Raw genomic sequence first — 72,089 nt, forward strand, 5'->3', positions numbered from 1 at the left:
AAAGTGAATCACACAAAAATGTGTATGCGCTATGTTGACAAACCCCTTATTAGGCTAAACCTAATTATTTACTGTTGTGACTGGAGTAGTGTTCTTCATTCTAATAAATGATAGCAGAGATTATTGGATGAACATGCAGTTCTGTAAAGTGATTTTACACCACTTTATTTTCATTCAGTCATGTTTATAGTTTTAGCAATCAAATGACCTGAAAAAAAAAGAGAATTTAATAAATCAGTACATAAACACACAAAGCCAAACCTTTTACAAACAAGTTGCTTTTTTATTATATTAGCTGGAATACATATAGTCTGCAGTTCAGCCTAAAGAGATGTCTAGCTCCATGCACAATGCTGAAACATGCACAAATATTACAGTACAAAGGTGTAAGCCTGAAACACAGAGTGTGTGTTATTGCTGACACTGAGGCTGAATACAATGAGCATGTTCACCTGTGTCCTCACCGCAGGTTCACTCTATACCAACATCTGCTTGACAGCCATTTACAAACTGCTTTACCAGAAAAACACCATGTCTCCCTTCTTTAACTATGCAGGCCTGTATTTATATGTGCAGTGTGTTAGAGACCGTGTAAGAAAGTATCAGTGAACTTAAATTCAGTTGCTGTGTGTGGCATGTGTTAAGGCCTGAAATCTGTCTTTGGCAGCGCTTTTAATACAGCACAGGAGATGAATGAACCCTGAACGAACAGAAGGGAAACCCAGTCTGAGCAGTTGTTAAAAGATGAGCACAGTACAGAACTGAACCATACTGAGCCCTTGGCTCAACATATCCATCTTACATTTAATAAACACTTTACCCAGAAACTTCTCTTAGAATGATAGAAAAAAGCACAAGTTGGCAACGTTCGAAAAGCTGGTTAATTAACACTTTTAACTGAGTCTAACTTTAATAGTTCATAGAAATTAATAAAACATAAGATTGAAATTCAAAATAATAAAAAAAAACACTCTCCAGGAGCCCAATAAGGTACACATCTACACAATAAAAAAAGAGAAGGGGGGGGGGGGGATCTTCACATATCTTAAACATGGCCCTCTTTACAAAATTACAAGATACTTTTAAATAAAACTATCTGATTGTAGTTTGGAAAAAAGGCAGATAACAGAAGGAAAAGCTTGTCAAGAAATATTTACCCTTTTAATTTCATAATTTCTTTTAAGAAGCCATTTGTTTCCAAGTAAACTACACAAATACCTTGGAATGATTCTTGGCACATTGTGTCAACTGAAATATATAGCACTTGGCCTTACAGGAAAAAAATATAATGATGACACAAATGAAAATAAAACACTTTGCAATCTGTACAAATAATGTGGACAGTCTATCTCTCAACCCAGAAAAATACAAGAGCTGTCTCACAGTAATGCTGCAGGTGAAATTATTCTGTTATTCTGGCCAGTGCACAAAACACATGTACATATTTACACATCTTTGATGGCTGTACATTCACTTAATTGGGGAGTGATTTAAAAAAGAATAGGGAAAAACAGGCATATTAGAAAATGAAGTCTATAAAGGTTAGGGAAAGGGGTAAAAGAGTAATTTAAGTGCTGGTTAAGTGCAGAATCTGGAGTGTGATATTTCATGACACTGATCTATTTTTGACCTTTTAAGGCCAATGCCAGCTTATAATGCAGGCACATGTAAAAAGCCTTCAAATGTTCTCTTATGTGCATTCAATATTACTTTATTGCTTAGAAATGGCTTTTATACAATAAATACAACTACTTTTAAGGTTTAGAAAATTGGCACTAGAAATGATTAAAAACCATTCAGAAGCTGTCAGAAGCTAGACATGGTAATGCTTCCTGTGTCATAGCTAGGTTAAGTTTGGCTAGCTAAAATGTCCATAAAAGTGATGGGAAAATCTTGATGTAGGAATACGTATTTTCATGATTTAGCTAGTTCTTTAAACGAACAATATGTGAAACTTTGATCTGTTCTGAGATGTGTAACCAAATCTCACACCGATTATTTCCACAGAGAGCTAAAGACAGAAGTGGAGGAAAGAAAATCAGAGAAGTTAGTGTGTTAGATGACTTCTGAGGGTGAATGGCACATTGACACATCAGTAAATGGGGTTGAGAAACGAAGAAGAATTCCTTGAGAATTGTGGTTTCAGTCGGCCTCTTTAAAAAAAAAAACAACTTTCAGAAACTCTGGACTGTCTTGTGAGCGCATAAAATCTATGTTTTCCGACAGCTGTGGTCGTGCGTTGAAGCCACAGAGCAACCTTGAGACCTTTGCCTGGCCGGGGGGTTGGGAAGGGAGATGTAGTCTGCTGGTATTTCCAGTACAGACTCGCTATATATCATCACATCAATCTGGGTCATGCTGCAGTTTTAGGATCATGTTTGCAAGCTTTGAGTGGGCACAAATTTATTATAAAGGGATTTACAATTCATAATGCCTAAAACTATTTGCGGAAGTTGGGAAACAGCTAAAACCTTCCATCCCTACAGAATCCTGGCTGACCCTCCTGGTTCTTCTTGGTACCACACATGGACACCATCCCGGTCACCCACTCTGCTTCCTCTTTCACTTTTTATTTTTTATTTGCTGCCAGCTGGTCCCGCTTCCTCCCTTAGAAGTTATAAGGCCATCAAATGCAGCGCTGACCTCCGACCTGAAACCAACCCAGGGACCGTATATCAGGCCTGCTGCTGCCGCTTCTTTAGCCAGCCAATAAAATCGCTTTAGGGACCGGCAGCTTGGATTACAGCAGCCCAGGGCACTAGGGTATTCTGAGAAAGCAAGGGCACGAGATACAGGAGCCAGCGTGTTCGCTTCAGCCCAAGACCCCTGAACAGGAAGTAGAGGTGAAGTCTGGGATATTCATTTGGAAAGACAAACGTTTGTTTTTACTGTGCAGAATAAAGTAAGGCAAATTTGAGAAGTACAAAGCCAAACTGCCGCCCGAAGTTATTCAAAAACTTTAATAAAACATATACAAATACATTTTGTATGGGCAGCTTAGTGTAGAAAATGAAATGCGTTTTAAGTTGGTTGGCAATATTATTTAGCCAAATGTGGTGTTAACTTATGCAAGCAATACATTTTGCTGTTAAGCCACATCAATCATGTGTAGAGACAACCAAAGCGGAGAACATTATTTATACATTAGAAATAACTTATTTCCAGAAAGATCTAGACTGTTTTCTTACTTTTGTAAGGCTGTTTTAATGATTTAAGTGCAATTACAAATTCATTAGAATGACTTAAATAAAAAAGATAAATTGATAGACAAACAGAAATTTCCACTTTTGTTTCAAAGACTCCATCCAGCCCAAGTCAAAGGGATGAATAACTTTTCAGGACACAGAAGCACAGGACACCAAAACAAAGCAAAACTGACCGTGATGGTGAGGTGTGGATCTTTTTAAATCTGTAATAACCGAGTGAGACGCCTGAACATCAACCCCCAGAACAACATTACACATACAGCATTAGATTAAAACAAACAGAAAAGTAAAACATCCCACATTCCAGTGACTGATGGATAATTGACCCTTTGTCATCATCGTCGATTCAAGGTATTGGATAAGAGAGATATTACTACACACGGACACTCAAGAGTAGAGTACGAGGACAAAAGGAATCGAAGCAGGAATAAGAAAATATATCGTTGGTGGCACTGAACTGGAGTTTAAAACCTAATAGAAACAGTACACAACATTTCAACTGCAGCAGCTCTATTCAATTATATTTCAACAAGTTCTAACCACACGAGGACAAAGTGATGTGCATTCCGATGTTTTCGATGGTGAGGCCATTTATCCAGGCATAGGCATTCCTAACTGAAGCATTCTGGATCCTCTGTGGTGTCATGCTAGCCACCCTCAAGGCTCAACAAGCTCTATGGCTGAAATAACATGAAAACACAACCCGTCTAGGGGGTTATTAGACTGACTCGGACCAGCAGAAAACCAAACGCTGGTTTTCTGTGACACAAAGAGAGTTCGGATCATTGTCTTTCTGTGCAAAGTTAGCGAGTAGAGTAGAGCGGCTGTAAAGAGTCGGCTCTGAAAATCCTCTATAAATGTCCAGAATTTGGGTTAATCCCAGTTAGCTACCCAGATGGACAAGGTCACATCGAGATGAGCTCTAGGTGATCGGATTCTTCTCCAGTGGTTTGGAATCCAAAGCCAGCATCCCTTCAGAGCTTCTGAGATGGGGAAAGGTCAACATGCAGATGCATTTCCCAGCTTTTCTTAAAAACGTTTAGTGTTGGTGGCCCTGTGCATTCGCTATGCTGGTTGTGAGATCATCAAATCCAGTTAAATAGAAGATGAAGGAAACAGACAAACTAATAACAGAAGATGAAGGAAACAGACAAACTAATAACAGAATAAATTGACATGATCAGATTCAAGGAGCAAATTACAAATGAGATCAAATAAATTTGGACAACTGGGCATATTTACATCAATGTATAATGAAGAATGTTGGCCTTAGCATTTACTCCAAGAATGTGGCTGACACTACTGGCTCCTAAGACACAAGACAAAAAATATGTATACACCTATGTGTGTTCGCCTGGATAATCAATGCATTTTAGCTGTGTGCAATAATCCCAATGAAAAAACAAACAAACTTGTGAGATAATTGAGAAGCCACAAGCTGTAACTTGCTCGTTGTGAGAATAACACATGGAGTTCAAGACCTGTGGCATCAGAAAGGTCTGTGTGGGGTTCTCAAAATGCTGATCAATTACCCAAAGCCCCTTTCACATATTCCCAACATCAAGGCAGTCACATGTCTGCACCTCTCCCTTGTCATGTCTGACGACTTTAATACACTACGAGGAGCAGAAGAGGATTCATCGCTGTAGGACCATGTGACTTCCGTTCCCAAAGCGACAGCTGGAAGATAGTGAATTCATACAGGTTGATGTATGAGTATGACAAGGTTCCCAGGGGTCTTTTGGGGTCTACCTGGAACTCTGATCAGCTGATGGGTCTATTAAAGACATGGCGTAACTGAAGAGATGGGATGAGCTTCATTCCTTGCACACAGGGGCTGCTTTGAGATGTAAGAACTGAGGTAATAAAAACACACAAGGACACTTTAGGTCAGGACTCATTAACATTTGAGTAATTAGCTTCTAGCTTGCTTTAATTAAGTATAACCCAGAATCCTCTGGTCTCTAGCTTTTGATAAGTTTAACTGAATATGGCTATAAGAAGACGCATACCTAGTTGGAAATGTGGGCAATTTGGATCAATTTTCCAGATGTCGGTTTGACCACGACCGGCTTCCATCGGCTGTGCGGTTTCTGCTAGACCAAGCTCCACGACTACCAGGCCTATCGTACGGGTCCACGTCACCTGTGGGCTGCCTTCGCCATGAGGACGGAACAGGTTCTCCATCATCCGATGACTGGGAAGAGAACAAACATACAACAAATGTTATACAGTATACTAATGATTCCAATAGACTCAAAACTTTCCACTTAAATAGTGCTCTTCTATTTATCCACCAAATTCTGTCATGTTCTGAAGACCTGTTACAATCACATAATTGCCTGACCATGATTATTTTATCTATTATACGCAATATGATTGATAAGTTAATACTGTGGACACAAGATTCCCTTATTTGAGCGGAAAAATGTGACAGGAATTTAAAGCAAATGAAATGCACTTTCAAAAAATAAAAATCTCTTGATGGTGCAGTAATGCGTTAAGAGCGTGTGAAGTATAAAAACCGCCATTACAGGTTGAACCTGCTTAAAGACATTAGGGCAGAAAAAAAAATATTCTTGCATGATATTCTAATACTCATAATAATAATCATGACCAATGACTTATTTGTAACGTTCCTACTGTGATTGTGTATTGCATAGGATTAATTGTATAGAGTTTCACAGACTGACAAAGAGATTTTTTGAATAAACAAATGTACTTTATAATAATAAAGTATTTACAATAGAAATGGCCAGGACGTTTTCCATGACTTTAACATTCATTTCCACAAATTTTCCAGGCACGAGAATCAGTGTTTTAAAATTCTCTTATATTTCCAGGTTTTCAGTGTCTGTGGGAAAATGTGTACTTCATGTAAATTTGCTGGGTTCCAAAAAATATTATTATGGTCCATTCCGACAAAAGTATAAAAATTCGTAATTTTTGTACAGATCACTCTTATAGGACACGTCAGAGGAGAGAAATTGCACAGACCGCAGAACAAGTCCCAATATAGAGCAGCTATTGTCTCTTTTCTTTACCATGAAGGTGGAGACTTTACACAGCCAACCAAATGGTTTATGACGTCAGTTATAAAAAGTTCCCAAATGAGGCAGCAGGATATGCCACACACTGCTGTGGAATTTCGTACGCTGCAGACAGATGCTAATTGTCCATAATAGGGCTTGAGGCCTGCTGGGATACTAGAGGTGGGTGTACAGGAAACCAGTTACGATGCATCGGCTGCCAAATGGGCAGGCGCAACCTTGCAACTTCCCGTGTCACTCAGGAAGGGGCAACGGGTGGAAACGACCAAAGCACAATCTTAAAGAAAAGATGTCATGACGGAATGGGTTCCATGTAAGTCCATGTTACATGAATTCTAAAAGACATTATGAGAATAGTTGTGATTGTGCTGAAATGGCAAATGTTTTGTTTTGTTTTATTTAAAAAAAAGAAAAGGTATCTAACACAGGTCAAGCATTTATGTACTCAGTACCAAGAGTAGAACATGAGGCCTGTTACAAGACATTCTGGAAAGGTTTTAATAAAAGCTAATTCAATAAATTCCACTATTTTATTACCAGTGTGTTTCATGTGATTCAAGTATGCGTTTATGTAAGTCTGTAGTTATGTAAGTTGAGTTAAACTACTGTTTCCTAAAAACTTTATTTTTTAATTTTTTTAATTAAAATTATTAGTTAGTAGTTAGTTTATTAAGAAATACACTAATTGGTTAAATTAAAATACAATAAAAAGTACCAAAAAAGGTAATATGGGATTTACAAGATACTTAAAGGGGAACAGCACAGAATCTGCATTGCTCAAGGTCACTAATGATATATTATTATCGTTGGACTCAGGATCATATGTTGTTCTAGTTTTATTAGATCTAAGCGCTGCCTTCGATACGATTGACCATGAGATTCTTCTCAACCATCTGGAGTGTTGGGTTGGTGTCCAGGGTACAGCCCTTTAGTGGTTTGCCTCATATTTAAAAGACAGAACAGTCGCTGTGAATCTGGGAGACTTTTCTTCCACAATGGCCCCTTTAGTTTGTGGTGTTCCTCAGGGGTCGATTTTGGGACCGTTGCTGTTCTCTCTGTATATTCTTCCTCTAAGCACTATTTTTCGGAAGTATAGTATTCCGTACCATTGTTACACCGACGATCTCCAGTTTTATTTTCTTGTGAGCTTAGATAAAACCGGTTCGCTTGACAAGTACAGGAATGTTACAGTGACATTAAACTATGGCTTTCTAGTTACTTATTCTAATTAAATGAGAGTAAAACTGAGGTTTTGACTGTAGGTTCTCCCATCTCACCTACCTTTCCTGATCATTTAGGTTCCTGGTCTTTAATGATTGAACATCATGTAAAAAGTTTAGGGGTAATTATGGTATCAATTGCTAAAGTAAAAGTATTTTCTATCCAGTAAGTATTTGGAAATTGTGGTTAACTCTTATCTCAAAGATTGACTATTGTAATTCTTTATATATTGGTCTCCCCCAGACTATACTACTCCGCCTACAGTTAGAGCAAAATGCAGCAGCAAGGCTTTTAACGGGGGTGAGAAAGAGAGACCATATTACCCCTGTACAGTAATCCTTACATTGGCTTCCTGTTAAATTCAGGAATGATTTTAAAGTTCTCCTGTTTGCCTACAAGGCCCTATCAGGCCTTGCCCCCCAGTACATCAGTGATCTTATTATTCTCTACTCTCCTCAGGTTCTCAGATCAACGGCTTTTAAAAGGTCCATCGTTGTCATTTAAAATCAAAAGGAGATCGTGATTTTTCCTTGATAGGTCCCAAACTCTGGTATAGTCTCCCATTCCACGTGAGGTCAGCTCCATCAATTGACACTTAAGTCTTATTTAAAAACGTATTTATTTTCTTTAGCTTTTTAATAAGTAATGTTCGTTTTAATGTATGATTTTAATGTCATCCTTTTTGTAAAGCACTTTGGGGCAACGTCTGTTGTTTGATGTGCTATATAAATAAAGTTGCTTGCTTGCTTAAAAGAATACTTTGATTCACATTATCATTTCAATACCATGCCATACTGTATATTAAAGTACTATAGTATTACCTTCTAAAACTTAATGTATAGTATTGCCAAATTACACTACTTGTACTCTTGTAAGATTTATGCATTTTTGGGAACACTACAAATGAATACAAATTATTAACAAATTATTTTTAGTGCTAATGCACTATTTTTTCCTTTACTTAGTTGGAAGTGTCTCCTCATTAAGAGACATTTAACAAGATAAAAGCACACCCAAAGTGAAAGAACATAAAAGGGATCACAAATTCACAATGTGACTGTCCAGACAAGATTTTAAAAGACTTTAAATCACACAACACAGGTGCCATTAAGCAAAGTGCTATTATACGGCAGATAGTCACTTTCAGTACTCTACATTAGTAAGCAGCTAATGGTTGACTGCATAAGCATTATTTTCCCATATTAACTTCTAGAAAAAAATAAATAAAAAAATAATAAAAGAAAACAGAATGAACCTGTGATAAAAATTCCTCCATAAATCCCTCCAGATTTGTGTAATTTTCTAAGCACGGATGAAAAGTCATTCCAGCTCTAAACATAACATGACATCTGGCTGAACGGGATTACTTTACTTTATACAACTCTCCTCGCAGCAGGAGTATTAATGACTTCAGCACATATATTTGACTCACATAGGCTTTGTGTCAGAGACATGAAACAGATGACCTTGATCTTCGAGGACAGTCCTGGACATGTGCCTTCATTAATTATGGAGGAGATAAAACCTCTGCCTCTGTCAGCACAACGACACAGCATCATTGATGGACGGATTGAATCTCCTCAAATCACTGGTATTGATCTTGTATAAGACAGTTGGAAATCTGTCTGAAGGTTTAAATAAAGACACCCATGGTCAAGCTATTTCCACTGTAGAGTACGCAGAGATAAAAAGGAATGATACGGGTCCAGAGAAATAAATAGAAATAAAGTGATCAACAATTCAATACTGCATTCACAATTGTGATGGTAATTTTCTTCCGTTCCATTTACTAGTTTTACAATGTAACTCGTAATAATCTACAAGTAACTGAAAAGCAAACCAAATTCTAAGTTTAAAGGGTTTCTTCATTTAAACATTGATCATGTTGTTTGTGTGTGTCACAATCATTGTGATAACCCTGAGTGAGGTATTTATTGAGAAGATTAGTCTAAATTCAGGGGGAAAAAGAAATCACATGAGTTGCAGATAAAGCTGAATGCATGCCTGACCATGGTTGATTAGATAAATCCTTCCTAATGGACTCCAGATTGAGTGGGAATGGATGAAGTTTGTTTTCAATCAGTTGTTGAAGCCTGTTAGACTGAGAATATGTGGGTGCTTCTTCAAATAAGGGCATTCATTTATTTTATGTTTCTATATACTAAAACTATGATAATTCATTATAAAAAATATATAAAAATTTTAAAATAATAATTACTTAAACAAGTGAAATAAGCATAAATAAATTCAATATTTTTTATGTAAAAAACTGCAACGCTTTACACAAATTACGGCTTAATCAGTTGTCATTTCCAAAAAAAAACAAGATTTGTCAAATTATGCAAAAAAAGTTTGAAAATATTAATCAGTTGTATATTTAGTATACATAAAATTCTACATAATTTTATTAAAAAAAAATTAAAAATGTAATTTCCATCGCTACTATGGTGGTAATAACACTGTAGTGGAAATTGAGTCATTCAGAAAAAGGACTGAAATTACATGAAATTATTGACTGAAATTATTATTATAATTCTTCTGTAAAGAATGTGTATAGAAAAATAAACTACTGGGAGTGTGTTTAAGGCCAAAAATGCTCATAGTGGAAGAAACATCCATCTATATCTTTACTCTCTGGAACCAACTTTTTCTTTTTTCCAATTACAATTTCTTGGTAAAGAAGGTTTAAAGTTGTATGGTACAAATCACATTCACTTCTACAGATGCTTTAAAGATAAAAAAGATAAAAGATTCATGTTGGAGAATCCCCAACAGAGAAAAATAAGAGTGAATGTGATCACAATAGCAGTATATTAACTTACAGCTGCAATGACAGCATGAAGAACCATCTGTAGTACAAAGAAAACTAACCTTGGGTGATAGAGAGAAGGGAGTAAGACAAATGATCTGACCTCTGCTTATGCAAGTGCTAGAATTCACTTGTGCATAAATCTTTCAGCTTTCTCAGATAAATGATCAGACATTTGCCATCCATCAGAACAATAGATAAAGAAAACAAACATGGCATGAAATAGAATGTGAGAAGCCAGAAAGAGAGGGAGAATGAAGAAGGGGCAGTTTTTAAAGTCGTGTGCCAGGAGGGGGCCATGTTTGAGGGCCATCTCAGTGATTTAATTAGATCTTTGAGGGTAAATTTGAAGGCTGGGCTGTTTGAGATGTTTAATGAGAGGATGATGGTAATTGGTGCTCTGATAGGGGCAGCTCTATTCTCTTTCTTGTATTCTCAGTAAGTGAAAAAGAGTGAAAGCTGGTGAAAAGGGTCGGCTTTCCCTATCTTGTTTTGACTGCTGGGGTGACGCCAGACTCAAATTGGTTTAGCTGTTGAGACAAGAACTGCCAGTTGACCTGACTAACAGCTTTTCTAAAAACAAAAGCATGATCTGTGACCTGTTTGTCATTAGCTTTTAACACCCTTCTCACATGTACTGTATCAATATCTAATACTACACTCAAATGTTACTAGAAAAAAACAGCTTTATTTATACACATAATAAAAAAACATGTAGTGTACTACGTCATATTCAAATTCATATCAAGAAAACAGAAGAGAGAGATACCTCAAGGGCCTATTTTTCTCTTTCAGCAGATGGAGAATGATCTAAAAATACTTCATGCTTACAAAATATCTGTCCACTTCACCTTCTTCCAGATGCAGAGGATTACAAGGAAGACTTCCAAATCAAACAAAACTTTTAGAAAACAAATGTGTTAAATTCCATGGCTAAGAAATATTAATCAAGATGGTGGCACCAAATATGTGCACAGACTTAAAGGCTCTACTGAGATCATTAACAGGTGGTAGGACAAGTACACAGAACTTAAAGTGGGGTATGTGATTTTCTTTTTTGACAATTTTTTTTTCAAAATCACTTGAAATCCTATTCCTAACCCACTTACAGCCACTGAGTTAGAAGCACTGAAATAAAAATTAAGCAATTTAATCATCTGTGGAACGGGCAGGACTCGAAAAACTCCAGCCAATCATTTCCAAGACCACCTAGAATCATTGGACTGTAAGTGCGTCAATCAAACGGTCGTACCATCCCCCATCCCCCCGCGCGTGTCCCCTTCGTGCGCATACTCAAAGCTCGTGACCCAGTCACAGTATGTGCAAGTCGCCCCGGTACACAGAGAGAGAGAGAGAGAGAGAGAGAGAGAGAGAGAGAGAGAGAGAGAGTAAGTGCAATCTGCGCATCTGAGTTTTGCAGATGCATGATTGCGCATCCAAGTTCTTCGAATGGGTGGAGTCAGGGCCAGCGTAAGAGGAAAGAAGGTAGGACCTTTTGAGCTGTGTATTTTCAAAATCTGCCGGCCGTTTTGCAAACCCCATACCCTACCTTTAAAGGACAAAACAAACTACAAATAGAACAAACATACAAGATTGGATCTAAATGACCAGATATTTTTCATAAGCATATTTTATGCTCCCGTTTATCTTTATCTTAAGATTTCACGGCGCTCACAGTGAAAAACAACCATTGGTGGACAGAACAAATCACTTACAGTACGCTTCTGGAATCTACATTATTAGTAATGGGCAAAAGGTAAAAAGTCAGTACTCACCATGGGTTGTTTACGGCCTCTTGGTTGAAGTTGCTGGGCGCTGACAGGCTCATGTGCAATAGCCCTCTCTGGTGAAGAAGTCTTCTTGTTCCTTCGTCCTTGTTCAGGGATAGATGCCACTGCATTGTTGATCCTACGCATGTATACCTCGGCTGGGCTTGGTTTACCTCCAAAGTTAGCAACAGTGCTAGTGTTTGATGGAGTGTCCAACACGGTAGTTGCCCTATATGCTCTCCAGGTGGTTGCAGCCTCGCCCTCATCCTCTGAGCCATCTTGCCTTATTGCTCGAGCAGATTCATCCACAGAAGCTGCCCCACGGCTCCTCCAAGTGCTCCTGACAGTGATGTTTCTCATTTCTGGCAAACTGTCATCATATGAGTGGTGGTTTTGACGGTGGCTTCTCCAGCTGGTCACAGTGGTGCTGCTACTGCTGCTCTCAAACCCAGACTCAATGTCATTATTAAAGTCTGAAGCATCTGAAGCCTGGAGGCTGAAGCTACTTTGAGACAGGAGGGCTGCCTCCACGGGAGTGGTCTCAAGGTAACTGTGAGGTTCAGAGAGGTCTGCATCAGTCTCACTTTGACACAGAGTGATCTCACTCTTAGGGATGGATATTTCGTAAGGTATAGAGATGCTACCCCTATGCTCACTGCTGGGGCCGATGACAATATTACTAGTGGAAGTGTGCCTTTCCTTGGAAGGGGGCTCGCTTGACAAACTACTGCTCCGACTGCTTGTTCGAGAGGAGCTGGGATCATTGGGATAGAAGGTGATACTGCTGGTCATCTTGCTAGTCAATACTGGCTTAGTGGAGATCTTTGGCTTTCCACTGGTAGTCAAAGGCTCTGTGATTCCCCCTGACATCACTTCCTTCCTGTCAATCTCAACAATGGCTTGCTTGATGACAGCTTTTGACCGGAGGGCTTCACGAGGGCTGCATACCCTGCGGATCTCAATACCTGAGGTAGTATGCATAGTCTCTTGGGTATCCCCTTCTACCGTAAGAGGCCTGTGTTGCTCCTCACCAAAGGGGCCCTTTGAGGAACCATCAGAGTAAGATTCTTGCAGTCGTGAGTATCTGGTGTACTTTGATGATGTTCTTCCACTTGCACTTGATATCAGGGGGTCACTTTGCTCACCTGCCGATCGCCTGGAGCCAGTGGATTCGGTTTCAGAGGCTGAGGAGTGACCATCAGAACCGTGATCACTCAGAACAGATGGTGATACTTGAGACTTGTAAGCAGTATAGGATCCGTTTGCCTTGGACAGACTCAACATTGCAGAAGCATCCTGATCTAAACTCTCAGGTTCATTTAGTCCTTTCTCAGATGAAGCAATGATAGCAGCCCTGGCTGATATTAAGACTGCCCCATCATAAGTGTTGGATTCATTATCACTTCCAGGGTACCTGGACAACTTTTCCGCTTGATTCCTCTTGCTATCACTGTCATTTTGCTTGACCGATGGCTTCAAAGGCTTTTGGTCATTAGCAGCTGGAGGATAGCGACTAAGGACTGACATTTTCTTGCTTTCACTGAGAGCACTTGATGAGCCACTTCCACATTTTTTTTCTTTCTTGCCATCTTTTGTCTCATTGTCAGAAACAGCACTGGAAGCACCAGTCTTCAAACCTTTCCTAACATTATGTGCTGGACTAAGAGTCCTTCGTACAGTCTTTGGGGAGCATTCTGTGGAGTGACAAAGGTCTTTGTTCCTCAGTTTAGTTTCTCGCCTCTGCTGAGGAGATGCCTCTCTGCTTTTGTACTTGGAGATGACTGATTCAGAAGTAGCAGGGCTCCTATTTAGGAATTTAGGTGTCTCCTGTCTGAAGCCTCCTCGTACATTGATCTCCTCATTTTCCGCCTTGCCATTCTCCAGGGCCTTTGTAATGCTGCTAATTGCAGAGTTTCCATTACTATTGCTGCAACCATTGAGCTGCTGTTTCATCTGCTCAACCTGGTCATGGAGAGCTTGACTACGGTTCCTCTCATGCTGGTACTTTTCTATCAGTTCAGCATTCTTGGATTCCACGTTTTTCAAGTCCTCCTCCACTAACTCCATTTGCTTCAAACGATTTTTCAATCTTTCCACTTCCTGACTGAGGTCTTTTACCTTATTGTCTTCCTGTCCCTCTAAGCTATTTTTTTCATTCTCTGACTCATTTCTCAAATCTAGGTCATCTGAATGCTTTAAGTATTCAAAACTCTTCTTCCTGGCCAGTTTGCATGTAAGGCCTGTTGAGAACTCATCCTCAATTCGAAGATCTCTAGAATCAAATCGGCTGTGGTCTGCTGTGCCTAGTTTGTTTTTCTGACGTTCAAGCTTCTCTGTCAGCTTGAGTATGATTTTCTCATCCTCTCTCTGCCTTTCCAGAAGTCGTTTGCGTTCATTCACAAATGTCTGAGTGAGACTCTTTAGTTTCTCCATCTCTGCTGTAAGGGATTTTTCTGCCCTGTCCAGTCGAGTTTCAGAGGTATCCACTTCCTTTACACGTGCCTTCAAGGCATCAAGCTCTGCTGCAAGCTTTTTGGTCAGGTTTTTCTCCTCATTAAGACTAAGGCACAACTGGGTACAGTCTGACTTGCTTTTACCAAAAGCCTCTTCAAGCTTCTCAAGTTCAGACATTCTGCGCTGAAGACGCTCAATCTCCACTTTAAGATCCTTGGTAAGTTTATCCTCCTGATCTAGTTTCTCCCTAACGTCCCGACAAAGATCCTCTGCTTTTCTGACCTCTTCATCTTTGCCTTCAATTTTGAGCAATCTCTTCCGCATTGTCTCCACATCTGCGAGCAGTGAGGAATTACTCCCTTCAGCCTGAATGATTTTGTCCTGAATGTCAAGAAGTTCATCTTCAGCTTTCTGTAGTTTTCCTCTGGCCTCTTCAAGCTCATCCAGACGTCGTCCTAAGCTCTGCAACTTGTGCCTCAGATGGCGATTTGTTGTGTCTGTCATTTTTTCTTTCTGATACTAGTCTAATGTGAGGTCTTTATGATTGATTGATAGAGGGGTACACATTTGTATGGTGGTGTTTGCTAAGTGGCTCTAGGACTCTTAAGAATAAATCGAAGATTCAAAGTTCAGGTCCCTTTGTCTTCCTTTTACCTTTAGGGGGAAGTTTTGGATATTTTTTTTAATTTTATTTCCACCTTGTCTCCACTATCCCTAGTGATCCAAGTGAGTTTTGGTCACCTGCAAGACAAAAAGAAAGAAACAGAAAGTGTGAGTGCCTAATAATTAAAGATAAAGATAGATTAATCACAAAAAATAATGAGAAATATATTTAATTCCCCAAATTTTGTTTACAGATTTCAAATTAATTGAATGATTGGATTAGATTAGGACACTAAGCAAATGAAGACCTCGAAAAGGGGAAAAGGATGGCAAAGGACAAAGGAACATCCACTGTCTTGTTTGCCGTCATCACAACCTATGATAATTTCAGCATCGATTTTTGCTGCACTTTTGCTGACAGCAGCACAACTCACTGACATTGGCCTCTGTCCATGTGCCCGTCTCTATGGCAACATTCATAGTGACAGCCACCCTTAATCACATCCTCAGGATCACATCCTGAACAAGATTTAGAACGTTTTACGCGCCAAGACAGTTCTGGCCACAGCAACGCACACTATAAGTAGTCTACAAGCAGTGCCTCCTCAAATTAAAAATAAAATTGTGACGCTATGAGCCACTGTCTCTCACTAATTTACAGCTTATAATTTTAATCTACCAATCAAAATCTCATGATGACTCAAAATGACTCTTACTAAGACTAATGCAGAATGTCTTGATAGCTGTCAGTTGTTTTGGTAAAACCCCATGCCTTATTAAATATTCCACTAAATACAATGAAAGCCCACATAGTAACAGCAGGTCCAGAGGTACTACAACATTTTATACAACTTGATCTAAAGTGCATTTCAATATGACAGTTCAACTGGCAGGCCCACCAACATGGAGACGGGCCTAAATGAATGAGCTGCTGTGTGTGGATTGCAGGAATTCTGTTATAATACTTTCATAATCCCATAATTTTATGGTGTGAGAGGCAGGCAGCGGTACTTCGGGGTTTAGAAAGGAAACGAGTCATCCAGTAAATATACCAGCCAAGCAGGATGGAGATCCAGCACATCTAAGGCAGATTTCCATGACACATGACATTCATAATCACTCTAGCAAGATCCCTCAGTGAAGGGGCTTCTAAGGTCAGGTTTAAGTACACAATGATTCACATTTATAATGTCTATCTACCAAGGATAACGATTCAACGATACATCCAAACAAACTTGCACAGAATGGATCTACAACATAGGTATCATGGTCTGATTTCATACTGCCCCTCAAGTGTTAAATCCTTCTAGGCTGCAAATAATTTGCAATATTTGCAATTTTCTGCAATAGTATCATGTATGTCTCTTAAGCAATGTTATACAGACGCATTTTAAATATATTTCTTCTGCATGACCTAAAAACACATTTGTAGATATGCAACTGCAACCTGCGTGTTTGAATCACTCAAATAAGTTTGGTTATGCTTGAAAATTGTTCTTATTATTAATCAATCAAGCCTTCGAAACAGGGAGTCCCGCATTGCAGTGATGATTAACTCTATATGCATCCATAGTGTGGGTTAATTTTATGACTTAACCTTTGGCTTATGATCCCATTTCTAACTATGTAATTAATGACACGAGATCAGTATAGGGGAGAATGAAAGTGACTGAAAGGCAGTTATCACAGAAACCCTAGATGCTAAGGATCTAAAAGACAGAAGAAAAATCAAATGCTCAAGATGCACATTTTGAAAATACAGAACATTTTTCAAAAATACAGAATCTTTTGTAAAAAAAAATAATGAGAGGGTGATATTGAGTGTGGGGACAAGCAAACATTTGTTGAAGAATTTAAAAACATGTGTCAAGAAAATGACAAGCATTTGGAAATCTAAAGGTGGGTAATAAGACACTCACTACCCCTTGCAACCGAACAAACAGGATTTCACCAAATCAGACAATCATGAAGAAAATCATATGGAAAGAACTTTATAGAGGATCAATAACTGGGCTCGATTTTTTCTATGCTGTGAATTCTGGTTTCTGGTTAAGTTCGCCTTGCACCAGAGAGTGAGGGACAAACTAGGAGCACAGCATTTTGTCTCATCATGCAATGTCTTTAGGGGCTCAAGCTAGAATACATGAGAAGACATTTTACATGACAAGTACAATTTCATCTGAACAAAGGAAAGTAAAACTCTTCAAATTTATCTTAAGACAACTATTGGTGAGAAAGAAATGAAACAGGCCCATAAGGAAAGACATAACAGAAACTGATGGCACGGTAAAGTACCTGAAAGCAAAGAAAATACTTTTCCCCTTGCTTAGCCTCTAGTCTCTCACACACTCTCTTTCTTAAGAGCACCACACATGCAATCATGCACCATATCATTAGTCCAAGCCACGCTAAGCAATCCTTCGGCCTCACGAACATTCTCTTCCCCCAGAGGAAAGGGGGAAAAAGACTTTCCCCTGCACTTGACATCAGTTTGGTTGGCCAGCCTGAAGCTCTTTATTCTTTATAAACATCCCTTAATAATCCCTCAACCCCAGAAAATATGCCAATCAAAACCACCCGAGACACTGAGGGAGTTCACGTTTTACGAACATGGCTTCCACATGAACAACTATTTGATCACTGCAAGGTGAGGTTTAAAGTCACACTATCCCAACTGAGACAAATACAAGAGAAAAATAAGAAATAACAATCATTGTAAAAAAATAAAATAAAAAAAAATTATTATTTCGACAAGGGATAAAATCTTTTGCAGCTAAAAATGAACAATTAATTGTATTTATATAAATTGCAGCAGTCTGTTTCTGTAGGTGTGCAGAAACAAAACACATAGAATAGTGAAATTATTTACTTATAGTCACATGAATCTTTCCATTATGCCAAGTATCTGAAAGGAGACAGATCACGTGTGGTCCAATGTCTTCCTTTTTATGCCAGTCATTGCATAACATCATCGCTCATCTACATACAATTAAACTTTTAACACCAGACACCTGAAATAACTAATTCACAAGAAAAATTAATGACTCCCGGTTGCTTTGTTGCTGCACATCAGTGTTATGTGTGAACATTTATTTGTACCTGATCCTGTACTGACTGAATGATTTGTCAATATTGTATGGTTAAAAGTCATGCCAAGAAAGCACACTGAATTAAAAAGTAAGAGCGAGCGAGGGAGTAAGAGAGAGATGATGAGAGTGTGTGTTTGGCCTCCTCTGAACTCGTGCAGTTCTGGCAAAAACTGACAAGCCACAAAATAGTGGCAACCTGAAGCTTGAAGCAGCAATTTTTTACATTTTTCCATGAAAGCAAAAACCAGCCTATAATGTTCAGTTTGTTGTTTCCTGTGCAGTCATGTCATTTTCTGCTCGCTCTCTTCACCGCGTTTGGAAAAATGGCAAAGTAAGGACAGGAAGTCTGATGTTTTAGTGGGGCTGTACGTCTGAACGGCCGAGCAGACAGCAGTTCTACAAAAAGACTCTGGTGAGAAAAGAACAGCCTAGTGTTTAAAATAAAGACATGCTGAATTCAGATTTGTTTGAACTTTCATAAGAGTTAAAGATTAAAAAAAGAAAACCGGACTCCTTTAAGCACCCTCAGGCCAAAGGAAAACACAAATCAATATAAGCAAACAAACCCTTTAAAATATAAACTAAGTGAATATAAATATACAGTCAGCTCAAAAAGTATTTGGACATTTAAGACACACTTGAAAAATATCTTAATGTTATTGCTTTAGATAAAAACATATTAAAGGAAGTGGCATTTCCAAACAAGTGATGCTAGAGCTTTTCTCAGAACTAACTTGAGACATTTTTCTCTGAATGTCAGAATAACCACAAGTGAACATATTAAAAGGTTTTACTGAAATCTGACAACCAAAAAGTTAAAAAACTTATATCTTAAACAATATATCTGTTGTTTTATCATTTCAAATCTTGAAAAATGTTGCTGTGCTCTCTGTCTTTCTGTCTTCCTTTCTTTCTTTCCTTTAAAGACTACTTGGTTTTTACATTTTGTTATAAAAAGACATTCATTGGTAATGTGTAACTTTAGTGTCCAAATAAACACTTTGGGGGCCCCTGTAGTACAACACAACGTGTCTTTATTTTTCATAAATTCTGCTAATGCAAACTGAAATTTGAGAGTTCAAATCATAAATAATTTTGTATTATTTATTTTACTATGAGCAACTGTAATGAGGAAATTCAAGTTTAAAAGAAGCTGCGTTTCAATTACACTTCAAAACTGCAATTTTTTTGCAGTTACAGGTCACCTGTCGACTTAAAAGTCGATAATTCTTTAAAGATGGAGCGGTATGTTTGGATAGAAGACGAGACCGTTAGAAGACAAAAGAATTACGTGAATACTGGATTCTAAACAACAAAGAAATGACACAATTTATCAATATCTAGAAGCAGGGAGAAACACCCAAATACTCCTAAGTATAAGGGGCTTTCCTTGCCATTAATGCTTGGATAACACGCCTACGTCTCCTTCGATTAAAAATAATGACTAGTGCGGAGGCTGCGATATACATAAACCTACCAACATTTGTTGCCATGATTTTTGGAATGAATTAGCGCGAAAATTACATTTTAGTCTCATAACATCGGTTAAGTTTACTTCCATTCAACTCTTCTCTCAAGATTCCCTGCATCTGCAGGAACAACATCACAGACACACCGTCCTTCATCTCCTGGACAACAGCGACAAATACGTTAAACAACAAACACTCAAAAAAATCTTAGTTATTTACCTTGGTATTTTGAGGTTTATACCTCTTGAGTTACAGCAAGCAAACATTTACACGTCAATTTTGATTTAGTAAAGAGACAAATCCATCACGCAGGTCACTGACTCCAGCAGACACAAACAAAGCACAACTCCAGAAATGTTTTCAGCCCAATATAAACGCACTTAACAAACAGGAAAGAATGGAGAGAGCAAGAGAGAGATCCGCCACACATGTTTGTTATAAACACAGTCAGGTACTTGAACAGAATTTATGCTGTTATTTGAGTTTCTGTGGAGATTTCGAGAGAGGTCTAGACTCGCTCGCTCTCTGTGTGTATGTTTGCAATTGTGTTTTGATTATGTGTGCATTTCTGAGAATACCAGTTTAGGTCCCTATAAAGCAGGGATACAAAATTTCACTGGGTCTCTGAAGCGCTGCATGCTGTGTCAGTATATATTTAAAGTTGCGAAGCTAAACTGCAAAGCATTTGTCCTCAGGGTCAGCAGATTGAACACAGCAGACGCATTACTGAAAACTGTGCATAATTGCCATTTACAATCATCCAAAGGGCTACAAAACTCTGTGTGAGTCTGTATAACACGTTTCAGTGCCATATAACAGCTGTAAGAGAAGGTCTGTCTGTTTGAAAAACATTATGGCATCAGAGAGAGATTAATTGTTTCTCATTAATAGTTTTGGCAGTGCAAACAGGAAAGGAAAGGAACTGAATGAAACAATGTCTGTTATAGTTATATCATTAACTATTGGTTCTCAACTGATAGGTCATGACCTAAAAACGGGCCTGTTCTGATAGGACTATGGACAGTGAGGAAAAATGCTTATAATTAAACGCAACTAACTATATATTTGTGCATAGTTAAGATTAGGTTAAGGTTGTGTTTCCAATCAAACATGAACAAAACATCTGGAATTAAAAAAAAAAATCTCTCTCTCTCTCTATATATATATATATATATATATAGAGAGAGAGAGAGAGAGAGAGAGAGAGAGAGAGAGAGAGAAAGAGAAAGAGAGAGAGAGAGAGAGAGAGAGAGAGAGAGAGAGAGAGAGAGAGAGAGAGAGAGAGAGAGAGAGAGAGAGAGAGAGAGAGAGAGAGAGAGAGAGATTCATATCCTATTTTAGACAACTAGAGTTATTTTTAAACAAATGGAATTTTTATTAAGAAATAATTATTTGATTGTAAGGGCATTTTTGTTCACTGTTGTACAATAAACACCAATAAATCTCAAATATAAAATCTAGGTTATGAAGCAAAACCTGTCGAGAATCACTGTCATAAATCACTCACCAGGAATTTGAACAACTGTAATATAATGCTATTATAATGCCTTTTTCACACACGGACCACTTTTGTTTTTCCAAACTACTTGAATGAGTGAAAAAATGTGACGGTACAGTGATGATCAAATCATTCAATGAATAGAAATGTGAGGATTTCTTTGTGCTTAGCAAACAAGTGACAATGACGCAAGATTTAAAGGTGAGGCTGTGATGAATGCGGGACTGACAGGAATTCTCCCAGCTGATCTAATCATTAAAGTCACAACAAACCAAACAAATTTCAGAGACCTAAACTGCTGTTCAAAAGTTTGTTGTCTAAGATTTAAAAAAAATGTTTTTATACTTTTATTTAGCAAATACACACAAAATTGAGCAAAGGTGACAGTAAAGTGTTAAACAAATTATATTTCACATGCTGATCTTTTTGAACACACTTTTTTTCTCCACAAATATATTTTAGCACGGAACCGTTTTCAATATTGTTAATAATCGAGCAGCAAATCAGCACATTAGAATGATTTCTGAAGGATCATCATGTGACACTAAAGACTGGAGTAATGGCTGCTGGAAATTCAGTATTGCCATCTCTGGAATAAATTATATTTTAAAATATATAAAAATAGAAAACATCTCGATTGTAATAATATTTCACAATGTTACTGTTTTAAAATAAATGCAGCCTTGGCAAGCATAAAACTTTCAAAATCTTAAAAAAACAATCCTCAAATTTTTGAAACAGTTGTCTATATTCACCGTGAATTCGTGACCACTTCACTGCAGTGGTCTCAATCTGGATGACACAGAAATCAAACATCTGCTCAGTTTAGGTGACCTGCTTTTGCTGCTTTGGGATTACAGCACAGCAGGAAATACTGGAGAACTACCTGAACTATTACAGTTATAAAAGACCTAGATCTCATCTGGGTTGTAAGCTATAATCCACGAGATCCACTAACATTTTATGACTAAAATACCTTCTGACAGTTTACACTGCCTCAAATATCATGGCAAACCACCTGGACAAAGTACAGACCAAAGAAAACCTAGCAACAAAAGTGCCACGAAATATGGCATAATAGTTTAATGCCACGCATACAAGCACATGGAAAGTACGAGATAATTTTGAATACAAAAAACATGTTAGGCTATGCCAACAATGCAAAAAAGACAGTTCAGTATTCCTGAGTCAAAGATCAAAGGTTATTGTCCAGAGAGATTTCTAGAGACTGCTGATGTGTTTCTTTATATCTTGTTTGTTATGCGTTTACTAATAACTGACTCCTCTTTACTGACACACTCTGAAAGGATGCATTCCTGGAATTTCATTCTCATTCTTTGACATCCAGATAACCAAAAGAGTTCATTGCTAGTGTAAAATCAGTTAACATTATTCACAATGTGAGTGAGTTTTGAGGAGGAAATGGTTTGTTAGTGTGTATACGGTCTCAGAGTCCATCTGAACCCTTTGTGAGTGACTTCCTTTAAACCCGGCGCCACTGTTCCTTCCCTATTCAGCGATGAAGCTATAAAGTACTGAGTTCAAGCTTTGGTGTGTCCATGAGTGTGAATTTACTTAGCAATACATTGGGGACAACTTTGTCTCCAGAAAATGTGACAATTTCACAACCTTATTCTGAAATTTGGAGTTTGTAATGTTTTTGAGAGAAGCCTCTTATGTCCACGAAGGGCTGTATTTATTTGATAAAAAAAAAAAACTTAAATATTATTACAATTTAAAATGACTGTTTTCTATTTCAACAGATTTTAAAAACTATTTTATTCCTGTATTGGCAAAGCTGAATTTTCAGCATCATTACTCCAGTGTTCAGGATCACATGATCCTTTAGAAATCATTGTAATATGCTGTAAATAAGAAACATTTCTTATCCTTATCAATGTTAAAAACAGTTGTGCTGCTTAAGATTTTTGTAGAAACCGGATACACTTTTTTTCAGGATTCTTTGATTAATAGAAAGTTTAAAAAATAACAGCATTTATTTGATATAGAAATCACATTTTGGGGTTTTTCGGCCACTTATGATTCCAGCCACTTCAAGTTTTTGCTAAAAAAAAAAAAAAAAAAAAAAATTATATATATTTTTTTTTTTAGCAAAAACTTGAAGTGGCTATATATATATATATGGAACTGGAAGTGGCTATATATATCACAGACCCTACATTTTTTTACCAGCATTGTGTGTATCTATATTCAATATATAATTTAGAAATATTATATTTTTTGTAATATACTGTATTATATTTTATAATGCATTTATCATTAGCTTTTTATAAATAAATAAATGGTAAGTTCTCATTTAGATAGACATGTATGTGCATGTTTGGTAGTTTTTTCTCTCCCTCATAGATGAGTAAAATTCTTTGTAAGATGCTGGCCAAAGTAAACAGAGGTCTGCCAGAGGAATACACACACAAACACACTCAGACCACAGACACTCAGTGCTGCTTTGTTGTAGTTCTTTCTCCCTCTTGATACATAATATTTTAATTTCGTTTCCATATCTCTCTCAGTCTTAGCAGGAATACAGATCCTAATAATATTATAGACCTATAAGCAATAATGAGAAAACTACACCATCATCATCATCAAGTAAAGATCAAGTACAGAACATAAAAACTTAATTTGTCATTATTTAAAGACCTTTTGACACTTGTCTGAGTCAAATGATGTCACTCAAAGTCACTCAATGTTATTTCTGCACATCATACAACAATATTTGACAAAGAATCCTATAACTGACCAATCAGAATAGAGTATTCCTGGGAGCACTGCAAAAATATTTTAGCCAAAGATTATCATAACTGTTGACCAATGTGTCCATCTGGATAGGAACTAGAAGCCTAAAAGCACATTATGGACGTGCAGATATACAAACACAGCTTAGTGCGCCAACAACAAGAGCTGATTGGAACAAGAACAACTACTACTAATCACATTCTGAATCCAGTTTTGAAATCTACACAAACTAACTACACTAAGACACATTAACAGAAACTTTAAAGCAAAGTCAAAGCTCACGAAACCTACCAGAGCACAAACAACCATGAACTCAGAAGCACCACACGATATATCCAAAGCTTGTTTTGCCCTCTTTCTCTCATGCTGTACAGGAGCCCATTTCCTGAGAGTGATTAGAAGGGGGGAGCTCACAGTCCAGAGAAATTTCGCTCTTTGTTGTTGTTGTTTTGTCTGCGAGCAAAGGGAAGGAATGCCCGAATTAAACACGTGGAATTCGGGACGCCAAAAGAAGTACAAGGTTCATAAGATGGCACGAAAGACAGTGTGTGTGCGTGAGAGAGAGCGAAGGAGAGAGAAAGAAAGAGTGCAAGAGAATTGAGGGGGGAGGGATGAGTGAGTTAATGGGTGATTAAAGAGAAGAAAAGAAAAACCTTGTAACATCTTTGGAATCCATTTTTTTGTTGTCTACTGGCACAGTAGACTGGCAGCTGAATGCTTTGTATTTATGTTCGTATTTTCTGACAGGCAGGAATGTTAAATAAAACGCCTGAGTCCGACCTGAAGAACATGTTCTCTTATGTGTTATTACACACACACTCTGTACAGCATGCAAAACACTCCCAACCACCTCCCAAGGAATTAACCTGAATGTGATTTCAAATGACAGGCCGCTTTCACAACTGGATGAGCAATTACAGAAGACTGATGAAGGTGAAGAAAAACAAAAAAAAAAGCTTGGGTCAATGACAAGACACTCATTCTTGGCGAATGGGGCATAAAGTAAAAAACGTCAGGGTAATACAACTGTCGTGATATAATAATGAAGAAAAAAGCCACATTTAAAAAAATAATGAAATTCTGGGTGATTTTTTTTTTAAGTAGTTTTAAAGATTTTAGTATAAAAGCAAGATTTAAATATCTCATGTGCTAGACCACAGCAACCCCCCCCCCCCCCCCCCCCCTAAATACATGTGAACATGTATTTAGGGTAGGGAAAGATGTTTTTCAAAGGCATATGAAACGAACCTGAATACCAAGAGTACGTCTCTAAGAACTTGCCACATGTTTTAATTTTTTCTTTTTTATCCAAATAAATTCAGAAATAGTTTTTGCACAAGTGTCAGGCTTAAATAATCCATGTAAAGCGTCTAGCTGCAGAGGGGGAATGGATCAAACGAGCGAGAAAGAGAGATGCCAAGTGCAAATGTTAAATGTGAGATTTGCCTGCATCATGTCCTTATAAGGCCCGAAAAAAGAGCCTTTTCCCTCTAAATCCATCTGGTTGGCATGACCTACAAACACATTACCAGAAGCCCCAAATGATAAAACAGCATCATTTACACTGCATTCTCCAGAGCAAGAACAACAAAAGAAAAAAAGGGATGAATATATCAAAGTGGGTGGGCATTTAATATGCTTGACCTTTGGCACCATTTTCGGTCTTGACTTTGGGTTAGAAAAGAGACGGAAAGCAAACGTGCAGAAAAAAAAGAATCGCTTGAATGTGTGGTATGTTTGTGCAGCCCTCTCCAAACTACCCTCAATAATTGGGTGGACACACACTTACACACTGAAAAACACACACATATACATTACTACAGCTTCCCTTCAGGAACAGGAATATGTAAAAATACAGTAAAAACGAGCAAAAAAAAAAAAGTTTCGCAATACCACAACTGGTAACACTTCCCACACAAAAGTGAACGGAATTCCTGGGAAGACAATTGCCTCATCATCCTGTGACGTTACTGGATATTTGGAAACTGTCTGGGAATTCTGATATCCATCAAGAATTGGGCAGCCTCACTCTGCTAAAGAATTCCTGATTCTGTTTGTCGATGTATGTGTGTGTGTGTGCTTTGTAGGACAAAGACTTTGTTCTGCAAAAGGCACTGATGCTTCAGCAGGAGGCCGGGTCTATATCCTATTATGGGTGGGAATGAGTCAGGTCAGAGTCATGTTGACATAGTTCCAGGCAGCACGGCTGACAGACTGACAGCTTTTGGGGCCGCGGGTAGAAACTGAAATAATAATCGTTAACTGACTGATTGCACAGTTTATGGAAGACTGATGACTGCTCTATTTGTCATATGATTAGTGTTTGACATGAGAAAGAGCGAGTATGTCTGTACAAAATACGACTAAAATTGTAAGAATCGTGCAAAAAAAGTTATTCTTAGGCCTGGTTTCATAGACAGGGCTTAGATTAAGCCAGCTTAGGCCTTAGTTCAATTAGGACATTTAAGTAGCTTTTTTAAAGGTGCCTTAGAAAAAAACATTAATTGCGTGCATCTTGAGACAAAACATGAAGTATTTATTAAGACTATTAACAGACTTTATTAAGACACTATTTATTGAAAATCTTGCCATTTGCGGTTTCATTTAATTTTGTGAGAGAAGTGGCAATGCCCGAATGGTGAATAAATCGTTCTTTTGAGTCAGATATTTTCAATGAATCAGTTGATACAGTTTTCAGAATCATAAACCATTTAAAACCAATTCTCAATGACTTAAGAATCAGACTGATTGAGTTTTAAAGTTCAGCTCACTGGAAGGGAAGTTTATCCGACTAAAAATGCACATTTCGGTCTGTTCATCATCCAAAGCTATTGTGTGACTTCAGAAGACCTCCTTACTCCTCATTCACATCCATTATTTGGAAAAGAATGGTCATAATAATCTAGAAAAAAAAAAAAAAAAAAAAAAAAAAAACTCCATTCGTGTTCACCATAAAAGATAAGTCATTCCGTCCCCTTGGAATTATAAGGTTCTATCTGACATTTTTGTCAAAATTTAGTTATTCACATATTCTTATTCTGTGACCACTTCTTTACATTATGTGATGTTGTTTTTTAAGTTGTGTACATTTTGGAACTTTTTATTTAGAAAATAAAACAGAATGGACACAGTCAAATGGAATGCAAAAACTTTAAAGTTCAATATCTCAAACCTGCTCAGAATGCAGATAGAACCAGAATGCAGATAGAATATTAAATAATGACATTTTTGGTTGAACTCTCTCTTTAATAAGCAATAGGAAATCGTTAAAATTCCATTTCAATAAATTAAGATTTTAAGCTTCCATATTTCCTTTTTTGAACAACACATAGGCTAATTGCATCCTCTCCAATTAAGACATTAATAATGTATTGAAATTTTAAAAGATATGTATCGCACAAGGTAATTATACGCTTTTGCGCAATACAAGCGGATATCCAGAAAGATGAACAGCGGGTTTCCACAGTTATAAATGACATAATGCGGTATGGAATTCAACCAACTGAACACAGGTATTCAGTATTTTTCGGTTATAAATATCAAGAAGCAACTAATGACCGGGAAGAGGACATAGAACACTTTTAATCGGATAGACAAGACAGACTTTGATTTAGCCACGGTGACGTCAGGCATGAAAGAAATTAATGAACTAGCTACTTTAAATGGATTGAGAAGATAGTCTTAAAAAGGACGAAGAGGAAATGATGAGTGTGTATGGGGGAGAGAAGGAGAATGATAAAGAATGAGTGCGTAACAGAGGAAGAGGAATATTGAAAATGAGATGCATTGTCATCCAGATGGTCAGACCATGAAGATGTGTTTATGAGTCAGACACAGCAAACCTCACTTAACACAAGCCAAAATCAACAACATCCCTCTTTTAGGAGCATCGGCGGTGCCAAAAGCCCCTCAGACTATTCACAATACAAACACCTGGTCACAAGGGTCTAAACCACCAATCTATCAGACTGAAAATAGGTTTATTTGAAATGCTGCTTTATACTTTAAAGGGGTGGTTCAGGATTTTGAACATGGACATCGGACCTCATTTCAAAGTTAGCCTGGGTGTTATTTATCAGTGGAGACAGTTTTCAAAAAATTTCATCCAGTCCTTCCAGTTGCATAGTTCGCCGGTGCTAGGCTAGTGCGAGTCAACGGTAACTGCTAGCCTGCTTTTAAAAACAGTTTTACCCACTCCACAGTACACCAGAAGCAAATAAATTAACGCCAGACTATCGATGTAAATGTCTGTTGAGAGAATAATGTTAGAAATCAAACTACCCTTTCATCACATTGCAATAGTTATACTTTGTTCCCTGTATTTATTAGCAGAGAACTACTAACCAGAGTAAAGTAAAATTCCGCCGCTGCTGAGAAACTAGTTCCTGTAAATGTAATGCGATCATTGAGAAGATGCAAGAGTACTTTGTAAATGTCTGTTGAAAGAATAATGTTAGAAATCAAAGTACTCTTGCATCTCAATGATCGCATACATAAATACAGGGAACAAAGTATAACTATTGCAATGCGATGAAAGGGTAGTTTGATTTCTAACATTATTCTCTCAACAGACATTTACATCGATAGTCTGGCGTTATAATTTATTTGCTTCTGGTGTACTGTGGAGTGGGTAAAACTGTTTTTAATAGCAGGCTAGCAGTTACCGGTGACTCGCGCTAGCCTAGCACCGGCGAACTATACAACTGAAAGGAGTGGATGATTTTTTTTGAAAACTGTCTCCACTGATAAATAACACCCAGGCTAACTTGGAAATGAGGTCCAAAATCCTGAACCACCCCTTTAAGAGAGAACCAGAGAAAGAGAGAGAAGAGACAGTGGACCTGCAACATGTTAGCCTGTACATTCCTTTCTCTGAGAACGTGTATATTTTCACTGATCACAGAGAAAAAACAATCCAGCACAGAAGGGCCATGAGATCACATGCCGAGAGAGAGAGAGAGAGAGAGAGAGAGAGAGAGAGAGAGAGAGAGAGAGAGAGAGAGAGAGAGAGAGAGAGAGAGAGAGAGAGAGAGAGAGAGAGAGAGAGAGAGAGAGAGAGAGAGAGAGAGAGAGAAGAAAAATTCAAGAGGAGAGTCTTTAAAGCACACATAAGCATCAGACACCTCCAAGACCCTCGAAGTGAACTTAACCAGAGCTTTTCTACTATATACACTGGGATTAGAACGTCTGACACCACTTGTGAAAATGACCTATGATGCATTTTTTAAATAAATTAATAAAATATATAAATATAATATGTATAGTTTATAAAATTAAAACATACAGTACTGTGCCAAATGTCGTAGGCACGGTAGTATTTACACAAACAAACACACACAATTTTTTTGGGAAAGCTAGTTATTTGTATCTTTTGCTGTAGTGAATAAGTAGGAAATATCAGTTTACATTTCCAAACATTCATTTTGCCATTAATTGTAATAATCCAGTCAGATTTTTGCATCACAAGGAGTCTGACAACAGCCGGTATGATCCACACCAGAGATCTGATCTCATCATCATCGAGTCCATCTGTGATTACATGAAAAAACTGAGACAGACTAAATCCAAATGAACTGTGGCAACGTCTTCAAGATGCTTGAAGAAACCTACCTGCAAAGCTACAGTGCTGTGAAAAGTTTTAGGAACTTGTGTAAAAGTGCTGTAAAGTGAGGATGCTTTCAAAAATAATGTCATAAATAGATTTTATTTATCAATTAACTTCCATCAACTCATTCAAATCAATATTTGGTGTGACCACCCCTTTGCGTTTAAAACAGCTTTTGTCTTAGGTACTGGCCTAAAAAAAAAATGTGGGGGGGTGAAAATACTAACATGCTAAAAACTTTGCACAGTACTGTATTTCATAACAATAAGAGAAAATGTGAAATAAAATAATAAATTTCAGAATGTTTTAGTATTTGCATCTTTTGCTTGCATAAACATAACAATTTTACATATAACACGATGATCATTTTATCTGATTTATGTTCCGGAACCATTCCATTTATTTTACATTATAAAATGTATTTGGTTTTATAAATCATAATTGTTTTTTTTATATATATATATATATATATATATATATATTAGGGCCGGGACTTTAACGCGTTAATTAAGATTAATTAATTACACACTTTAACGCGTTAATTAATTACACAAAAAAATTATTTTTAATCGCACTTATTTTTGCACCGCGGAACGTTCCTCACTGGATGAGTTTCGGCGGACCGATTATACTGGCGCACCAACTAGCGTTCATGACGATGAAGCTGACGAGATCGCTTTGTTTGGCCGGTGGTGGGAAATGTTGTAACAAAAAACGAACGGATGGAAGCGTCGATAAGAGCATGGTTGTGTGCAAGCTATGCAACAAGGAATTCGCTATTGCTATTAGTGTAGTCAGTGTGTAGCAATATGCTATTGCAACACTTAAAGGTAGGGTAGGTCGTTTTTGGTCTAAAAAACTTTTTCCCAAATTTGTTTAAACTCTCTATATATATCAATGCATAATTAAAATGTAAGTACTCTGATAAAAAGAGTATAAAAATCGAGTGACTCTAGACCATTTAATCTGCACTAAACACAGCTCATTATTTCCTTCCGGGACGAAACAATGGATTGGCTTAGGCGACTGTCACTCTCTCGCAACCATGGCAACACCCCCGCTGCTACATGCGCGCACTCGTTTGAATCGAGGAGGGTAAGAGACTAGTAAGAGACACAATTACATGCAAAACACGGCGTATATGTTATGAATCTTACACGAAATTCACCTTCATCACAGTGTAACTGATTGTAATGGGAAAACGTGTATCATTGCAACCTGTTTTTAGCTTTGCTTTATGTTACTAGCTCGTTAACGAATCAAACTCACCAGTATCGATATGCTAGCTTGATAGTGAGTACTAACAGCCATGTTAGTTGTTTATATTCATAATGATAAAGTTAGGTATTTTATTACATGTGAGTCTGACATGATGTCACTACATGCACTGCTCCTCTCCGCTGGGCGCTGGTAAGCGCGTCCTCCAGCTGTGAGCTGTCGGCATCGCGCGTTCATGTGTTTTGGGGGCGTGGTTTTGGAAGGAGCCCAGAATGGAGGGGGTGGAAGTGAATGGAGATAAGTAGCTGTGTTTATTACAGGCCTGAGAGGACTACAGACACTCGATTTTTATACTCTCTTTTCCAGAGTACTTATATTGTAATTATGCATTGATATATATAGAAAGTTTAAACAAATTTGGCAAAAAGTTTTTAAAAAAATTCCTACCTACAATACCTTTAATGGCAAAAATTGCCCTGGTCTGCTGGACTTGGTTGAACAAAAATAAACAATATTTTGTTGCTTAAGCTTATGTATGCAGTCATTATTCAATGGTATACTAAAAATCCATGTGAAAAAAATTACTTCTCACAGTTCTCAGGTCAAATTTTTATGCGATTAAAATGCGATTAATTTCGACCGATTACAAAGCCTTAATTACAAAGCCTCTAATTAATTAGATTAATTTTTTTAATCGAGTCCCGGCCCTAATATATATATATATATTTCCACGTTTAAATCCATAATTAAGCCCAGATATAGACTTCAATGGTGGCAACTCTGCTTGGAAGATTTGAAAGAGTTTCTTGACTTCAGAAGGATTACACTGATGAAGGTTCTCCTCATCTATGGTGAGAGCACACCTCCCATATACCACTTTACCACTGTTTCTGGTTTGAGCATGTCTAAGGGGCCAGAACAAAGCCAATTTCTCTAGCCTAGGACCTTTTTTTCTTCTTCTTCTGGGTTGGCAAAAATGGATTGTGAGACAGTGAGAGTCACAACAAACTCTTACTTTAATGGCAAACACAATCACGGTTGCCTCCAGCTCTGCTTACAATTAATCAAAAAGTTAATAAGCACTTAAATTAGCATGAACATGTTTCTCTGTACATGATAACAAATGCTGAAATACTTTACAAAAGCACTGCTGACACTCAATCAGGCAAATCAAAACAAATTGGCTGAACATTGTGTGTCTAATGAGGTTTTTAATCAAAGAGCAACCATTGACAGATGGAAAGTCGGACGTGAGAAACAGACGTGGAGTTATTGTCCCGCTCTTGGACTGAGAGTTGATGACGGATGATGACATAACAAGGACTGACAGCAGCGCTGGAATCCAACCGCAGACTAAAATGCCAGCCAACTTTCAGCTCCGATTTTCTCCCTTTTAATCCCCCATTGCTTTCTTTTTCCTCTTTACATTCATGTTCACTCTTTCTTTCTTATTCTGTCTCTTGGTCAGAAATGTGGCTACTAGAACCTGTTTCTTGTTCAGAAGCAAGGAGAGCGTCTGGAATTGAATTTCCCCATGTGTTCGGCTAACATTCTGCTTCCTGATTCAGTGTCTGCACTGATATCCCCCCACCCAATCAATCCCACCAACCATAGCACAGGATTTATGAAAGTCAGCTTCAGGATGTTGATACAGGTGCCTGCACCGGCCCTCTTTCTTTCTCCCTCTCTCACATACATCCAGACGCTCTTTAACCTCTTTCTACCAATTTTATTTTTATCTATCTATTTTATCTATCATTTTTATCTATCTAGTTTTGTCCCCCATTTTTCTTTGCTGCAGTGACAGATCTTTGTAAAGCTGATACGTGACACAAGAAATGTGTACCGATTACCGATTCGGTTGGGACTAAAATCTCTAATTATTACAGAGGAGGTGGGAGTGTGTTTTTTTAGATGTGGGTGTTACAACTGCTGTGGTTTCGTGCATCAACTATATCATATTTTGATGAATTATTTACACATATAACTTTAATTCATCATAAAAATCCCATTTAAATAAACTTCACATGAGTTTAGAAGTGGCTGTTTAAAATAAACCCACATAAGTGAGTAGAGAAATCTAGACAAGTATCTTACCTGACCCTATTATAAATAGGCAGCCTTGGCAGTTTGCATGTTTTGGATCCATTTATTATTTATTTTATAATAAAAAAAATTGTCGGATATCATCCATATTGAAATGAAAACAAAGCATGCTAAAGATTGGTGGGCAAATGGTAGATCAAGTAAGTCAAAAAAACACATGAGAAGCGTTAGGATAACACAATATTCATAAACACGCATCATTTACTTTATATGCATTATATATCATTATGTACATTCTGATCAAATTTATTGCATTTAGTTTTAATTATTCCTTATTCCTTTTTTTTCCTTCTATAGGACAATATTAACAATATCTTGTTTGGTAAATAGGGTATGGGATATAAATAAAATAAAATGTTTTCTAAAAGTCTCTAAAAACTGTCAGTAAAGATCAAAAAAGAAGAACGAAGTAAAATCGATCTATTCAGGCCTTTAGTCCTACTCAGACAGACTGACAGCTCTAAATCCAATTACCTTGTCACTAATCGACAAGAAGTGGGATGGTCAGAGTATGCGCGGCAGCCATTCCAATGGAAATGCAGGTCACCAGGCATCACCAAGGGCTTGGTCTTATCCTGTGTGTGCTGTCAGGGTAACAATGACATCAGTGATTGTTTTGTTTTTTTATCGTTTCATTCAGCAGCAGCAGAGATGCTCCTCTTTCAGTGAGATAAGAACAGTGACACATGTGCTGTGTCCCAATTCGCCTACTTATTCTATGCCCTATTCCTAAAAGTACAGTTTTTGTGAAAGAAAAATACACTTTTGAGTGTGTAGCAGAATAGTAGGCAAGCTTTGAGACACACTACTTTGCCGTAATCGCATCTTTATCGGACAGCTCTGTCGCTTAGTTACGTGCATCCTGTCACCGTCTCAACTGCCCTGTCAATCATCTTGTCAGTCACAGTTAAAATCCTCCACATTCAATTTAATTTAATTTCCGACCGTTTCGGAGAGAAAAGTAGTAACACGTTGATCTGCCAGTCATGGGTCTTTCATGCGGAGACTCTCCTCGTGTGTTTGCATAATGATGCATTTAAAAGTTAATGACTAAACATATCTTTACAGAAGTTCACAATCCTGTTGCAGATTAAATATAATGTGGATAACATTGAATAAATATATTATGATTTTTGTCATAAATTCAAATTATAAATGTCATGTTGTGTGATGATTTTTTCAATATTTTTCCTTTTCTTTATCTTAAATGTCATTAAAGTACAGACCCTCACAAATAAACCTGTAACAAGGCAACAAAGTCAACCTCAAACAAACAAAGACTAATATCTGCAGCTCACATTCTATAATTAATCACAATTATAGATAATAATCATGGAAAACCACCAATATGCTCCAATCTCAACAATTTTCTTCATCCATTCTTTAATAAGCATGGAAATGGACTGTAACGCAGTCACCCATACAGTCAAAATACAGGATTTCTTCATGAAGTGAGTACAATTTCTAGAACGATCTATGGGATCATACAAGGGAAAGACAGAAGAAAAAGATCAGTATCCACATGATGAGCTGTTAAAACCCAAAGTTTCTGCTGAGACAGAAAGACTTGTTTAATGGGCAAAACTCATGCTGTTTTTCTCTAGTAAATGCTCTTTTAAGTTACTTTCAAGTCCTCAGTACAGAACAGATTTCTGAGTGTTACACAAGCCTCATCCATAGCATGTCCCAGTGTGCAAAAAGTGGACCTTGAAGTGAGCTGGAATGGTTTCTAAAAAATGCTAACTATGCCCCTTTTCCACTCTCCCTCCCCAAAGATCAAGTCCAGCCCAACTTAACCATCCAACCCAGAGCATTCCTGTGTTCTCCAGCCCCTTTAACAAAACACAGTGTGAGAGAGACGTCAAACGAATTAATAACACAACTTTCCACTCAGCTGACCGAAACATCCCTTTTAAGGCCAAGCAGTTCAGATTTCTCTTTTCATTAAGTTCCAAAAATACCTCAAGAACAGAGAGAACGAGAGAAGGGAAGAGAAATCATTGCACTGCCTGGTTTGAGCTGACATCTCTTGGCTTTGATGACTATAGAAAAGAGAGAGAACGGCTTTTACAGACTTGGACAAACCTGATAAAACCCTTTGAGGCCTCAGACATAAATATATGAGCCGGTCCAGAGGATTCGGACTCACAAAAGTAATATGACACAAGATTAAAGATCCCTGCTCTTGAACCTTTTAAAATGTTTTGAATTCCCATGTTTTAGGTTCCATCTTGTCCACTTTATGTCTGACAATCTTCTTTAGGCAGTTTATTTTTCAACAGTAAACATCCAAGAGACGTAGTGGAACTTAGTACTCAATTAATCATAAATAAACCAATCCAGGTGGAAAAAATTATCTATTTTGACTTTGAAATAAGTAAGACTTGTTCCATCCAGTCACACATTATTCCTAAAGTTAACATTTTGTCCATTTCACGAATAAATGTTCTTCAAAATAGGGAAAACAATATTCTGAACATCTGTCCACAATGTGTCCGATTCCTAGAGGCAATTTATATTTTGTAATGCCTTAAAAGAGCTTTTGTAGAACATTCTTGGAAGACGTTCTGAATATGTTAAAAATTCTCTAAAAAATGTTTTACAAAATAGGGAAAACAATATTCTGAACATCTGCACACAATGTGTGCGATTCCTAGAGGTAATTTCTATTTAGTTAAGCCTTAAGCCTAACATTCGGGAACACGTCCTACATTTGTTTAGCCTTGTCTACACCACCAAAAACAAAAAGTTGGTTCTGAGATCTTATACTGCTTTTTGTGAGGTTTTATTTTCATTCACAGTATCTTTTTGGCATAAAGAGGTCCACAAAACTCAGTGGGTCACCCTAATAAAATAACTGTCCTTTTTTTTTTTTTTTTTACATTGCCTTGCAGGTGTAAAAGCAGAGTAAGTTTTACCAGGCATGATGTTTTAACAGGAAGAGACATGCAGGGCAAAGTTTTCAGGCTTTAAGCTTGAACTACCCTTTCGAACGGCAAAAATTCCAAACCATATGTAAACCATTACAGAGCTCAGGAAAATGTTTACAATCGAGTGTCACAGTAGAAACATGTTTTCTATCAGAGATAAGGGATAATAGGCCTCGAACCAGAGCAGACCAAACGTGCGTCAGCCTCAGTTAAACTTTCTCTACATATTTGCAGTTCACAGGTCACAGCCATCCTGCCTCTAATAAAAGATAGTGCAGTTCCACTGTCCCCGGATAAACCACACTAGAGACGTCTTGCATTTAGTGAGAGTAAAGACAAAGGTTATGTTAAGTTATTCCTCAAAAGAGGTTGCTCTGCATATATGGTTTTACAGTATAATGCTGAATCATGACCAGGAAATGGAAGCAGCTGATGCAGTTGTTTGACTGCTGTAATGCCAAGCAAAGATAGTACTTCAAAATGACAATCAAATGCTGTTTCTATTAGCATAATATGAGGCATCCCTCTGGGTGCCTCATATTATGCTAATAGAAACAGCATAATATGATTAGGCCCGTTCATTTTTAAACATATTAAGGGTTTGCATGTAGTTGATTAAAAAAATAAGCTTGTGTCTGTCGTGAGGATGAGTGCAGGGTGGAAAACACTTAGGACTGCACAATTAATCGCACTGAAACCGCACACGATTTGGCAAAGGCTGCGATTATTTTATATGCAGCTTGTCAGTGCAGTGCGGCTGATCGGTAGTAAATGCTGCTCCATCTGAACACCAGAGGGCGCTCTCGTGCACACATGCCAAATATGCCCCGCCATAAAAGTAGATAACGCCCGTCATTCCAGGAAATCCCTATCGCTGTAGCTGAATAAACAGGAGATTAAAATGCTTTGATTGATTAAACATGACCAATAAACACACAACTGCCTTATTCTGTGTAAGAAGCCACATCATCTCACAGAAGGATGCTCAACTGTCGTTATGAAGTGAGTTTAGAGTAAAAGCATGTTATTAAATGTTGTCTTTTGTTGGACAAGAGGTTATTAAATACTTCTCATGTTTGGAAGGCTGTTTGACGCGTGCTGCTTTTTCAAATGCACATTATAAGTGATTCAAACTCACAGTGCCTTTAGATGGAGCAGCATTTACAGAGCCGTACATCAATGCCAACCTGCGGATACAAAATAATCGCAGCCTTTGCAATTTCACAATCACGATAAGCCATCTCGATTTAAGTCCGATTACATGAAAATTGCGATTAATCGTGCAGCCCTAGTCTGTTTCAGAACGTAGGCACATGCAGCGCAAAAGCAAAGTGTAGCAGCTACTGTGATTCTATTCAGGAAAAAGTTATCAAGAGTTGGTCAATGAAAAATTAGGGGGTGTACCGAAATACTGGCCACCAAAACAGAAAAAGAAAAAAGTTATTTTAAAATCAGATAACAGAAACACCGATAGAAAAATCAGCATTCACGTGACATGATCTTGATCTTGGTTACATTACTCCATCTTACATACGCCAGCTCAAACAAAATCCCAAATGGTGAACTTGATGTGAATTCACGGACATCATAATGGCCAAAGAGCACTACTAACCTAGACTACTAACTAGCATTACATCAAAGTGTCCTAAATGCTGCAAGGGCTTAGGGTGGCATTTAGGACAGGGACCGCCCAAGTACACAATATTTGAGTGTCGCTGTCCTCTATAGAGCATTAAAGCTGCTGTAGGTAACTTTTGAAAAAATGTATTTGCTAAAACTGTCATTATGTCCTGACAGTAGAATATGAGACAGATAATCTGTGTAAAAATCAAGCTCCTCTGGCTCCTCCCAGTGGTCCTATTGCCATTTGCAAGAAATACACGCTCCCGGTCAGAAACAACCAATCAGAGCCAGGAGGAATGTCTTAGCAGTGTCAGTCACGCTCGTGTACCCGCTGATCACACCCCTCTCTTGCACAGCGCGAGCCGTCGTTCAAACTCAAGATTGCCGGCGTGCTGCAGCTGTGCTTATGACGGAGAAACAACCTAAACTGCCAATTCTCGAGTGACACCTGCTCATAAAACAAAGAGGTAAAAGGAAAAAGACTGATGACGATAAACAAGCGAAAAAGAAAGAATTACACAGAACACATTGACTCGGTGTCAAAACTCTAGCCGCATGACATGTAGATAAAATGTCACGCACTCTTCTAAGCAACAATTGAAACCTGCTAATTCACTGGCTTGTCATGTTGCTGAAATAATGTACTAGCACACCTTATCTAGCATTATATATCGCTAGAATAATTACTTACATACTGTAACGTTAGTTACCGTTATATTAACGTTATCTTACTAGCTATTTATAACTTATAGAAAGAGTGCAACGTTATAAAGTTACATGTAGGCTATTGCAAAATACATAATGATTTGAGGACCAAGTTTGTAGTCAAAGTATGGGCAGGCCATAGTCAATGTAAAGCATATTATTGACGTTTAGTCCCTATTAGTGAATGTGCCATATAACTTTTTATCCGCCGTCATCGGTGGCCCTGTTTACTAGCCTGCGCGTTCACCACAGGCTCCGCTGTGGAGGACGAGCTGTGGAGGGAGGGCTGTAGCGCAGCAGAGAGCAAGGGGGTGGGACCTGTAAGTTGTGCTTGTTCAAATTTTCAGGCTAAGTCAACGTTTTCTCAAAACTCCCTACTGCAGCTTTAACATATATAGGTTATGGCAGATGTTCAAGATAAAGGAAAATCTGAAGTAAATTCTTCTTGCTCCATTACACTCAGATTACAGTAAACAAGTACTGTGAAGCCAATGGCTCAAAAAAATCTTTCATCTGTCTGTCAGATCTTTGACAGATGGGTTCATTCACTGTTTATTCAATAATACTAACTCTGTGCTTCTTTATAGTATTGCGTGTAGACAGCAACGTGGCTAAAACGTCAGCTAAAACTAGAGTTCATGCATCAGTGAGAAACTGTGCAGAGGGAGGAAGGGCACGGACTCTTTCCCTGCCCATGCCTGAACTTCTCTGCTGGAAATCAGGTCAGTGTTGGACCCAACAGTCTCTGCTTGTGTTTCCATGTGGAGGGTATTTAGGCAGTGCAGCACAGAATTAAAAAACCAACATGGTAAATGAAGAGGAAATCCGGGATCACTGGATATGACTTTTGGTAAGACACAACAGGGTTTTTTCTGGGTCAAAAAAGGTCTTCGGTAGTGGTGGACGAACATGGTCATCCACACACAGTACAAAGTACCCTACCAATGTGAACTGCGAGCTCAGTACTGACAATAAATCCAAAATAAATGCAGAAACAGTTTGTAATATTAACTTATCCAATTTATTCATTAAATTAAAAAAAAATCACTGACAAGACAGATAAGACATTAAGAGCATGCTCTTGAAGTCCCCCTATAATCGATAATTTTATCCCTTAAAACAAATGTTTGATTACCAATCACATATTTAAATGTTTTATCCTGTGAAAAAAGTTATTCATGCCTTAAAATAGCTTGAATGTAACTTCACCCTTGCCTTATTTAGTATACGAGGATCTGTGAATGTGAAAATTAGCCCTGTCTCCCCTCACTCACACCAGCACAGAGATTCACTCGGTCAACTGTAGTAAACGCTGTACAATGGCAATTGGAAATACTGTTTTAATTCAGCCATATTATGTTTGAACCAGAAACTGATTCAGAAGAAGTGGAAGAGTGAATTATACAGGCTCATATACAAGTCAGTGTATCAGAATTAGGGCTGTCACGATTTCGATTTTAAATCGAAATCGATCGAAATTTTTTTTTTTCCGAATCGATCGAATTAAAAAATGGAATCGTCGATACTGCCACGCCCCCATGTCACGTCCGGTCGGCGTGCCAAGCGGGAAAAAAACACGCGTGTTGAAAAGCTGGGAGTATATGGTCAACCTCCTCAAACTTAGCTACAGCCATTCAAAAGATAGCATGGCAACTGCAGCAGATGCAGTAGACCCATCGACAGAACTTAACATCGGCAGCTGTAACAGCGCGCGCGACGCCGCATCCGAAGATGAACGACTTCGAGCCGAATCTGGCCGAGCATGTATGTCTCACCGCACCGGCATCCAGTTTGTGCGTCTTAAATTAGTTTCTTACATTTACAAAATGAGTCTATAGCAAACATAAGCCATTTTAATAAAAATAAAGTTCCATGTTTTATAAAATGTCCATTAAACTTAATTAAATGTTTAGTGAAATAAGAAATATTTAAAAGATCGTTAATTGAGTTGTATAGCCTACACACGTTTTTATATCCACATATTTTGTTCTAATGTCACAATAATAATCTCAGGGTTTACTGGATTTTACACGATTCTTTTTGTAGTGTTATTGTTGGTGATGTACTAAAATAAACATTGTAACGTGTGGATCTTTCTGCTTCTCACATTGATTCCTGATGGTTAAGAGGACAATTACTTTAGTCGCCCCCTGTCGTTTCACAGACTAGCACAACGGCGAGCGCGTCGAGTATAAACGCCTCGTCCGTTTGGAGAGGCGCGCGCGCAGTCAGCGGAGACTCGCGCTCTTGCGGACGCGTCGAGTATAAACAAGGCTGTAATCTCCCGGAATGAGCGAGCGAGCAAGAGCGCGCAATCGCGCATGAGAGACAGAAAAAACTATGCTCCAAACCGTATAGCGCGCGCACAGGAGAGAGCGAGAGATCTTGCGCATGTGCCTCATGAAGCGCATTAAGACAGAGAGCATCCTGATTGGCCGGTTTCGGCTTTTAAAAAATAAATGTAAAAATCGAGAATCGAATCGAACCGTGACGTTAGAATCGAAAATGTAATCGAATCGAGGATTTGGAGAATCGTGACACCCCTAATCAGAATGGTATACAAGTTGGCGTATCAGAATGTTAATGTGTGCAGTTTTATGTATCTCTCTACAACGTTGGACACATCACGGTAATTAATATGATTGATTAGCCTTTTGCTTGATTATCAAATAGCTAATAATGTGTTGCTAATTTTTTTACACAAACCATGTTCCCGTTCACCATCTCAGAGTCAGACAGCTGCCTTCTAAAAATAAGTATCTTATAAACGCTTTGAACATGAAAGAAATAAAGGCATATAGTTTATCATAACATTGCAATATACATCATATACATAATTCACCTGCTATATTGCTAAATGCATATGATTTTTCATATCAACAGAAAAATATACGGAGATAACCTGGCTTGTCTTGAGACTCCCCTGCTTCAGAGCATAGTAATGATATGCTAAAGCCCGCCCACACGTTTACCAATTGGTTACAAGCCAAGGTAGTTTGTGACGTAAGAAACACCAGCGAATTCAAACCTTGTTTTTAAAACTGTCTTTTTTTCACTGCAGTTTTAAGGAAAAAATACTCAGCAATGGTGTTGACTTATGAATATGCACATGGACACACATAGGACCTATATAAACAACATTAAAAACTTGATTTTCACCACAAGATCTTTAAGGAACCTTAATGTCCATATAAAATGCATCAACGTTGCTTACATTTATATAGCCAACACAAATCAAGTGATTTGTAGTGATTGATTGTTAGGCTAAAAGTGGGAAAAACTATGTAGAGGACTATTAGCCCTCTGTAGCACACTAGACTTTACAAGACAGGAGAGAAGGAAATCAGGACAGTGCTTAAGATCCATTAGTCAAATCCCTGATGGAATTCCCCATCTCCTCCACCCAACACAAACATGCACAGAAGCTAATTAACGTAAATATAATCACTTCTGTGCAGCGGCAGAGTGCTGCAGCTGTGTCCGGTGTGCCGTCCCGGATACTGAGGGAACATTACACTATCACAGAGCATGTGGGCTGCTGTGTGCATCACTCTGGTTCAGCTGAGCTATTTCAGGAGACCTTAGAGATATTTCAAACACACTCCCACTTTCACACCCACACTCCTCAACAGCGTCCCAGAGGAGGGGGGAGGTCGAGAAAAAAACAAGGTCAAAGGTCGATGAGGTATCATTTGCTGATTGATTCATTTGAGATGCACATTACTAGGTGTTGAACAGTGATCGGTCTCAGCTGACCACTTGTAATCGGGTCACCAACACAGTTCCTAATTCCAGGTGTAAAATACACACCTGCTGGTTAACACACACTAAAACTTCTATATTCTGTACTGTACATATGCTCAAATGTAAACACGGGCGTGTTTGTGCGCAGGTAAGAGAGAGAAAGGGTGGGGCGTTTTTGAGGAGAATAGACATTCAACGTCATTTACAGATGAATTTGAGTGCTTAGAGCTGGGGAATCTGATGAGCTCTTCTTACAAATATTTGCTATGATGTAGAACATCACAGGAGGAGCAGGTCTGAGCAAATCCAAGCAAATTGGCAATCCCAGACAAAGTGCAGTACTTAGGATATCAACTCTTGCTGTGTACCTCTTTGTTACTTAACTGCTGTAAGCTCTTCCATCCAAATAGTGGTCAACTGACATGGGTTTTTTAATAGCCAATGCCTATAACAAAGCTGGCCAATGAACAATATAATAATGCAAATTGAATGTCTGCAAATAAAATATATGCAAAATTGCATCATGCCAATGAACATCTATTTAAGACTAAATGTATTCAAAATAACAAAAAGTTTTCTGTCTTACACTAGAAAGAATGATGGCAAATGTTCATCTGGGACACAGCAGCCCACACAAATAACAACTTCAAATCTGTGACACAACATCAACTAGACATGTTGAAACATCTTTTCTTTTTTCTTTTTAAATCTACAGGCACTGCTTGTGCTTACTTTAAGATGTATTAAAATCCATCTCAGGTGATACGATTTCTGTTTACACCAACCACTCAAATGTGCGGTCACATTAGCGAAGTTTTGACGAAATTTTACGGACAAAAAATGTCTACTGTCTATTGTCAATAGTGTAGTAATGTGTGAAGCACAGCTCACACAAAAGAAACTTTCAAACCAAGCAGCTATCTGTTGGTCAACAACTTGAACACAATGTGAAATCTGTGTGGGGAAATCACACAAAATTCCTAATCAGTTGCATTCCAATTTAAAATGACTGGATATTGCCTTCAAAAATTAACTGAACAATGGTAAATGTGATCACATGCATTTTCGACTACCTATCACAAAACATTTTGGACCACATTTACACCTGGATTTAGCACACTTGTGATCAGATGGCCCAAAATAGATCCTGTTAAAACACAAAGTACATATTTTGTAAAATGACTGTTTTTTTTGTTGTTTTTTTGTCCATACATAGAAAGTACAAAAACAGTTTTTCAAAATATCTTTTTACACATAAAACCAGGTGTAAACATAGTCATAGAAGAAGAAGCACTCTCGATTTGAGTCCTTTGGTACTGTGTGAAGATCAGTCCTCAGGGCGAACTGGGACAGCTGGACTGGTTCAGTGTGTGTTTGTGTGTGGGAGGAGCTGCTGTAATCTTCTTGTGTTCACACTTTAACACCTCTTCCTCAAGCTGTATGTCTGTCAGCAAGCTTTCCCACTCCCTGACAGCCCAAAACTAAAGAGACACTTAGCTTTGCACCAGATTTGGTCATCCTTCCTAAACACCTCATTATATGTCACAGTTCGCAGGAACACGTCATACGTCATTTTTTTCAAGATTGTGTATAGTATTCCACTATAAAAATTAAAATTTTCAAGATAAACAGCTGGTTGTTAATGTCAGTGGCAGTGCTGGGATGGGAATTTGTTTACAGGCTGTAAAAAGCTAATCCACCGATGACGTTTAACAACCATACCATTTAGTAAAACTGGTAAAATACACAACAAATTTCACTTCCTTTTAATTTGAGGAGAAGTGTCAACTCAAAAACTCATTCTCACAGAGAAAGAAGAACAATGACGACATGTAAAGTACCAAACTGTCCAATAATGTCCCTGTAAAACTAAAACTGTGTTGATAACTGAGATTTTGCAACAGAATGAAGACATACTGACAAAACGGTGTCAGTATCTATAAGTTCACTTGAGCAAGAAAGAAAGAAAGAAAGAAACAGAAAAAGAGAGGGAACAAGAGGAGTGAACCTCAGTATTTAATTTGAACCTCAAACTAGTCATTTAGCCTCTCCATAATCCCTGGGTCTGGTGCTAAGTCTGGTAATTACTCTTATTGGACACCGATAACCATCACAAGCGTTTCGCCTACATGCTTCCTCCAAGTGGAAAAGCAATCAGTAGACTGGCAAAACCAGAAGCAGGACCTGCTCATAAAAAAAGTGGAGAGGGAGGGCAGGAATTACAGCACACCGGTATTCATCGTTTGATCATTGGGCAAACTGTCTTCTAACTTTCTCTTGAGCGAGAACTGCCCCTGCCTTCACTCTCTCATGAACACACACCCATCCTGTTTCAGCTGACAAAGTTCACATGTACTGTTGTATAACCAAGAATAACAGCTCATCATAAAACAACCTTTGCCCTTCTAAGGTGAGAGACAAGTGAAATGGCATAGCAGGTCATGAAACACACAAGAGATAGACAGAGATAAGCTACGAGAGAAACAGACAACGAACAACACAGCCAGAGTGTCAGCCAGCATTTGGCAGAAAGAGAATACATCCGGCTCTAGAATGCAGTCCAGATTTCCAGCTGAACATATACAGTGGCTCTCAGCTTTTTTTTTCAGATGTTACAAGTGGTAACCAAACACTGTACCATTCTTAATGCTTAATGTTGTCTGGGTCATATTTTCTTTGACCTTATGTAGTTTTTATTGATGTTTTTTAAGGATGAGGGCATCTCTGTCAAATCTGCATAAATTGCTTAGCATCTACAAAGTGACAGATGAAATTGCACTAAAATATTGATTTAATATAGGACACACACTACAGTTCAAAACTTTAGGGTCAGTAATATTTTTTTTTAATAATTAATACCTGCATTCAGCAAGGACGCAATTGATCAAAAGTGACCGTTAGAGGCACAATGTGGAATTTAAATGTATTTTTGGATTAAAATTTCCAAAAACCATTAGAACAATGTTGTATATTTTGCTGATTTATGTACATTTATGTATGCTAAATGTTTCCAATAATGTTTAAATCCAGATAAATCAGCCATTTTAACCATGTAAAACGGCCCGTGTCATTGCGTTGCCTGTCAATGACGTCATATATCCGCATTACCTTCGATTGCCGGTTTTACTTCTGTGGAAACCAAACACCAAAGATGCTTTAATATATTATATGTTTTATTAGGCTGGTGAGCAACTGTTTAGACACCTTTATTGACAGAAATCGAATCATTGTATACTAGCTCAACACTGTTAGTTTTATTGTTTGAATCTTTTGTTTTCTTGATTTACCACAAATAATATGTTTGTACTAGGGCTGCACGATATTGGAAAAAACTGACATTGTGATATTTTGATTTTCTACAATATATATTGCAATATAAAAACAGTTTCACTAGATGACTTGAATAGCTCGATTTGGAAATAATCAATCATTCTAGAATGATTGACGTGATTTTGCAGGGGAGTGAATCTGCATAGAAAATAATAAACAAATTGCAAGCATTAGATAAATAAAATAGAACAAAGATAGAAATTAAATATACAGTGCTTTATGTTTTTTCAGTCAAGTCTAACAGTATTCAGGTACAGAAATTGAACAAACAAATGTAAAATAACACTGCATAGTGTAACACTGCAATTAATCTTTGTTAAAGATACAAAAGTGATTTTCTCTTTGTATTTTTATTAACATTAAAAACAGACAGAAGCGGGTATATTAGGCTGCTGTCTCTTTAAGATCTAATGCATGGATCCAATATAGCCTAATGATACATCTGTTTTCTTTCTCAGTTGTTTAGGTTCACGTAAGTCACATGTGACTATTTACACTCGCTGAGATGGGTATTTTAACATTATTTTGCGTGTATGTGTCCATTTAAGCACAAATAGAGGAAAAAGAGATCGGAATTCGGTGTACGGCACGCTTGCCGTCTGTGCTGCTCTGTGTGTGCGCACAGAAAACAGCCCATGAGTTCTCTTTCGCGTCTTCTTGAGCTCTAATGGCTTTAAATCGCTTGAATGTTTAAACTGACGGGATCTAAAAACACATGCAAATGATAACCTTTCACTCTATGATGGTTAAACTTTGAAGTTAATCCAAGAATCATGTGCATTTTGAACCGTGATGCCTGGTCCATATGAATCACAGATCAACTACGATCCCATACTTCACATCGCACATGTGACTTTTCACAGATGCGCACATGATATCGATGCGAAAACAATTTATCATGCAGCCCTAGTTTGTGCCATGCCTCAGAGACAACACTATTTTGTCAAGCAGCTAGTAATCAGAAAGAGCTTTATTTGTAGCAACAGTAATAAAGAGTTTTCTCCAACATACCATATATTTTAAAATAATTGCATGCCATTTAGCAACACAAGTCATCCAGCTTTTATTAATATAATATTGTAATATCGATCTAGCTTACTGCAGTGTGCAACAAGTGTCTTATACCAGCCACAGAACTAACGCACAGAGTAACGTTAACATAACTTTCAACACTCAAATATATTGTAGTATGATTGCTTTGACCAAGTTAAAAAGCGCTGTGCTAATTCGTCAAATAAAGTGACGTATATAAGTAATTCGGCACTTGTGGCCATTTCATTAGAATGAAATAAAATAATGTGAATATAAGTGATCAAACGTAACTTCAAAGTTAAAGTTCAGGGAAGAAGGGGGCGGACATTAACCGTAACTTTAATCGTAAAATAAACAACAAAACAAAAGGAGTGGCAGCAGCCGACTGCGGCATTTAAAGGTGCCTTGTGTAAAAAAATCAATTCAAAATCCACATATTCCATACCAGATGGGGGCAGTATACCTCCAGAAAGTTGGCCTACTCTAGTCTGTTTTTTAGTTTCGGGTTGTTAATCTTCTAAAACCGTCAAATCGTCCGCTTTGTCCCACCCAAGCCTATTTTGATCGGTGAGTGATGTAGAATAGAATGACTGCTGCGCTTGACAGGGCGCATAACGAGCAGAGAGAGAGAGAGCGCCCCGGCCGCGCGCGCGCACACTCACGTCTTCAAACAACACGAGCGCTGTCCTCCTGCTCTCCCTCGCGCATATTAATCAAATCAATTGACACGATCGTAAGACCGCAGTTCATTTGGAGATTTTTAGAGATTAGAGACTCATGAAAACATCTCAACACTAAATTATAAAGGCCGGTCTCATATAGACGCTATTGACAGGTTCAAGTACGCCCACAAGCCGTGCGAGTTTTTCGTGTATTGGAGTTTGGCTGGTGGTTATGTATGTTGCCCGCATACCACCTCCCATGGCCGAAACTGGTATTATGACACCGGCCGGGCCGGGGCTAGTAATTTAGCATGCTAATTCAGGTTTATATCTCGGCAGCACTATAACTTGTCATTTTTTTAATGACATCATTGCATTTATTTCTTCTCATTCTTTTGATACGTGTAGCTCATTTGTTGGATATTTTTACCTCAATTTTTACATATGGCACCTTTAAGCACAATAAAAACAGCAACGTAAAATGTCCCTGGCTCTCTGCCCCGCCCTGCTTCATACCACAGTAACATTAATAAAACTTTAATACATTCGCTCATCCATGAACATAATTTCTGCCCAATCCCATTAAATTGCTTTCCATCAGCTGTTGAGGTGAAGACAACAACTCCAATGATTTCACACTCATTCACGGTGTCATCAAGCTACGCCTTTGTTTTTGTTTTGAATAAGCGACCTCTAGCAGCAAAACTTACATATTGTGCCTTTAAGACGTTTACATTACAAAAATATTCTATTTAAAATAAATGCAGTTCTACTTTATTTTCATCAAAGAGAAAATGCATCTGTTTCTAGAAAACTATATTTAGAAGCAATGGATATTAAATATAATTAAAAAAAACAGCCCTGAGGACCACTGCTCAAGAAACTGTACATAAGTGAAACTAGGTACAGCACAATCTTAAATTCAAACAACATTAAACTACTTTCAACTGCATTTTTAAAAGCTTTAACTCCAGACAATACAGAATCTCGCCTTGCCAATCACTTTGACTTCCATTCAGAAACCAACACCTATACGCCACGGTCTCCCTTTCTTCTCTAGTAAGTCACTGAACACATCTCAAACTCAAAGCAACTCACAGGAAAGTGCAAATATTTGATCTTGACTCCATAAAATTACAGGGTATTCAAGATAGTCTAAGTCTAAAGCTAAAAGAAGTCTTGTAAAAGTTAAGTGCCAGTAACTGTAGCGGTATTTAGTTGAATGAGCTAGTTTATGTTCATACTAAACACAAATAGACAAGTGTTCTGGAGTCACTATGACAGGCGCTGCTTCTCAGACCTTACTGGAAATCCGTCAGTGCTCTGCATTTGAGTCTGGGACAGGTCATGGCAGGTCCTCTCTGTACTCATCTTCCTTCTATCAGCTTTATGGGCCCCACCTGCCTAATGTAATGGAGCTTGTAAGGGGGTTGCAGTTCTCTCTGTGCTTAGTGTTTCATTTTTCTGTCACCCCCCCCCCCGCCCTTCTCTTCTCTTCCCATCTGCAGCTTACCTGACAAATGCATACTCGTGTGTATATGTGTTTGCAGTGTTTTGTTCATAAACAAATCAGTCTTTTAATTAAACGCTTTTTCACAAACTGACTTTTTTTTATTCACTTTAGTCTCTCTCGACTGCTTTCTTACCTTTAAAGATGAACTATAGTGCATAGTACACTAGTTGAACTAACATCATTGGTTAGATCTATTGAATGAAGACATTCCCCTTCACTGCAAGAGTTATTAGTTGTGTCCCAATATTAGGGGTGTAACGGTTCACAAAATTCACGGTTCGGTTCGATACGATACACTTGTGTCACGGTTCAGTACGGTTCGGTACGTTTTCGATACAGCAAAAAGAAAGAAATGACAGATAAATTTCCTTGATTTAATTTTTTTTTAATTATATTTTTATTAAAATTAACATCATAAAGTATGATATTTTATTAGTTTGAGCAATGACGGAGCTATACTTGACTTTTCTTAGGAGCATATAAAACAAAACAGCTCCTTGGACAAAATGAAATGTAATATTGTAGTAATTATAAACAAAGGTTTATTTTGGTTCAGATTAATAACAGATTGGTTGTAGATTGCCCTACAATCCATCGCGTTCTTTAAGATCCCTAAATTCGAGGCTTCTGGTCATTCCTAGGATATCTAAATCCACTAAAGGAGGGAGGGCGTTCTCACATTTAGCTCCTAAACTCTGGAATAGCCTTCCTGATACTGTTCGTTGCGCAGACTCGCTCTCCCAGTTCAAAACTAGATTAAAGACGCATCTCTTCAGCCAAGCATTCACATAATGCTTACCTTCTATTGTTGAATCAGATCGAATGCATTAATATCATGAACAGCAGCTACGCTAATTATTTCCCATCTGTTTTTCTGCTGTTATCTCGGGACGCTAGTCCCGAGGTAAATAGCTTTCGTCAGCTCCAGTTTGTATCCAGCCTCTCACGGAGACTTCTGATGCCCCAACGCCTGCAATGAGACGACTCGACGCCTGTGAAGAGACGACTCGACGCCTGCGAAGAGACGACTATATGCCTGTGAAGAGACGACTCAACGCCGGCGATATGTTATGCCCTAAATTAATACATGATGATTAACTAACTATATTCTTCTATGTACATTTCTGAAATGCACTTTCTGTAAAGCTGCTTTGAAACAATATGTATTGTGAAAAGCGCTATACAAATAAATTTGAATTGAATTGAATTAACATTTGAGGGCAGCATTTTCATAATGTCAAAATAAAACAGGCGTAATGTTACTTAAAAGCATTATAGCCTACTAATTTTGCCAAATTTCCATGGTTACAGTTAGTAGTGTTACTACAGTAAATCCATGGTGAATGTTGCTGATCTGTGGACTGGACACTGGATAGTTCATTCAAGGCACAATGTTTCTTCCCGGTTTCCACATCAGCGCTGTTTTGTCCGTTAATAACGGAGAAATGTGAATGTCAGAAAAGCAGTCACTGAGGCACCAACAGACTTTTATCAGGTTTTTTTGGGAGAAAATTGGAGCTTTAGCCTAAATTTAATTTCTTCATTTCCATATCTGTTTGTTTCACACCGACATAATGAGTTGTTTCTGCGGGAGTGTGGCCGGGGCCTTGATACCGCGGCTCCACTTCACGCTCACTACTGTGCAGACTCGGGTCCCGAATCAGCGCCATATTGGGGCATTGGCGGCTTCACTGTTCTACAATGGAAGCGAGTGAAGGTGCGTCGTCCATCTTTTTTTTTTTTTACAGTCTATGATTCTACCTATAGCCCCTTTAAATAAGAGCATCATCTGGGTATTTAAAGTGCACGTTTTCTTGCAATGTTGCAATTTCAGATACACACTACTCACGCTATGTATACTACAAAACGGCATAGAATAGTGCATAAGTATGAAAAGAGAGACAAACCTGGGAAATGTTTGTTTCGTGAACAATCAAATTAACTAGGAAATGTTTCATTTGTGAACAAATCAAATTTAATGTTTTTTTTTTACATTTCAAATCTGATGACTCCCATTGCATGATGGGATAGTGAAGTAATTGCCACTTATTTAAGTATTAAAGTATGATTTTGCTACTGTTTCATAAATACTGCATATTCAGCCATTCTGCTTATCTGGCATACTTTTTGCGTACTATGTAGGTATGCAGGTACTCAGTTCTCGCCACCTACTGGCGTAACGATGTAACCTGCAAAAAGAGTCACTCAACAGAACAAATCTTTTTGGTGTATTCAAACCCAGACAGCAACATAGTGTCGATACTATGTTGCTGTCTGGGAAGGCTCGAATCACTGAGATGAATAAAATGTATGCGTCTATAATCTCAGAAGTACACAGTCAACACACCAATATGCACAGACTGCCAAAACACATGAGCTAGCCTCAATCTTCCTGACCTCTACCAAAGTCCCTTTAGGTATATATAAAGTCTTTGCCTCTACTCGATTAAAAAATAAACACAGATTTTTAGGCCAAGGCAAAAACAGGACTTTCCACTTCTAATATAGGCCTAAATATGAGCCATGTATGGTTAGGTTTCTGCTTAATGACATCAAAAGCGTTTAATTGTGCCTGTCATCGTGTGTGAACGTACCTCGCATCTCTAATAACGGCTGTCAACATTAATAGCAACAGCTTGAAATACATTTTCTATTCGTGTACGTGCCGACAGTAGAGCAGGTCGAGACACACACTGCGTCAAAAAAAAGCTACGATACATAAATTCAAATTTAACATGGTATATCTGACAAGCAAACATTAGCTTCATAATCACAGTCCCACTCCGGACTTGCTTGCATTATTCTGTACAAACGTAAGAGGGGGGAAACGCGTTCAAGGTTAAGCACAGGGAAACAGTAGGAATAAAATCTAATTATTTAACCATGCAACCGACCCAAGTTCTCAAACTCTGCGGTATTGTTCTTCGAGAAAGCGACTTTTCCTGTTTGGAAACAATATTCTAGAATACGTCGGGTGTACGTGGCGAGGAACAAATCGATTTGACATTGCTCGCGCGCGACAAACTAAGTGCAAATAGAGCGTAAATGTTGTAAATGTAAACTTTATTTCGCTAGTATAATGCGATGCTGCTGACGTAGAACATCACAATCATACTGAGGGAATCTCTGTTTCAGCCCCCTAAAATCAGAACATACTTAATTATGTTTCAGTTGTCGCTCGACTAACGTTACTAAACATCCCTCGTTTGGAAAGTCCCGGTTAAGTTTACAACCGCATCGCTACGAGGCTGTTTCCTACATCAGCCACAAAATAGCTTGACTAAAATCACCGCAGTCCGGCGTATCGAGCTCCTCCGCTGCAGCGAACAGGAGGGGGAGGAGGGTGGCAAAGTTGCCGCAGTTTGGAGTTGTGTCTGGGGGCAAGCTTCGACCATTCAGCTCCCCTTCCACTAAACTAGCTTAATAAACCCGCTTCGGATTTCTCTTACCTTGAGCACCAGGAGAAGAGTAGTGAGAATTTTTCGGAGGTAGCTCTCTGGAAGGGCAAACTACTCAGTCGCGTTTGACTTTTTGAGGATGAATAGATCAGCTCTCAGCAGGGTCCTCGCTAGTTCCTTCACTCACCCCCTCCCTTGCGCCACAAGATCAAACCATCACATTCCTTCGATATCCAAACAATGAAAAAGGTGGGTTTTCCTTTGCCAAGAAAGACCCACCCCTAGAACGACTACGCCGCTTGTGACCGCAGAAAGAACGCCCTGCCCGGGTAATACGGTCCCGCCTTCCCCGAGAGAAAAGTGAAAGAGTGGATCAGTCGAGAGCACTAGAGGAAGCTTGAGGAATAACGGAAACCCAGTTCACAAGCTGGACTTTATTTTTTAGCACTTATCAATACAGATGTTGAAACATTTAAGAAAATTAAATTATATATAATATATCCATTGTAATTTGTTTTGTAAACTCACTTTAATATATATATATATATATATATATATATATATATATATATATATATATATATATATATATATATATATATATATATATATTAAAGATAAAGTGAGTTTACAAAAAAAATTACAATGGATAATTCAAAAACGTAAATAAAAAACAATGTGACAACAGCATTATTCTCTGTATTGACAGAATGTGTGACGTCACTGCAAAGGTGAGCACTGCAGTGTCCTGGCAAGCAATGTTGCAGTAAAAAAAAACACACACACACATTTAAGCAATTCCTTGTAGAATGCAAATGGTTAATGTGCTTCTAAATGTTTTAAATGGTATTTAATTCCAATTTTAATGATATTTAATACATTTTAATTGTATTAATAATTGCACCATACCAGAAAACATTACCAGATATTAACATTACCACCCACAAATAGTATAACAAATATAATAATATTATATTTTACCCTTATTGTTTTATTTAAAGTCATATCTTGAGTATTATTGTTTTTGTGTAAAAAATATTTTAGTTTTTTTATGTGTATTGTGCTTGCAAAGCAAATAAATAGATCTGTTACCCAAAGGCAACAGTGCAGTAGAGGGCTAAATTAAACATATATTTCCTAACCCTTTAAACTCTTAATAGTGGTCAGAAATAGTGCAGAAAAAAGTTTCCAAAGTGGGATCTGACCCAGCATTTGATTGCTGGTGTACAGCCTCAACCCGCAAGCAACTACAAAAATCACAAACACCCTTATATTTTTAGCCACTATACGATGTTTCACCAAACTTTGATTGCATTCTTTTTACTCTTCATTAGAGTAATTTCAAAGCAATGCATAGTGGTTTCTCATTAGAAAACCAACTCTCTCGCTCCACTTTTTTGATGTTGAGAGGAGAGAAGGGGTGACTGTTTTTTCAAAAGAAAATTCAAGACAAACATTTATATCCACTCCAAATGCACACAATCCTGTTTTTGTTCCAAAAAGAAAGGAAAGCATTTATTTCTGAAAGCAACAACTATTAGTGCGGGGGCCAAGTTTTATTCTTGTGCTGCAATTTACTATTTAAGCACTCAGTAAACTCAGTGAACAGGCATACATTTATTATTATTACTACATGAAAAGTGTATGAAAAAGTCAAATCTGCCCACCATGGTAAGACAAACACTGCGGTCATGTATTGAGGTCCATGTGTAGGGACTGAAAACTATAATGAATAGGTTTTGTTGCTTTCAATGTATTAAAATAAGATAAGAGCCATCAATGAACCAGACTTGCTTTATCACAGTCCAAGCTTCATGCTCTGTTGGGGATGGATGGCAGTTAAAATTACTCTTTCTCCAGTGGCAGTGATCCTAAATAAGCACATGGCAGAAATAAAATGCTACAAACAGCCTACTGGCCTCAGAGTGGCTGAAGTGTAACCAACCAATAGTTACACCTGCCATAGTCAAGGATAATCTTCACCATATGCTTTTGACTTGCCTGTTTTAGGAATCTTATGCTGTATTATATTATCCTATTTATGTATTTGCCATATAACAGTATTTTTTATCATTTAACTGTGCCTAGTTCAAATTTACACTGTACTGTATTATATATCTTAGTTAACTGTCTCTTACTGCATGTTGCAAACATTAGATTAAGAGGGTTACTTTGCCATATAGGACATGAGTCAAAATCTGGAAATTAAATGTAACAAATCATTGGAAAATTAAACAACTTTTTATCAAACTTCGATGTTTGCCTTAATCCTTTAAACAACTGAGAAGTTAGTATTTATACATTTTATAAAAAATCCCCTGTCAAGTTTATAATACATGACATCAGCATATAGCTAAGAGTCAAATTGGAAGACCACATGGACTCATCTCAAGATCACTCATTTAACAGTTCATCTATTGCCAAAATTATGAAATAAAAGATCATAAAAGAACAATATTCAAATCAGGAATATCAGAATCAGAATGCGTAGTTGCATAAAAATGTCCGTCAAAACCAACACGTTGAACGATGTTCACTAACCCGGCAAAGTCTTTCATTTAGATTGGCGTTTATTGTCTTTAGCATGCAGTGTGAAGTATTTCACTCAGTTCCCTGATCATTCCGATTCAATTTCAATGAATGAAGAACAAATTTATACTCGCGTCATATGCGTTAAGTATAATGCACATTCCCTTTCGAAAGCACTGCGTCGAATGACGCTTTGGGGGAACGCCTCAGGCGTGACAGGTGTCTGAAATCACAATCAAATCACGGCAATCAGATTGGCCGGCGACAGCCCATGAATCATTAGCGTGCGACCTGAAAGTATAAAAGGGCGCCTTGCGAACATGATAACAGTGTTGTAATGTAACGGAGTACAAATACTTCGTTACTGTACTTAAGTAGAAATTTCACGTATCTGTACTTTACTTAGCTATTTAACTGTATGTCAACTTTCACTTTTACTCCACTACATTTCCTAGATAAAATGTATACTTTTACTCCGTTATATTTCCACAAAGAATCTTAGTTACTCGTTACTACAAAATAAAATCAGAAGAAATGTGTGCGACTGCAATAAGGGAGGTTTGGCGATTCACCATTCGTAGATTGCATTACGCTCGCTCTGCACGCTCTATTTCAGCGTAATGGTTGCCAAAGGAGGAGGAAGCACAACTGAAACCGCCATGGAAGCACGTACTGGAGGACCGGGGGGAAACTCCTTTTCCTTGATTTACTGAAGCCTATGTGTAAAACGCATTTGCAGCTGCACAGCTAGCACATTGAGCGTCTAGCTCGCTCATCGGCTGTGCTGCGGCAACTGCATATCCAGTGGCGCGGGCGCCTCTGACGTGCGACCAATGAGCTAGCCCCACGTCATTACACGTCAGAGCCTGGCAAGGGGGCGTGGCCTTAGCCTAATAGTCCCCTGAATTCGCCATTATAGCAGGTTTAACCTATGGGTTTAACGACTGAAGCGACAACTCACCAGGTGACTATAGTGCGGCCGGCTACGCAATACTCGTTCCCTCTCTCCTTTCGAACGGCCACAATAAAGTTCACAATCAAAGTTCTAACCACTTGCTTTAAAAAAAAAAAAACTTTTTACTTTTACTTCAAATACTTAAGTACATTGAATATCAGAAAATTACTTTTGATACTTAAGTACAGTATATATCAGATACTTTAAGACTTTTACTTAAGTAATATTCTAAAAGGTAACTTTCACTTCTACCAAAGTCTTTTTCTAGGACGATACTTGTACTTTTACTCAAGTATTGCTTTCTAGTACTTTATACAACACTGCATGATAATCATCTTTTTGTCTGAAGGGACTGTTCTGTTTGTAAATGCTGAAGGATTACGGTAAGATAAATTTTAAAAAGAAATGCACGGGGAAGGCTGATTGTTTTCAGAAGTGTGCTGACCGGTGCCCAAGATATTTGACGCCGGGTGACACACATGAACTGTGCGTTTTCTGTCTGGAGAAAGAGCACGCACAAGCGGTTCTCGAGGGAGCCGCCTGTGCAAACTGTGAGCGTTTTTCTTTTAGAATGCTCTGGCACGCTCAGGCTGCAGCTGCCGTGGCGGCACGTTAGGGCAGAGATGGCAAAATGACGATCGGTTTCTCCCCGGCCGCTGATGTTGAGGGGATCGGAGAGCATGGGTACGTGTCGATGCCGCCTATTGACGAGACGTTTCCAAACTATCTCGTGTCTGGGCGGGTTTCGACACTGAGAGCTCCAAACCTGCCATCCAAACCGCTGAAGACCACAGCACGTTTGAATGGCAGAGTATACACGGCAGGGTGTTAAGCCTGTGCTGCCCTTCTTACCATGGCGGTGTTGCAGGCATACCAGGCCGACCTGCTGGGGGATCTCGACCAGGGGGCAGGGATGTTTCGTCCTCAGAACTTTTTGGCACCCCCGTGGAGGCGGTGGTTGGAAAGTTCAGGGAGGCGAAGGCGCGCTCAGCTGCTTTCAGGACTTGTATACCGCTGAGATCCGGATCCACGCCCAGACAGGCGGGAGGGCCTGGCCCTTCACGGTCCGAGGACCGTAGACAGGGCCAGAGAGCCAGTGTCGCCTCTCGTGCGCCCCCTCCATGGAGGAGCAGGTCACAGAAGAGGCGTGACTCCTGCAAGAAGAGGGGTCTGAGGGAGGTGATCCAGCACAAACGGACGCAGCGTCGGTGATGGATCATCTCCCCGGAGGGTGTGTTACATCTCAGCCCTCTCTTCCCGACTCCCCAGACGTTTCTTACATGAGGCCTGGGGCTGGGCCCATGATGAGAACGATGTTCTGATGGCCTGCCTCGGCTTGGTTAGTGAGAGCGCCTCTTTCAGGCATATAAAGTGTAGACCCCATGTTCATAGAGAACCATCTGGTGAGTCTTCACTCCGCATGCCACAGGTGAGCTGAGTGGTCTTCTCTAAGAAATTTTTTTTTTTGTGAGCAACTAACACTAAAATGTATTTCTCTACAGACCTTTTGTTCCCTGTGTAGAGCTCATGTAGGGTCATGTTATTGTACATTAAGGTAAGGTAAACTTGGATATTAGGGCCCTGAAGTTCCTCTGTTAGGTGCACTGTTAAAGCACCAATTATATGGGCGTCTTTTGAAAGTATGTGATGGCTTCCTTTTTGTGTATTCACGGGGTGTGCTACCGCTCATTCTAGTTGTAAGGAACTATGTTAATAGCTTAGGCTTCCTGTCATGAGAGCTTTTTGAGGCCGCTGCTCATTCACATAAATGGAATGTTAGCGGAGCGCTAAGTGGCAGAAAGAATGGAAGTGTTTTATGCTGCCGCTTGTTTTATTTCTGAGACACATCTGTGTTAGCCCTTGGGCTATTAGCCACCTCGGGGTAGAGTAGTTTGTCTCCTCCCCCCCAAAAAAGTGGTTTTGAAGTGCAGACTGACGCTGGAGCTTCAGATAGATCTTATGTCCAGCCCACGGGGCCGACTGACATTGTTTGGTCCTGAGTACATCGCTCCCCTGAGCTCTGTTTGGATTATCATACAGGCTTAGCATTTTTTGCAGCCCTCATATGAGACATCTCTGTCTTGGGGCTGTGGCTCCTCCGAGCCCTCAGGCAGATCTATGCTTACAGGCTGCCCCTCACCAGGGGCGCCATAGTATCTGGCCTAGGCTATACTAGGGATATTGGAGGCGTTCTTCTAAAGCATTTCTGCCCCTTTACTATGTGAATGTAGGCTTTGTAAACATCCCTATATGACAACCTCCTCCCATGGTGGCCCGGCCCCTTCTCTGCATTTGGGGGTGAGAAAAGTAATGCAGGCTAGTGCAGAGGCATGAGTAGTAAAGACCAAGGGTTAGGCCTTCAATAAGGCCTCCCCGGCACAATAGGTCTTTTTTGAACAGGGTTTATGCTGTCTTTCGCCTCACAAAGAGACTGGTTTGTTGTTTACCCGACCCCGCCGTGCAGAACTAGTATATGGACCCTGGCCGCCAGAATAGGCTCCACTCAGCTTGCTGAGCTACCTGCTCGAGCGATTGGTTGTAGGTGGGTGGCTTTCAATCAAGCCCCACTTCCCTAGGCTGGGCGCAGATAAGGTTATATTACCCCTAGAGCCACTGGTAGGCCCGAACCCTGTTGAATCTCAGGGTTAGGTGGTGGTACTCCCCTGTTGATACAGGGTAGGTAGTGCGTACCCCATTCTCAGTATTGTATTATTATACCTTGCACCACTATGGCTCGGGTCGAGCGGGCTGACGCCCATGCGTACAGATGGTAGGGCCCTGACTCTGGGGCCTCCATTGAGGCAGAGTGGCGTATGTTTCATTTCATTTCATTTATTTATAAAGCACAAATAAACACAACAGAAGTTGACCACTGTGCTGTACAAATGAAGAAGTATAAAACAAACCACACAATACATTAATAACAGACAATAAAACATTAAGTTTGGTTTGAGAGAGACGAAAGTTATGAGTGAAATGCAAGAGTTAAAAAATAACAATGTAGCTTAGATTTAAAATCATGGACAGACGTTGCAGACCTCACGGATAAAGGAAGACTGTTCCATAACCTAGGACCGGCCACTGAAAACACACTATCGCCTCGCAACTTTAATCTTGATCTTGGATGTGACAGTATAATGCTGTCTGAGGATCGCAAGGATCTTGTTGATTTTTTCACATTTACAAGATCTGACAGATAGGATGGTGCCAGACCAGTCAAAGCCTTAAAAACTAGCAACAAAATTTTAAATTCAACTCTATAACACACTGGCAACCAATTAAGAGACAATAATCGGAGTAATGTGTTCTCGTCTACGAACCCCTGTTAAAAAACTAGCTGTTGTATTTTGGACCATTTGTAGCCGTGACATGGAGGATTGGGGTAATCCAATAGAGTGGCGTATGTTGTACTCCCCTTGCTTAAAGGGTGTTGTTTTGTTGCTGAGTACACTGCCTTTGGCAATGTGATTAGGTACCAGGATGCTGTAGCCACTGTATAAACAGCTTATCTGCCAACGAAGGTTGCACAGTTAGGTGGTAGGCCTCAGCAGGCCTCCTTGACCAGGCAGCCCCCAAGAGGGCTCTTGAGGTCAGCTCTGGTGGTTGGCCTTAGTAGTTCGGGCAGTAGACTCACCGATGGGTAGTAGGCCGTCATAGGCCTCCTCGGAGGTGAGTCCCAACATTGTGGGATATACATTATAGCCGCGACCAGGTTGCTAGCCGTATTAGGCCTCCTGTGGGTGGGCCCAATAGTTATGTTGGTGTAGTATGGTTCCCAACAGTGTATGTTTGTTGCAGAATAGACTTGCTATCAGCTAGTAGGCCCAACAAGCCATCCCTGATAGGCGAGTCCCCAGCACTGTGAAGATGGCTGACAGACTTGCTTCAGGCCTAGTAGGCCTCTTTAATCCTCTAAGTGAGTCTGTGAGTGACAGGTATACAAACAGCAGTGTTGATGGTCAGGCTCTGAAACCCGTATTCAGGGTTCATAGCAACCAGTTGTTTAGCTTGCTATCAGGTAGTAGGCCTCTTCAGGCCTCCCTGAAGGTGAGTTTTCACATAGGGTGGTTATCAGGTAGTAGGCCTCACCAGGCCTCCCTGAAGGTGAGTTCCCACATATGGTGGTTATCAGGTAGTAGGCCTCACTAGGCCTCCCTGAAGGCGAATTCCCACATATGGTGGTTTATCATGTAGTAGGCCTCACCAGGCCTCCCTGAGGGCTAAGTCCCAAGGACAGGCAACTGGACAGCTAGCCCTGACTAGCTATCAGGTAGTAGGCCTCACCAGGCCTCCCGGAAGGCGAGTTTCCACATTTGGTGGTTACCAGGTAGTAGGCCTCACCAGGCCTCCCTGAAGACGAAGCTTCCAAATGTGGTAGTTGTCAGGTAGTAGGCCTCACCAGACCTCCCTGTAAGTGGTTTTCCAGCGATGCTGAGTTCGGGCAGCTAGTGGCCTCTTGCTATCAGTTCAGCTGGCCTTAGCAGGCAGCTTCTGAAGGCGAGCTTGCACCCTGGCTACTGGTTCCCTCCCGGAACCTCTTTTTATCCTGCCTACAGCCTGGTTAGCGTACCAGGCAGACCATGTGCTCCCCTCACTGAGGGTCACTATAAGTACGCGGACTCCTGAGTCTGTTCAGACGATCTTAGGGCTCTCGTGAGGCCTCCCAGTTAGATCAGCCGTTAGGCCTTCTCAGGCTTCCTCAGTGTTTTGAAACACAAACACTGGGTATATCCGTGGATCAAGCATAGAAACTCTCCTCGCTGGCAAGGGTTGAAAGCCATGAGTCATGCTCTCCGGGATACCCCGTCTCTGAGATCTGGGCCGAGTGGTTAACTGTCAGCTTTGCAGTCCCTCGGGTTGGATGCCTTATCTAAAAGCAAAGTGTCCAGAGGCTCTGTCGTCGGACAGACAGGAAGTTGGCCAGGCTGAAGTATCCAATGTAAGTGACGCCAGGTCAGGCCTTCCTGATGGCATTTCGGGTGAGTATGTTTCCCTGAATAGTGATTGACTGGGACTCCTTCAGGTTACCTAGCCACATTCCCTAGAAGGGACCCCTTCTAATTTGAAACCGTGGTTCCAGGCCCTTGAGCAGGCCCAGGTAGGCCTTTTGGTAAACTATGTTTATTGAGGTTTTCCTGTGAGGCTTATAGCTATGACCGTAGGGAATGCTGTCACTGACAGCCCAGTATGACCTGAGGGTGAGTGGTTCTAGCGTTTCATTTGAATTTGCTGGTTCTGACAGTTGTCACTGCCCTTAGCATGGCGGCATGTGTATTTCGTTCTCCAAACCGTCATTCGACACAGTGCGAGTTCCCTTTCGAAATGGAACATCTCCAGTTACGACTGTAACCTATGTTCCCTGAGAACAGGGAACGAGACACTGCGTCTTTTCGCCATGCCTCGGGGCCTGCCTGCCTAACAGTCCCTTCAGACGATAAGGTGATTATCATGTTTGCAAGGCGCCCTTTTATACTTCCAGGTCGCACACTAATGATTTATGAGCTGTCGCCGGTCAATCTGATTGCCGTGATTTCTCAGGGAACATAGGTTACAGTCGTAACCTCAGGGCCGGGGCTCTACACACGCACATCACGCACTGCGCGTAGGGCACCAAGTGCTTGGGGGGGCACCAAAAAATCTGGGTCGTGAAAAATAATCACAATAGGCTACTAGTATAAATAACAAATAAAATATGTCTAAAGCATGTTAATATACAAAAGCAATACAAAAGTAATATAGGCCTAGACCAAATTAGTCGAGAAAAAGGTAAATCTCCTGTGCCAGTCTCCCTCTGGTGCCCCCCCTTCCCCACCTCCCAGTGGTCTGTTCGATACTTCGATTATGCCTCAATCAATGTCAAATTTGGCAGACACCGACCTCAGACATGGCCTCGAAAAGGCACTAAGAGTCGGGGGCGGAAAAAAGGAAAAAGAAGAGACAGCGGGATGATACTCGCGCGTCGCTTGCAGGTAAGACAATGTTTTAAATAAAAATGTTAGTTCTCTTACGAGAGGTTCTCTCGTATTGCGTAAGCTAGCTTACGCTGCGGGAAAGATTCATCTTTGCTGAGATATTGAAGCCAAAAAATTATTTCATAATTTGTATCCATTGACAACGCAGTTCCTCTGCGGCAGACCTAGAGCAGGCTAGCTAGCAGCTCATTGGTTCGCTCAGAGAGAACTGCTTAAGCCTATGGGAGAGCGGGGCTGAACCCGCTTCCAATGAGAGGCGCCCACGCGCTCATTGCGTCATGGCCCGCCAGAATGGGCGTGGCTATGGTGTATATAACAGTCTCTCCCAGGCTTATATGTTGATTCATTTCATCTTCAGCAAGCTGCACGCTTCTGCTGTCCTGAGAAAAGCCGTCGCCGTCGAGAAGGCATCACTCTAGCGAGCTCCCGGACCCTGAAGAAGCCGGCCGTCTTCGCCACCTTCAGCCGCCCTGCAAGCTAGCACCATCCGACGACTGTATCCTTCTCTTTTCTCTATTTATATCTAAAAGAGCCGAGCGTCTTTTTAAAGATGTCTCGTTTTTCCTGCGGCTCTTGCCGCGCTCGTCTCGAGGACGGAGACCGCCATGTCATCTGCGCTCTCTGCCTGGGACTCGAGCACGCAGAACTCGCCCTCGCGGATGGAGGATGCGACTTCTGTGAGAGCCTGCCGTTGTCGTCCCTGCGGGCACGACTTCTGGCAGCAAAATCCGCTCCCGCGCCGCCTCCCTCTTCGCCGCGTAAGAAGAAACGCCGCTCCCAGAGGCCGCCGGAGCCCCCAGCGGAACCATGCGGGCCGCCGCCGCCGCCTCCCGCTTCCCGCTCTCCCTCCCCGCCCCTGCCGGACATACAGTTGCCGCCGAGTGGCCGCTCTGTCGCTTCCGATGACGCCGCGGAGGAGAAGGACTCCTGTTCACTGCTCGCATCAGACAGTGAAGAATGGTCATCTCTCGGTTCCACGAGAGAGTCGGCGGGGATCCGCGCCGGGATAGAGGAGGAACTAATGCGCCTCCTCTCACAGGCCGTCGAACGCCTCGGTCTCGAGTGGTCTCCTCCACCCGAGCAGGCCCCGAACCGGATGGACGGCAGCTTTTTTCATCGGCGCTCGACCCCCGCGTGCAACCGGGCCGCCCCATTCCTGCCTGAACTTCACGCTGAGCTGACGAAGTCCTGGAATGCCCCGCTCTCGGCTAGAAACCGCTCTGATATATCCGCCTCGCTGCGCTCGGTGGACGGAGCCGCCGAAAAAGGTTACTCAGCCATGCCGCCCGTCGAGGACTTGGTCGCCGCACACCTCTGCCCGCCCTCTGCTAGATGGCGCTCTTCCCCCACGCTTCCTTCGAAAGCTTGCAGAGCGACCTCGAGCTTTCATGCTCTCGCCTACTCCGCCGCCGGTCAGGCCGCCGCAGCGCTACATTCTATGTCTGTCCTCCAAGTATTACAGAGCGATATTCTCCGTGAGTGGGCCGAAGGCGGTAGAAACCCCTCCCCCGCTGTCACGGATCTGAGAAGTGCTACGGACCTCGCCCTTCGCGCCACTAAAGCCGCCGCACAAGCTCTGGGGAGATGCATGGCCAGCCTTTGTGTTGCCGAGAGACACTTATGGCTCACGCTCGCCGACATGGGAGATTCTGAGCGCGCCGCGTTTCTTAACGCGCCCCTCTCCCCGACGGGCCTTTTTGGATCTGCTGTCACGGGAATCGTCGATCGCTTTTCTGAGGTCCAGAAAGCTACTCAGGCGATGAATTTGTTTCTGCCCCGCCGCGCTAGCTCTTCCGCGGGCCGCTCTCGCGAGCCTCCTGCCAGAGCTCCACCACAGCGCCCCCCTCCGCAGACTCAAACAGCCCAGCGCAGACCGCCGCCCCCACGAGGCCCGCGACCTAAGATCACGCTGAAGCCTGATCATCAGAAGTCTGCCTAGCAAAGTCAAGAAAACGACGGTGCTCTCCCGCTGCGGCCGGACCGCCGTCAAAGCTTCGCCCTCTGCCAGTCCCCGTTATTTCGCCGACTGCTGTAGTGTTGACCGCCACAAACAAGCCGGTGTCCCAGCCCGCTTGCGAGCGACGAAAAGCCGTTTTTACGGCTACCCAGAGAAATCTCAAAAAGAGAAAATTTGCCAGTTGTGTAGAAAATGTGCCCACAATCATGTGCTCACCCATACACACAAGCATAACATATCCCGTGTCTCTATCAGAGCCCCATCACATGAAACGGGCACAGCCCGCTCTAATATCAGAGAACATAAACACGCCCACGAGCTCGTGCGCGTGTCCCCTCTCTGCTCGCTCTGTTTCACGGCCCATAGACTCCTCTCTGAGTGCAAATCCCGTCGCCACACACATTCAAAGCGCGCCCACACACTGTGTCCAGCCCGCTATGTGCAGCAATCAGGGCGATATAGCCATTCGGCCACTAGCCGCATGCTCCAAAGCGTGGGAAGCCATTCCAGGCATTTCCCCGTGGGTACTAAGCATTATAAAGAACGGCTATCTGCTACAGTTTCGCCGCCGCCCGCCTCGTGCGCGCGCGTGGCTCGAATCTACTGTCAGCCCGCTGGCCGCCGGCACGCTCCGCTCAGAAATTGCGACGCTGTTGCAAAAGGGCGCCATAGAGAGAGTCCCACCATCTATGACCGAGTCGGGGTTTTACGGCCGTTATTTTCTGGTTCCCAAGAAAGACGGCGACCTCAGACCGATTTTAGATCTCAGGTCTTTGAACAAAGTGCTCATGAAGAGACCGTTCAAGATGCTCACTACCAGGAAACTCCTCGCGCAGGTGCGCCAGGGGGACTGGTTCATCTCTCTAGACCTGAAAGACGCCTATTTTCAGATCCAGATAAATCCCCGTCACAGGCCATTCTTACGTTTCGCCTTCGAGGGTCATGTTTATCAATACGCCGTTCTCCCGTTCGGCTTATCCCTGGCGCCCCGCACATTTACGAAGTGCATGGATACGGCGCTCGCCCCCCTGCGGAGCCAGGGGCTGCGCATATTGAATTATCTGGACGACTGGCTGATTTTGGCCCAATCACAGACGGAGCTTCTGTCGCACCGCGCAGTTCTCCTCGACCATCTGAAAACGCTGGGCCTCTCTGTCAACTGGACAAAGAGCTCCCTTCAACCCAGTCAATCGATTTCCTTTCTAGGAATAGATTTGAACTCGGTCACGATGACGGCTCGCCTGTCTACACAGCGCGCGCGCAGTGTACAGCGACTGGCCGCCTCGTTTCAGATGGGCACCCGCTCACCTCTGAAAACTTTTCAGAGGATGCTGGGTTACATGGCCTCAGCCTCCGCTGTGCTTCAGCTGGGCCTTCTGCACATGCGTCCGCTTCAGCTTTGGTTAAACAGCCGTGTACCCCACCGCGCGTGGAACACGGGCCGCCAGCTGATCAGAGTTACGCAGACATGTCTCACGGCGCTGCAGCCATGGACAGTAGCAGAATGGTTTCGACAGGGCGTCACGATGGGGACCTTTTCCCGCCGAAAAGTCATCTCGACAGATGCATCCAACACGGGTTGGGGTGCAGTCTGCGAGGGCTCACCGGCCTTCGGCCATTGGTCGACACAGGAAAGCCCCTTACACATAAACTGTCTGGAAATGCTTGCGGTCGAGAACGCGCTTTCGCGCTTCCTCCCGCTCATTCGGGAACACCACGTCCTGATCCGTTCGGACAACATGGCTGTGGTCTCCTATCTCAACCGTCAGGGCGGTGTCAGGTCCAGGAATCTCTTCCTACTGACACACCGCATTTTAGTTTGGTCTCAGAGCCGCCTGCTCTCGCTCAGAGCGACGCATGTGCCGGGCCATCTGAACGACGGTCCAGACATACTGTCCAGGAACCTCATCTCCTCAGGAGAATGGTCCCTGAACACACAAACGGTCCAAATACTGTGGCGGCTATTCAGCAGAGCAGAGGTGGACCTCTTCGCGTCAGAAGAGAACGCTCACTGCCCAATATTTTTCTCAAGGAGCGAAGACGCGCTAGCCCAGGAATGGCCTCGCCGCCCGCTCTATGCATTCCCTCCGATCGCTCTGCTACCACAGGTAATTCAGAGGATCAGGGACACACGCCACTTGGTGCTCCTCATAGCCCCGCGTTGGGAGAGTCAGAATTGGGTTCCGGAGCTCACTCAGCTGTCACAGACAGCCCCGTGGCCCATCCCAGTCAGAGCAGATCTCCTCTCTCAAGCTCGCGGCACGATCTGGCACCCCCATCCACGGCGCTGGGCGCTACATGCATGGGTGATCAACGACTATTCGTCGATTTGCCAGAAGGAGTAAGAAACACTATCATACAGGCTAGAGCACCTTCCACGAGAAGGCTCTATGCGTCTAAATGGTCTGTGTTCTCAAAATGGTGCACCGACAAACATCTGGACCCACGGTCATGCGAGGTGCCGTCTTTGCTTGTTTTCCTTCAAGAGATGCTGGACAAGGGCAGGTCCCCCTCCACTCTCAAGGTTTACGTGGCAGCCGTCGCGGCGTTCTCTGAACCCCGACGCGCTCAGTCCCTGGGCAAAGACGAGTTAGTCATCCGCTTCCTCAGGGGAGCTAAGAGGATGAACCCTCCGCGCCCCCCCTCGGTTCCTATCTGGGATCTTTCTATAGTTCTCGAAGCTATGAAAGCACCCCCGTTCGAACGGCTCGAGTCTGTGGACCTAAAATACCTCTCGCTCAAAACCGTTTTTCTGACGGCTCTGTCCTCAGTAAAACGCGTGGGGGATCTTCACGCGCTCTCATCCAGCGCCGCGTGTCTCGAGTTTGGACCGAATGACTCTGTTGTCATTCTCAAACCTAGACATGGCTATGTCCCGAAGGCGATTGGTACCCCGTTCAGGGCTCAGATTATTTCCCTATCGGCTCTGCCTTCATCCGATAGTGAGCGCGACGCCAATCTCCTCTGCCCGGTGCGGGCTCTGAGATTGTCCACTACGCGCACTGCCGCGTTCAGACGCGCTGAGCAGCTTTTCGTGTCGTTTGGGGGGCGCACCAAAGGTCTGGCCGCCTCTAAACAGACACTGTCTAGATGGATAGTAGACGCTATCGCCTCTGCTTACGCATCTAAATGCCTGCCCTGCCCTCTGGGCATCAGGGCGCACTCCACTAGAGGCATGGCCTCATTGTGGGCATGGTCCTGTGGAATTTCCATTCATGACATTTGTGTGGCTGCGGGATGGGCCTCCCCGTCCACTTTTGTCAGATTTTACAACTTGGAAGTTCCCGCCTTGCAGGCAAAATTACTAGCTGTCTAACGACCAGCTCCCTAAGAAGCTGCATTACTGGGAGTCCCTCACACAACCGGTTCGCCCCTTGTGCTCTCCTTAAATGCTTATACACTTCATCATACATGCTTATGTATACACTTCATGTGCCCGCTCTGCCGGCCTCATAATACATTCACTCCACGTTAAAAATCCCCCGGTATCACCCTGGGATTCATGAGTGGATTCATAGCGCGCACGGCGTTGACCAGGTGTTCCCGCAGCGTAAGCTAGCTTACGCAATACGAGAGAACCTCTCGTAAGAGAACGAATCGGTTACCTAACGTAACCTCAGTTCTCTCTAGAAGAGGGAACGAGTATTGCGTTCCCGGCCGTGCTTGCGCTACTAGCGTTTCGCTTCACGCTGAAATAAATCAACATATAAGCCTGGGAGAGACTGTTATATACACCATAGCCACGCCCATTCTGGCGGGCCATGACGCAATGAGCGCGTGGGCGCCTCTCATTGGAAGCGGGTTCAGCCCCGCTCTCCCATAGGCTTAAGCAGTTCTCTCTGAGCGAACCAATGAGCTGCTAGCTAGCCTGCTCTAGGTCTGCCGCAGAGGAACTGCGTTGTCAATGGATAAAAATTATGAAATAATTTTTTGGCTTCAATATCTCAGCAAAGATGAATCTTTCCCGCAGCGTAAGCTAGCTTACGCAATACTCGTTCCCTCTTCTAGAGAGAACCGAGGTTACGTTAGGTAACCGATTCGTTTTGTAGCGCGGGCGCCCTTGGGTCGTGTATGCATGTCCAGGGGGGCGTCGCTAGTAGTGCAAATGATCTGGGGCTTTTTTAGCCCTGCAAACTTGGGCTGTTTAAGGGTGCTTTCACACCTGTAGTTCGGTTCATTTGGTCCGGACTAAGGGCGAAAAATGATACTTTGTATCATTTTCAGGCGTTTTGGTTCCTTTTCACACCACACTGATTGCTCTGGTCCGAATCAGATGATGAGTTGATGAAACGAACCAAAATGCAGTCACGTGACAACATCCACATCACTCGTTGGCCAGAGGTAACTGCACTTCGATTGGTCAGAATCAACGTGCGGGAAAATTCCAGAGCTCCCGGAAGTAAACAAAGAGGAGGAAAATCCGGCAGACAGCGTTTGACTATGGAGAGTCTACGACTGCGTGGGCTGATAGTATCCCTGGTCATAGTATATTACTTTAGGCAAACAATTACATTTCATAATGAATCGAGGATGCGGCTTGAACAAAATGTTTTAATGCACTGCACGCGGCGAAGTCGCACCTCCTCAGAACTCCACGTTTGTCCGCGAGCTGCATGCTAGTGCAAAATGTCAACAAACATTATTCCTCATCCCATAAAACACAGCGCGGCTGACTACGGCAGCTGGTTTAGTCCAAAAATACGCAGTTCTCTGACAGTTGGGTCTGTTCGAGTTCGGATCACGTTCTCACCACAAACGAACCGCTCCAGAGTTCGTTTGAAAGCGTACCGAGACCACCTCTTCGAGGAGGTCTCGGTACGCTTGTTTGGTCCGCTTTTGGTGCGCACCCGAGTGCGATTGCTGCTTTCACACCTACCCAAACGAACCGCACCAATTCGGAAAACGAACTCTAGTGCGATTCAACCGAACTAAACAAGGCAGGTGTGAAAGCACCCTAAGATGCAGTTAGTTTGTTTGAGAAGAAAAGGAAGACCGCTTAGATACGTTTTTTCGTTGTTGTTCTATGCGGATAATTTTCAAGAGGTTCATAGGCCAAGGCCCAAGGGCGACATATGTTGGTGAAACTGCAGAAAACACAAAAAAAACACAATCTGTTTGCATATTTTCATATTCACAGAGTTGTCAAATTATTAGGGCTGGAAAAAGATTAATCGCATCCAAAATAAAAGTTTGTGTCTACATGATATATGTGTGTGTACTGTGTATAATTATTTTGTATATATAAATACACACATATGCATGTATATATTTAAGAAATATTTGCATGTATATACTGTATATAATTATATATAATTTATATTATATACAAATTTAAATATTTTATATATAAATAACAAATATTTCTTAAATACATACATGCAAAAGTGTATTTATATACAAAATAATTATACACAGTACACACATGCGATTTCATCCATAGTAAAAATGTGCGGGAAAAAGAGAAATGTGCGTTTTTATCATAGACATAATCAATACATAGACGCCCAATTGCCCGCTGGAGCGTACGTCAACGGTGCAGCCATATTGCGGAGGGCAACTTTCCCATAGATTTCATACCGGGAATTGAGAAAAATGTGTTTCGTGTGCTGCTTGGGGCTGTACAAATCGCCACACAATTGAAAACAGGTCTCGAGCAATTACTTTTCACAAGCAAGACTGAAAATTTGTTTCTGGTTGTATTTGGCCATTATATAATTAGAAATTTCAAAATACTACTGTTATTGTGTCACGAAATGTAGTTTTAATAGTTTTTCAGTCGACAATGTAGTTGTCTAAAGCTCAAATCTATGGTTTATTCGTAAAGATAGAGCCTATTTAAAATTTTTATCTGACGTTTTTGGAGTGAGAGATCCGGGCGCTCATGTACCCCACCTGGAACAGCCTTACCTCGGCTATAGTGCTTCTGACGTTTGCCGCTGGCTCTGATGTCTAGTGGTTAAACATGATATATAATTCGACTTGTGTATATCTAACAGGTAATCTTTGGTCTCATTAATCTATAATTTGTTCCTTGGCAAATCGTTTTGGCTGAGGGCAAAGTAAAGTTTCATAACTTTATATTTAGGCTATTTTAACGTTGTATCCTGCTGTAGATGTCTATGGTTTTCATGATGTTGTGTTTCCAAGCAATACCATGGATTAAATGTGTGAAATCAGAACGGTATATTTATTAAAGATTACAACGAAATGACAGGACATCGTATGACAAAAGATGGTTACATAAAATAAAAACAGTGACAATGCATAACGTTACCTCTACATTCACATTTTGTGTCAAACTGAATACGTAGCATAAGTGGGCAAAATTAGTTAACAAGTTCAATCTTTCCTGGGCTAAAATCACTTCTCGAAAAGATGTGCACAGAGCATAGACTGTAGGTCAGACAGCAACTTCATATCAGCGCGCCCGTGTGTTGACAAACGCGTCACCAACACCGACACTTTCCCACGCACGCTATTGGATGAAGGCAACAAATACGTCACGCATGTCGGACCCAACACGTAGCCGCCTGCTCTATTCGCCGGGAAAATAACCTGGACAAAGTTACCGATATTATAGTAATGTGCAAAGTATGTGAGTGGCAACAATTTTTATTTGCTTTGTTGAAAAGTGTAGTGGTTATATATAAAAAACTGGGTTATCCATCCCCAGAGATCGTCTGAAAACACGAAATCCCCCCTCGGCCCACCGTCTAACATATATCATTCATGTTCCAAATCTGTGTTTTTAGTAATTGTGGTGGTTTTTGGTATTTCTAATTTTAACCTTTATATTATTTATTTCTTTTCATATTTGGTGTCATTGTTAATGTAAAATGATTTATTTGCAGCAGTTATTTTGGAAGTAAAGAGAACCTAACTAAGAAATTCTGAATGCTTGTTATTCATTGGGTGGGGTAGTGGGTGGTTGCGGTTGCGGTTGGGGTTGGGGGTGGGGGGAGTGGGGGGGAGTGGGGGGGCACCACCAAGCATTTGTGCTTAGGGCACCCAAATGGTTAGCGCCGGCCCTGCGTAACCTGAGACGTTATCATCTCTGACAGACGTTGAAGCCGCTCATGCCACCATTTTCTCCCTCTTCTCGGAAAGCAATGATGCATTCAAAACATATAGAAGTGTGAGTTTTTCCGGAAACACGTGTACTCACTAGACCTCTGCTTCTTGTAAATACTACCGTGTGTATTATGCACATTGTTTTTTGACTGACATCAATGTTGTAATATTCAAATGATGTGGATTTGAAAACAGATGTATTGTAAGGTAATAATTGTTTATTTCTTAGCCAGCAAGTATTCAGTGAAGAGATTGATGCCCATGATTGTGTTATTCCAACCGACAGCCAGCCAAATCTTTTTACGGATGTGATAACGTGCGTAAGGGGTGAACTATGTTTGATTTTGGGGTAATTATAAAACGTGCTGGAAAAGTTAATTATACTTCATTTTATTTTCATTATACTTATTTCATTATACGTATTTTACGGATTGAAGTTTATTTTGTGGTTTAAATAAATTACCTGTTTCTCAGAGACTGACATAGGGTATTGGCTTGTCAAAAATGTTACATTCAACTGTCGCAAATTTGTTGACTTTTGAAAATCAAGTTAATTTTTTTTACCTGTCTCTTATAATACAAATCTTTTATTTAAACCCATCAAAATTCAGAACCTGTTGCAAATAATAGTGATTTTTTTTCCTTTTCTTTTTAACTGATGTTCAATTATATAATATTCAGTGATAACTTCTACAGAAAGTTTTGGATTAAGTTTGAAATGAATAACTACAGCAAAATATCCAGCTATCATGAAAATATAGCAATATATTTAACCATTATGTATCTGCATATTTGAACACCTATAAGTTTGAATGTCAAGGGATAAAGCACAAGTGGCTTTCAGATCTCTCTCACTCCTACACAAGCTGTCATCGGTTAAATCAAAACAAAGTCCTTCACTCTTCAATTATTTTTGAATAAGGCCACTGCATGTCACAGCAGGAGAGACTGTAGGTGGGGAGAGAATCCCAAGTTCGCACTGTTTGGTGAACGATGTGCTAAATATGTGGGAAAATTTTCTCTTACATAATACTACTAGGGTGAAGGTGATTTCACCAAGTACAACATGTTCCTGGATCACCAAAATGTTGATCCAGGAACATATTGTACTAACCCTAATCCAATCAACCAATCAGATTTGAGTTTACAGTTTTCTCAAATTTAGGCTTACAACAAGGGTTAGGGGCTTATGCACCCTTCTTATTCACCTATCATTTCTCTCTGATTTTAGGGGTAAGTTATGGGTGGGATAGGGTTATCACAAAATTTTTCGTAAAGAAATGTTGTTCCAGGATCAACTAAATATGTTTTGTTGTATCTAACCCCCCCCCCCCCCCAACAAAAAATTGAAGTTCACAATATTTATTTGTTCTGTCGTTCCCTCACCATAGGATCTCAAGGCCTTTACTTCACATTGCGAGATCACAACATGTTAATATGACGTTCCCAATAATTAAATATTTTGTAGAAGCAACATATTATCAAGTTCCCACAAGTTAATATGTCGTGTCAACGACGTGGACCGAAGATGTTCTCTCCTTCACTGTACAGCTGAATCCCATAAAATCTGTTCAGTGGTTGTTAAATCATTAAAAGAACAGCCTCATATGTGTGAAATGCATGCGTTTAAACAGCATGGCATGATGGGACATGCTCAGGTCTCGTATCAGTGTGTCACAACACAAGCGAAAGGTCTTGAGTACTGGCATATTTTTCACTCTCTCCCACATTCAAATGTCAACTTGCAGATATAAGGAGAAGAGATTTTTATTGAGTGAAATACAAGCTGTTTTATTTTAAGTGCTGAGCTGTCA

The 72,089-nt window shown here is 40.5% G+C and overlaps 1 protein-coding gene across 2 annotated transcripts; it reads right to left on the minus strand.

Annotated features, from left to right (window-relative positions):
* Positions 1-4,341: 4,341 nt before the first annotated feature.
* On the minus strand, positions 4,342-52,131 carry luzp1 (leucine zipper protein 1). Of its 2 annotated transcripts, none has more exons than XM_056234107.1 (4): positions 51,843-52,131; positions 12,062-15,250; positions 5,219-5,403; positions 4,342-5,062 (listed from the first exon to the last, which is right to left on the minus strand). In XM_056234107.1, exons 2-3 carry the CDS (start codon positions 15,011-15,013, stop codon positions 5,245-5,247), a joined length of 3,111 nt encoding a protein of 1,036 aa, XP_056090082.1. In that variant the 5' UTR covers positions 15,014-15,250; positions 51,843-52,131; the 3' UTR covers positions 4,342-5,062; positions 5,219-5,244. The 2 variants fall into 2 exon arrangements, with proteins under 2 accessions (XP_056090082.1, XP_056090083.1); XM_056234108.1 differs by lacking the exon at positions 51,843-52,131 and adding an exon at positions 24,217-24,313.
* Positions 52,132-72,089: the final 19,958 nt, after the last annotated feature.

Source organism: Rhinichthys klamathensis, unplaced genomic scaffold (genome assembly GCF_029890125.1).
Source record: "Rhinichthys klamathensis goyatoka isolate OS25496 unplaced genomic scaffold, OSU_Roscu_1.1 h1tg000387l_1, whole genome shotgun sequence".
NCBI lineage: Eukaryota > Metazoa > Chordata > Actinopteri > Cypriniformes > Leuciscidae > Rhinichthys > Rhinichthys klamathensis.

Bases quoted from the DNA above. Each gene is read 5' to 3' on its own strand.
- luzp1 (XM_056234107.1), bottom strand. From the start codon at position 15,013: ATGACAGACACAACAAATCGCCATCTGAGGCACAAGTTGCAGAGCTTA. The intron at 5,404-12,061 runs GTGAGTACTGAC...TTCTCTTCCCAG, and splicing joins GAGGCCGTAAACAACCCATG to TCATCGGATGATGGAGAACC.